The 72,089-nt window shown below is 44.9% G+C and overlaps 1 protein-coding gene across 3 annotated transcripts; it reads right to left on the bottom strand.

The window, feature by feature from the left end:
* Window positions 1-21,547: 21,547 nt before the first annotated feature.
* Window positions 21,548-41,136, bottom strand: LOC137544454 (fibroblast growth factor receptor substrate 3-like). Of its 3 annotated transcripts, none has more exons than XM_068265527.1 (6): window positions 41,030-41,136; window positions 31,578-31,660; window positions 30,402-30,588; window positions 28,190-28,351; window positions 25,167-25,318; window positions 21,548-22,834 (listed from the first exon to the last, which is right to left on the bottom strand). In XM_068265527.1, the coding sequence occupies exons 2-6, from the start codon at window positions 31,635-31,637 to the stop codon at window positions 21,845-21,847; spliced, it is 1,551 nt and encodes a 516-aa protein (XP_068121628.1). In that variant the 5' UTR covers window positions 31,638-31,660; window positions 41,030-41,136; the 3' UTR covers window positions 21,548-21,844. The 3 variants fall into 3 exon arrangements, with proteins under 3 accessions (XP_068121628.1, XP_068121629.1, XP_068121630.1); XM_068265528.1 differs by having other exon boundaries at window positions 41,017-41,136; XM_068265529.1 differs by lacking the exons at window positions 31,578-31,660; window positions 41,030-41,136 and adding an exon at window positions 30,672-30,915.
* Window positions 41,137-72,089: the final 30,953 nt, after the last annotated feature.

A 72,089-nucleotide genomic window follows, 5' to 3' on the forward strand; every position in this document is an offset into this window, starting at 1 on the left:
CCATCCTCACAAAGACATCAAGGCATAGAGACACTTTCTTCCCCACAGCGGTGAGACTCTTGAACTCCCTATAAATCCCATGCAGAAGCACCTACTTGCTGCCGCTACCCATTGGACAAGAGCGGTTACTGTACTGTGATCTTTCCATGTATTTTGCTTTGCTCTTGATGTGATCCTGCCTCGCGGGTTTTCTGCACCGTATGTTTTTCTGCTGTAACTTATTGTTTGATCACTGTTCCGTTCACTGTATGTTTCTGCTGTAACTTATTGTCTGATCACTGTTTACGTTCATGCCTCTGCTGTAACTTATTTCTGTGAAGCTGCCCTGTGATGCTAAAACCAATTCCGGTCATGACCCAGTCATGCTTGGCGAAATAAATGATTCTGATTCTAACATAACTAATGTAACTTAATGACAGTATGTTTGTTTAGGCTGAAGTTCCCCTTTAACATAATTCTGGAGTTATTTTAAGGATTGAAGAGTTAACTTTAGAGATCTCACTTTAACTTAAAGACAGAATAGTTAACTTTAGGTTTGCCTGAGGTAAAAGGTTTCCTGAATACCACATGCCTTATCACCATGGTAACAACTCTAGAAACATTATTAAAGACAGGAGATAAGCTTAGTGAATTGAGGCCAATTGTCCCAATTTGCAATTCACTTTTTCTCCTTGCTTTTTACCTAAGTGATATTTTCACACCTTGGCCCATATGCAATTCACTTTTTCACCTAGCTTTCACCTAGGAGATAATGTTTCATCTTCAATTTAACCACATCACCACTGAGGGGTTTTACCCCTTGAGCACCAGAGCAATTTTCACCTTTCAGCGCTCCTTCCATTCATTCGTCTATAACTTTATCATTACTTATCACTATTAAATGAACTATATCTTGTTTTTTCCACCACCAATTAGGCTTTCTTTAGATGGGACATTATGACAAGAATTATTTTATTCTAAATATGTTTTAATGGGAAAATAGGAAAAATGTGGGAAAAAAAATTCATTATTTTTCAGTTTTCGGCCATTATAGTTTTTAAATAATGCATGCTACTGTAAATAAAACCCATGAAATGTATTTGCCCATTTGTCCCGGTTATAAAACCGTTTAAATTATGTCCCTATCACAATGTTTGGCGCCAATATTTTATTTGGAAATAAAGGTGCATTTTTTTCAGTTTTGCGTCCATCCCTAATTACAAGCCCATAGTTTATAAAGTAACAGTGTTGTACCCTCCTGACATAAATATTTAAAAAGTTCAGTCCCTAAGGTAACTATTTATGTATTTTTTTTAATTGTAAATTTTTTAATTACAAAAAAAATAAAATGGGGAGTGTGGGAGGTAATGAGTTAATTTTTTGTGTATAAGTAATGTATTTGTATTTGAAAAATGCTTTAGGGTGTAGTTTTACTATTTGGCCACAAGATGACAACAGTAACCTTCCGGACGCTTGGCGGAAGTACTAGGAGGCTGGGAACGTTTTTTTTTTACAATGATCGCGCTGCTTAGAGGAGAAGCAGCGGATCATTGCGGGGCTTAGATCAACGAACGGGAATGGATTTTCCCGTTCATTGATCTCCGGGCGAGTGGCCGGCGGCGTGTTTACCCGCGGGAGTGCGCGTTAGAGCAAGCAGGAGCGCGGGCAGCGGTGAGAGCGCGGAAAGTACGGATTTCTCCCTCCCTGGGGGTGAAAGGATGGGAAAAGGGACGGAGAAATTCGTACGGGCGGGGGTAAAGTCGTTAAAATAACTTGAAAGCACTTTTCAACAAAAAAAAAAAAAAAAACGTTCCAAAAAAGTAGGAGAAAAAGTAAAATAAATTTTTTTGGGAGTATTTTCTTGCTTTCTGGTGGTGTAAAAGGCATTTTATTGACAAGTTTAAAAATATCACCTAGGAGAAAACACAGGTGAAAAAGTGAATTGCATATGGGCCCTTGTCATAAAATGCATTTTAAACCACTAGCAAGGGAGAAAATACTGTACTGATAGTACTTTTCAACAACTTCAATTGTAACATGCTAAAAAGTTAATTTAACCACTTAATGACATGCTGACTCATAAAAACGTCCTGCTAGAGCCTCTTAATGGCTCCAGGACGTTTTTATAGGTCAGACAGTGCTGCTGCCGCTGTGCACGTGCGCACGCGTGCAGATGCGCGCTCCCGCGGGTGCATGTGCATCGCCGTGCACGTGAAAATTGTGAAAAAAAAAAACCACTCCAAAAAATACACCTTTATTTCCAAACGACATATTGTCACCATACTTTGTACTAGGGACATAATTAAAATCTTGTGATAACCAGGACAAATGCGCAGATAAAATGTGTGGGTTTTATCTACAGTAGCAGTGCTTATATTAAAACATAGGAGATGAAATTGGAGAAATTGTGCATTTTTTCCTTGTACTTTCCTTTAAAATGCATAGAAAATAAAGTTATTACTGAAAACAAAAATCTAACCCCAAAAAGCCCAATTTGTGGTGAAAAAAAACAAGATCTAGATCATTTCATTGTGATTAGCAGTGATTAAGCTATTGGCAAATTAGCCACTTGCAGACCGCGCACTCATAACGTGCGTCGGCAAAGTGGCAGCTGCAGGACCAGGTGCCCCCCCCCCCCCCCGCCAGCCACACGCAGGCAGGAGCGATCAGACCCCCCCAGCACATCATCCCCCTAGTGGGGAAAAAAGGGGGGCGATCTGATCGCTCTGCCTGGTGTTTGATCTGTGCTGGGGGCTGTAGAGCCCACCCAGCACAGATCAGCAAAATCAGCGCTGGTCCTTAAGGGGGAGTAAAGGCTGGGTCATCAAGTGGTTAAAGGGATGAGCACTGAAAGGTGAAAATCGCTCTTGTCCGTTAGGGTAAAAACCGCCTTGGGGCGAAATGGTTAAAGAAAAGATGAAAATTATCAACTAGGAGATAACTCAGGAGAAAAAGTTAATTGCATACAGCCCAATGGCCTATATGCAATTACATTTTTCTCCTAGGTGATAGTTTCTCACCTTGTCAATAAAATGCCTTTAAACCACCTGCAAGTCAGAAAATACGCAAAATAATTTTTGTTACTAATTTTTCATCGACTTTTTGTTACTTCTTAATTTGCAAAGTGCTGAAACTTTATTTTTAAAAGAAGGTAAAAATCAGGAGAAAAAGTTGAGTGCATATGTGCCCATGTGTTTAACCACTTGAGGATTCTGCGTACGCTTAAGTACGCCCCTGAATCCTGAAGTGGATTCCATCAGTTCACGGAGGGTGTTTCCGTGAACACCCTGCGAGCCTCCGATCGCGGCTCGCAGGCTAAATGTAAACACGCGGGGAAGATCTTCCCCGCTGTTATATATACAGCGCTGCTGCGCAGCAGCGCCGTAGAGGAGATCGGCGATCCCCGGCCTCTGATTGGCTGGGGAACGCTGGCATCTGATAGGCTGAAGCCTATCCCATCAGGCGCAGGACGGAAATCCGTCCTGCGCCGCTCACAGGGGGAGGGAGAGAGAGGGAAGGGGAAGGAGGCCAGAAAGCGCTGCGGAGGGGGGCTTTGAAGAGCCCCCCCCCGCAAGCGCAAACAGCCAGCGGCGATCAGACCCCCTCAGCAGGACATCCCCCTAGTGGGGAAAAAAGGGGGGGGGGGGGAAGTCTGATCACCCTGGCTCTATCCTGATCTGTGCTGCGGGCTGGAGAGCCCACGCAGCACCGATCAGCAAAAAAAAGCCCTGGCACTGAAGTGGTTAATTGCTGTCTTTTCTGCTGAAAGTTCTTGTTTGAAAAATAAAGATTCTTTAAAAAAAAAAATAATAAAGAATTACAATTCAACCCAGATCAGTGTACATGCAGGTCTTAAGGTCCTATTAAAAAGGTGCCATTTTCATGAATGCTTCTTTATTCCAATTGATTCAATAAATTGGAAGTAATCAATCAGAAATGATCCTATTTATCCAACCATGGTAACATTTTACTTTAGAGGTGATCAAATACAATCATTTACCCTTCATTAAAAAAAAAATCCACACAAGAAGGAAAAAATTAGATCAAAAAGATATAAAAAATAGCCGTAATAAATGAAGGTAAACATTAGACTAATTATATATATGTATGATTCTTTATTTCCATCTCCAATAGACAGTACATATCACTCAGTTGACATGATGACCTGATAGCTTTTGCTTGCAAACAATGTGTAAATCGATTGTGTCCCAACACAGGAAGCTTCACATTAATTTTGTTATAAATGGATTGCGGTTATCCTCCTTATGAGAGTACCTGCTCTATAAATATCTGTAAATTACAATTGCCTGTTGTCATAAGAATAACAATATGTGTAAGAGCTGCTGTTACTGTGAAGAACAGATGTAACTACACCAAGAAAATTTATCATTTCTGCATCACTTTATTCTTTACACGATCCAAGTGTACAATAAAACATTCGCTTTCTCAGTATGTATTCACTGGTCAGATTTATTTTGCATGAATCATTTCATAGATGGTATATAAAGATGAATGGAATGAAGAAGGTTCCAGGAATTGTCTGAAATGGAACTAAAACAAGGAGATTATTTCTCCACCTGTGTCAGAAATCTTCAATATTTAAAAACGCACAACACTGATAGGTTCAACAGAGTCACAGAGTTCATCAGGGCTTGTCCAGCAGGCTAGTAATTCACACACCTGACTTTGACAGCGTTAGAAAACATAAAAATAAATAATAATAATAACAGAATACACATTGCTGAGAATGTGAATGTACAATATTGCATATAAATGCAAATACTAGAGGAATGGGAACAAATGTATTCAAATTCACAAGCCACTCACAAACCAAAACATTTGGTCTCGGAGCACAGTCTTTGTGCTTGCTAAACTGTTTGGAATAATGCAATTGAGTGTTACCCTTTATTTAAGGCTTATCCAAAAAGCCCGGTCAGTAGCTTGCTACAAGTTCACAGCACCCACAATCACTTCTTACATGAACAAGTTACATACTGGATTTATGGCACAACATTGTAAGAAGTAATGTGGCTACAGCAGAAAGTGAAATTTCATTTTAATGTACACTACTGAGTATAGAGCACATTATTGGAATACTTTTAGTATCTTGGTTTAACAGCGCAAAAGACACATGCTAATTATTGTTGATATCACAGTTTAAAGATAACCTGTTGCAAAGCAAAACACCTATATGTTTAGGGTGAACACCCAGCGCCATACAAACCCACCAGGGAAGAGAGCATGGGTATGACTGTCCTGCGGTTGTAAAGGCATGTACACACACTAGATTAAAGTCAGCTGAGGCGGCTGGCAATGACCGCCTCTGCCGATAATCCAGTGTGTACAGCAGCCCCCGACTCCTGCCCAGCCAGTGATCTGCCAGGCGGATCAATTCAGCCAAGCAACTGGTGATAGCTTTGTACTCACCACTCACCCTGCCCGCGACGTCACATCTGTGCCGCTGTGTCAGCACTCTGCATTACCACAGAATGTGCCCATCTGTAGAGCCTCAGCCCAGCGATGTCCTGATTCCCGTCTGGCACCATCAATCCAGCCTGTGTACAGGCCTTTAGATCCCTGAGGGTGAATCTACTTCTGCCATCTGTCTGCTTTGCAGAGCAATTGGTTAGACAACTTAACACTCTAATCGAGTCTACATATAAAGGACTAGAACCAGCAGGAAGAGCACAAAAGTGGCTATGTGGTGAGAGACCCGAAGGACGTGGTGATTCCAGCTTGGATATCCCTCACTGCCACCTGCAGACAGTCATACCAATAACCACCTCTTTCCAACTCATTATATGGCACGAAGTGTGGTTTTATGTCAAGGTCTCATGGAAGCATTTGTTCTTCAACATGTTCTATATATTAGTATTCAAGTCAAATATCTCAAAATGTAAAGTGCAACTTGATCCAGAAAAAAGTTTCCAAATAAGAAATATAGTGCTCACAAATGTAAGTTTACAAGAGCTATGTAGTTTTTTTTTTGAAACTCTTTTAGACATCTAACATTCTTTTAGACATCTATTCTGTGGGAATGCCGTAACAGTGGATGCACACTGTAGTAAGTATATCGGTCATTACTAGATGCAATAAAGTCATTCTTAACGGAAGTCTACATGGAGTTAAAGTTTGCAATAAGTATGTTCTGGAACATTCATCACTCAAAACCAGACAAAACATTGCTGGTCTAGTACAGAGCAGGGAACTATCAGCCAGTTACTGCAATGTTTATCCCCGTCAGGGAGAGTCACGCTCAGTTTATGTCTCAGTGACTATCATGAGCCTAATGTGAGCAGTATTGGTCAGTGTGTGAGGTTGTGCAGGGCAGAAAAAGAGGCTTACAATTCACAGACTGTAAACTGAAATGATTTCATACTTTGCCTAATCTACAAAATGGGTTTATTTAGGCTTGGGCTACTGTTTACCCATTTATATATCAGGACAAGACAAGACATAGAACATTTATATCACGCTTTTCTCCTGACAAACTGAAAGCACCAAATGCTACAGCCACTTAATGCGCGGTCTATGGGTATCCAGGATCTTTATGGAGCCTTGCCCAAAGACTCTTTACAGTTTTACGCACTGGCTTGAGCCAGGATATGAACCCTAGTCAAAGGCTCAAATTCCACATCAAAGGCAACATCCTTACAACTATGCTATCCAGCTGACCTCAACAGGAAATGGGGGGTTAAAAATCTCAAATTAGTAGAAATATCAAGGAGACTTGATCCATTTTTATCTAAGAATACAAGTTTTGAGTAGAGTTGGTATGCCATAGGATCATAACCACAATGCCACTTTGCTTGTCAACAGAATCCCTTAAAATTATACATATCTGTGGGATAATTAAAAGGTATTTTAAAAATTAATCCTGGACTGTACAATTATTAGGCAAATGAGTATTTTGACCACATCATCCTCTTTATGCATGTTGTCTTACTCCAAGCTGTATAGGCTCCAAAGCCTACTACCAATTAAGCATATTAGGTGATGTGCATCTCTGTAATGAGAAGGGGTGTGGTCTAATGACATCAACACCCTATATCAGGTGTGCATAATTATTAGGCAACTTCCTTTCCTTTGGCAAAATGAGTCAAAAGAAGGACTTGACAGGCTCAGAAAAGTCAAAAATAGTGAGATATCTTGCAGAAGGATGCAGCACTCTTAAAATTGCAAAGCTTCTGAAGCGTGATCATCGAACAATCAAGCATTTCATTCAAAATAGTCAACAGGGTCGCAAGAAGCGTGTGGAAAAACCAAGGCGCAAAATAACTGCCCATGAACTGAGAAAAGTCAAGCGTGCAGCTGCCAAGATGCCACTTGCCACCAGTTTGGCCATATTTCAGAGCTGCAACATCACTGGAGTGCCCAAAAGCACAAGGTGTGCAATACTCAGAGACATGGCCAAGGTAAGAAAGGCTGAAAGACGACCTGAATCTCTGCTTTACATTGAGCAGGATGGATGGCTTAAACAAAAACAAGGCCAAAAGATGACTGTCTACTGAGCAAATTGGAATCTTTTCGAAATTATGCACTCCCACCCTTCTATTTGAGAACAATACCATTACTGCTGTTGTTGTACCTTTACAGTATAAGCTACCAGTTCCAAAGTCTTAATTTTTACCGATAATTGATTTTGCTGTTAATATGATCAGGCTATTTCACATCCATCTATAGTAAACTTTTTTCTGTCTCTAAATTTTTGTAAGCACCAAGGGGGTAAAAAGTTCCCCCCCCCCACATTCTAAGTCATCATGGGGCCTCCAGCAGATTCAAGTAACTTCCCCTTCCCCACAAACACAGGTGGCAGAGTAGGTGCAGCGGAGATGTGTAGGCACATTTACCTGACCATGCTGCATCAAAAGTCCTCTTCCTCCCGGAATGTCATGAGATTGGGAGCCAGAGGAGGGCAGCATAGTGCAGGCAGGAAAAGGAGACTCGATGCAGCAATGACAAGTAAATATTACAGCACTCCCTGCACTTACTTTGCAAACTGGTAAGGAGGAGTGGGCCCCTTAGACCCTGGGCCTCCAAACTGTTGAGGGGATTGTAAGGACTCTTGTTACACCCCTGGTAAGTACTGTTCTTAGATTTAATTCTCAATAAACTTCATTTTTTAAATGAAAAACAATATCTGCTGTGTAAAATCAAGAATTGGATTATAAATCCGCATCTGGGAAACCGCCTATTCCACTTGTGATAAATAAAAGCTTTTACATTATTAGTTACCATTTTCCAGTTTCCCACTGAACAGAGATATAAAACACATTGACCCATATGCAATTCATTTTTTCTCCTGAGTTTTCTCCTAGGTGATATTTTCACAGCTTGTCATAAAATGCCTTTTAAACCACCAGCAAGCTAGAAAAATACTCAAAATGATTTTGATAGTATTTTTTCCATCTACTTTTTAGTACTTTTTCAATTGTAAAGTGCTGAAAAGTTATTTTAACCACCCTGGCGGTAAGGACGAGCTGAGCTCATCTATACCGCCGATGCAATTAGCGGCAATGAGAAGCTGAGCTCGTCATGTAGTAGCAGGGACTCACCAGCGTGATCGGTGGTGCTCCCGCTGCATCTGTCGTCTCTCCCGGGCTCAATGCGTACTGATCGCCGCCATAGGCAAGATGGTGATCCCCAGCTCCTTCCTGTGATGCAATCCATGCGCCCCCCCGCTGGCCGGCGCATGAATTGCATCACTAAATGACTCAGTACACAATGCCAATGTAATCCAATCCTGTTACAATAATTCAATAGTTGTTAGGCAAACACACCTGTACACAGTATAAAAAGGCAGTGCTGTTACTGATTCTTCCTCTTTCAGAGTCCCAGTGTCCAATTGCTAGTCTGCTTGTCAGCTAATTCTTGTGATTTCTGTGCTTTGAGCGATTTCCTGCCTTTGCCTCATACATATTTTTATTTATTTTTTGTCGCTGACCTCTTGCCTGTGCTTGACCCCGTATCCAGCTTGTGGCCTCGGGCTCCCGGAGGCGTCTGTTTGACGAGGCGCTACTGGATGTTTTGGAGGGAAGTGACTGAGGAGTCTGTTCTTGGTGATTCGTCGGACAGCGATGCACCCGGTGACCTGTCCTCAGAGTCGGAGAGCAGTGATGATGACACAGAGGAGACCGTGAGTGGTGCACGCACATGGTGTGAGCTAGAGAACCGGATGCAAGCTCCGCCACCCAGGTTCCCTTTCACTGGGGCACCTGGGCAGAAGTGCAACTGTGACCACAACCTACTGTCCTACTTCAAACTTTTTCTGACTGAGGATATCATTCAGCGCATTTTTGAGGAGACCAACTGGTACGCACCACAGCAGCAGGGTGCTACTCCAAGCAGGTTCTCCAGGAGCAGGAGGTGGGAACCTGTCACTCCGGATAACATCTGGTTATTCCTGGGCCTCATCTTCCTCCAGGGAGTGATCGGGAAGCCGATGCAGAAGTGGTACTGGTCCAAAAACCAGATGATTGCCACTCCGTTCTTTGGGTCTGTGATGCCGGAGTACCGTTTCTCCCTCATAATGAAGTATCTCCACTTCGCCAACAATGAGGACTTCGATGAGGCCACCCATCCCGCTCACAGGCTGAAGATTTGTAAGATATACTAGGCAATTAAAGGCAATTTCCAGGATGCCTACATACCGGAAAGAGACATCACAGTGGACGAGAATCATGGCCTACAAAGAACGACTCAGCTGGGTGCAGTACATCGCCTCCAAAAGGGCTTGCTTTGGGATCAAGTCCTTTATATTGTGCGAGGCCCAGTCCGGATATATCTCGAACTCGGTGGTGTACACGGGCAAAGGCACCAAGTTTCCGTCACAATACAGCGAGTACGGGTCTGCTACCGCATCCGTCCTGACACTCATTAAGCCGTTGCTGGATCAGGGGTATTGTCTGACCACAGACAACTTCTACGCATCCCCTGAGCTGTACAACCACCTGATCCAGCGCAAGACAGATGTCTACGGCACGGTAAGGGACAACCGTCGCCAAATGCCACCGGTCTTTTCTGCCAGGAAGCTACAGAAGGGGGAGGTTGTTGCCAGGCAGAAGGGGAAAATGATGGCTCTCCGGTGGAAGGACAAGCGGGATGTTTGTGTCCTCAGTACGGTGCACAATGCTTCTACTGTGCACAACACCACCAGAGGTAGCAGGAAGGTAGACAAGCCCCAAGCTATACTGGATTACAACCAGACCATGGGAGGTGTGGACAAGGCTGATGTGGCCATGACATTCTACCCGGCTGTCCGCAAATAGCAGAAAAAAATACTACATAAAAATTTTCAGGAACCTCCTAGAACAATGCCTCTGGAACACTTTCGTGGTGTTCAAAAAACGCAGCGACAGCCTTGTGGTTCACCATGACTTTGTGTGGCAGTTATGTGAAGCCATTTATTTGAAGTATCCCCCAGCGGAGTCCAGTAGAGTGGGGCGCAGAGCGTTCTACATTGTCAATCCAGAGAGACTGACTGGACGCCACTTTGTTGAATACCTGCCAGCGACCACACACAAGTAACAACCGACCAGAAGGTGTGCGGTCTGCTGTGCCAAAAAAAGGCCCTGATGGGAAAAAACTCCGGAAGGAGACCTGTACCTATTGCCCGGACTGCGATGTGGCACTTTGTGCAATACCTTGTTTGAAAGTATACCACATAAAAGGAGGTATTTTGAGGTATACAATGTATTTGTTTTTCTGCCTTCATTTATTTCTGCCTTTATTTTCTGCATTTATTTATATGTATTACTTATTATTTATTACTGCATTGATTAAAAATGCAAGCTATTTCTGTTTGTCATTAATACATTTTATTTTATTTTTGACAAGAATTTGTGTTTGACACTTTTAGCATACTCATAATGTATACTAAACTCTTGCTTGACTCATTTTGGAAAGTTACAGGAAAAAGGTTATGAAATTAATTGTACCACTTTTTGCACGGAAATCCTGGGGAAATGTAACGCCAGGGTGGTTAAATAGAAGTTGAAAATCATCTCCTAGGAGAAAAAGTGAATTGCATATGGGCCACAAATTTTTTCTCACACCTAGTTTCGTAACACAGTGTTTCTCAACTTTTTTGACCCAAGTACCCCCCCCCCCCCCATATATATATATATATATATATATATATATATATATATATATATATATATATATATATATATATATATATATATATATATATATAATGCACACCTTATATACCGCCCCCAGTATAGGTGCCCTCAGTATAGCTAGGTGTAGGTGCCCCCAGTATAGCCAGGCATGGGTTTGTTGCCCACAGTATATATAGGTATAGGTGTATTCATTATAGCTAGGCATGGGTGCCCCCAGTATAGCCAGGCATGGGTGCCCCCAGTACAGCCAGGATTGGGTGCCGCCCAGTATAGCCAGGCATGGGTGCCCCCCAGTATAGCCAGACATGGGTGCCCCCCAGTATAGCCAGTTATGGGTGCCCTTAGTACAGCCTGGCATGGATGCCCCCAGTATAGCTAGGTATAGGTGCCCCCAGTATAGCTAGGTATAAGTACTCCCAGTATAGCCAGGCATGGGTGCCCTTAGTACAGCCTGGCATGGATGCCCCCAGTATAGCTAGGCATGGGTGCCTACAGTTTAGTCAGGCATGTGTGCCCAAAGTATAGCCAGGAGGTGATGCAGCACAAAACGGGGGGTCCACTCCCCCCCTCCCTCACCTTGGACTCCCTCATCAGTGCTTCCCCCTCCGACACGCATTAAAAGCAGACAGTGGTGGCGGCATGGTAAAAGGAACGCACACTTACTTCTGCTTTCCATGACGGAGGTCCGATCTTCTCTGAGCCTGACACTACTTCCTGATAAACAGGAAGTAGCGTCATCGCTGAGAGAGAAGGACCTCTGGCGTGGAACGCGGAAGTAAGTCCGCGTTCCTTTTACCATGCTGCTGCTATTAATGCGTGTCGGAGGGGGAAGCGCTGACGGGGGAGTCCAAGGTGAGGGTGGGGGGGGAGTGGACCCCCCTCCCCGCCGCTATGTGTGGGCATGCTCCCCCGTTTTGCGCTACATCCCCTCCTGGCTGCGTACCCCCAGCTATGGTCTCGCGTACCGCCTGGGGTACGCGAACCGCGTGTTGAGAAACACTGTCGTAACACAGCAGAACGCAAATGTATTTGTTCTTTAAAAAAAAAAAGGGGGGGGGGGGTGAAATGTTAAAAGTTACCAGTAAAGTATGAACACAACTGTACTTTGCTTATAGAAGCTTTATGCAAATCTGAAACAGAATATAGGTTTCCCGGCTATTTACCAAAAATTGGATCTGGTGTCTGCATCATCAACTGCCATTACACAGGACCGTAAACGATTAACGGTATTAAAAAAATAAATACATTGGATTATTATTATTCAATGTAGGGACTTCAGTCAAACAGATAACATTGCTCACCAACCCATCCACAGGCAAGGCTCAGACATGGTGTAAAGTGCATTTATTAATATAGCTGTGCTTCTGTAGGGGATAAACTCATACACACCTAATCCCACACTGGAAACAATTAGAGACTACAGATATTACTGCTAGAAAGAACACATTTCATAGTCATCAATTTTTACAATTAAGGGTAAGTTGCCAAACAAGTTGTCACTAAAAGTTATCACCCATTTAACAACTGTTCCTGTAACATGTGTAGCATAGGTTTGGAAAGGGCATGATTCCCTCTCGCAAGACTAAATAACTGTAAACATACTAACATACTGGAATCTGCACTTTTTTTTGCTTTGACACACACATTATATATATATATATATATATATATATATATATATATATATATATATATATATATATATATATATATATATATATATATATATATATATATATATATATATATATATATATATATATATATATATATATATATATATATACACATATATACATATATATATATATATACATATATATATATACGTATATATATATATATATATGACCTTTTTTTAAAGACTAGATTATAAATAGTATGAGTTTATCCATCTACTAGTAAAGCTTGTTTGTGGAAATACACAATCATGATGCCTGTGAGAGTAATAGCAAACAAAAAGGTGAAAACAGAACAATAAAGTCTCTAGACAAGTCTGTGTAAACACAGTGGTGTCCCCTGACAATGTAACGTAAGAGAACACAAGTAAACTTTTCCACATAATTAATGTCAGTGCTTAACAGGTAACAAATATTTGGCAGCATCTGCTACCTCTGGTATGCTACAATTTCAATAGTCCACAGAATTCTTATCACATCTGCATGAAAACAAATCTGCCCATCGTTCTGAAGTAAAGCTAGCATTCACAGCAAAAATAATCTGCATGTACCTTTGTGCAAGAAAAACAAGGCTTCTGTTACTCTACGGTGGCTGGATGTGCACACTGAGATGTCCCAGCTTGGAGAAAGTCAGCAGTAAACTCGAGCATTTGCTTTTGTGGGCACCCACCAAGAGTGTTCTGGTGTGACCCTTTAGTTAAGCAATGGCTTGAATGCTCCCAACTGTTAATAGAAATCACAGTTTACAGGCCAACCAGCCAAAAAAGTAATCAGGGTTTCCTCAAATAACTTTCCCATCCACATAGATTTACAAGCAACTGGAGTGGACTTTAAAGTTAATGTGAAGTGAAATGTAATATAAATAAAAACAGATACTTACCTATGGAGAGGGTAGGCTCTGGGTCCTATAGAACCTTCTCATTCCTCTCTTGGTGCCCTCATTCCAACATTGTCACCCCCGCAAGAGCTTTTCGATCAATAGGTCGAATACAGCTCTGAGTATACTCTGAAGTCTTCGGAAGCCCGAGAACTGCTGAAGATGCCCCGCTCTGAACTGTGCATACGTGAGCTTGCTCTGCCATGCATTCATGCATGCGCACTACAGAGCTGCCTGTCTTCGAGAACACTCGAGCTCCTGAAGCTTCCCAGGGTGCCAGGTTTGAATGGGGGTGACAGCGCTGGAATGCGGGGACTGTGAGAGGAACGGAAAAGCTCTGTTAGAACCAGAGCCTTTCCTCTCCATAGGCAAGTATCTTTTTATTTTAACTTCACTTTAAATTTGCTTTAAAAGGTAAAGGACCATGTCCTATTAATTTCTTCCAAGAAGATAATTATTCATCTAATCTAAAAAGTAATTTTTCAGTACTTATTAATTGAAAAAGTACTAAAAAGTAGGTAAACCGTTAATATCAAACTCATTTTGAGTTAAGGTTTGAAAATACCTACTTGGAGAAAATTCAGGAGAAAAGTTAGTAGGATATGGCCCAAAGTCGTCTATCCCAGATTATACTAAAGCATTAGAAAGCCCAACTTCACTACTGAAAACAATGTGTTAGGGCCCGTTTCCACTAGTGGCGCACGCGGCTGCGAGACGCGCGGCGGCACTTCCTGGTCTGCGGGAACACTGACGAATCCCATAAGCTGTACCATGCACAGCTATGGGATTCACAGCCTCCCGCATGGAAACTGATGGCAATGTCGGCCAAATCGCTGCGGGGAAACTCAGCGAATTCGGCCCGGTTTCCGTGCTAGTGGAAACGGGCTCTCACTGTAAGGCAGGGAGGAAAATCCACAGGGTAAGAGATGTCATTTGCACAAACCTTCACAAGAGATTCTCTACACAAAGTTTTAACTCTAACCGTTCTAAGAGTTATTTTTTTTTATTGTTACACTACTACACACACACACGCGCGCACGCACGCACGCACACAAAGGGGGGGGGGGGGGGCTTAGCGGACACACGTATACATTGAAAACAAAACTTTTCATTTTCAAAGGGTAAGACCACTGAGTGAATCAATAAAAATGTCTACATAAAAAATACAATCACCAGTAGAACTGATGTTTGGGCATTTTTATGGCAACAATTTTATTGATTGTGCGAACGATGTTGGTCTTAACTTGCAAATTAAAAGTTAATTTTTAACTTTAAAAGTTATGTTTTAAATGTATACCGACCTCTGCTGCTATTATTTTTATTTTGCTGTGGGTATAAATTATATCCCCTTCAGGGGTTTCGAAGTTTTTTTTTTGTTTGTTTGTTTTTGGGGGGGTACTGGTTATATTGTTCCTTGCGGTTTTGTGTATTTTTTCAATCTTGAGTAGAGTTGGGCCGAACCTCCGATTTTCGGTTCGCGAACCCTGTTCGCGAACCTCCGCGAAAGGTTCGGTTCGCGAAAAAGTTCGCGAACCGCAATAGACTTCAATGGGGAGGCGAACTTTCAAAGTTTTAAAAAATTCTATACACTGCAAAAATGATAGAAAACATGTTTCAAAAGCTCTAATGCCTGGAGTCACACCTAATTGAGTGAAATACACTTTTGCTCGAGGACCCACCCTCCCTCCCTCCTCCAAGCAAGGTCCTTTATACCATTTGCCTACCTACACTAATTAGTTATGGAACAGCTGCTACACACTCTGCTAGGGAGTTTTTACTCTCCCTCCTCCCTCCTCCCACCTCCCACCTCCCACCTCCCTCCTCCCTCCTCCCTCCTCCCACCTCCCTCCTCCCACCTCCCTCCTCCCACCTCCCTCCTCCCACCTCCCTCCTCCCTCCTCCCACCTCCCTCCTCCCACCTCCCTCCTCCCTCCTCCCACCTCCCTCCTCCCACCTCCCTCCTCCCTCCTCCCACCTCCCACCTCCCACCTCCCTCCAACCCTTCAACCACCTCCCACCTCCCTCCAACCTTTCAACCCTTCAACCCTTCAACCTATTCCCTCCTCCCTCCGGGAGGAGGGTGTCTTCTGGCAGGGAATTATACTTTTTTAAAAGCCAGTATATATCATACCATAGCTGGGAATCGAACCCAGATCACACTGCATGGTGGACACGTCAGTGCATCACCCTAAGCACTGTACCACTACAGTAGTAAGTGAAGCTACCGTAAAATGTACCATTAATGCTCAATGCAATAGAACCATTAGGTTGCTTAAAGGAGAACTGTAGTGAGAGGTATATGGAGGCTGCCATATTGATTTCCTTTTAAGCTATACCAGTTGCCTGGCAGCCCTGCTGATCTATTTGGCTGCAGTAATAATAATAATTATAATCCAAACATTTGTATAGCGCTTTTCTCCTGTCAGACTCAAAGCGCTCAAGAGCTGCAGCCACAGGGACGCACTCAAGAGGCCACCCTGCAGTGTTAGGGAGTCTTGCTTTGAACTCCTTACTGAATAGGTACTTGACCTAGCCAGGATTCGAACCCTAGTCTCCCATGTCAAAGGCAGAACCCTTAACCAGTACACTATCCAGCCACTGTCGTGTGAATCCCACCAGAAACAAGCATGCAGCTAATCTTGTCAGATCTTACAAAAATGTCAAACACCAGATCTGCTGCATGCTTGTTCAGGGTCTAGGGCTAAAAGTATTGGAGGCAGAGGATCTGCAGGATAGCCAGGTAACTGGTATTGCTTAAAAGGAAATCAATATGGTAGCCTCCATATACCTTTCACTACAGTTCTCCTTTAAAGGGAACCTTAACTGAGAGTGATATGGCTGTTTCCTGTAAACAATACCAGTTGCCTGGCAGTCCAGCTGATCTTTGTGACTGCAATAGTGGCTGAATCACACCCTGAAACAAGCATGCAGCTAATCCAGTCTGACTTCAGTCAGAGCACCTGATCTGCATGCTTGTTCAGGGGCTGTGGCTAAAAGTATTAGAGACACAGGATCAGCAGGCAATTCAGGCAACTGGTATTATTTTAAAAGGAAAAATCCATATCCTTCTCCGTTTAGGTTCCCTTTAAGGATTTGTAGCATAAAAGCCAACTCACATTGGCTGGGATTCGAACCTGGGTCTCTCTGTATGGTGGACAAGCACACTATCCACTATACCAACTGAAGCTGGCCTGAAAATGCTGGCCTGAAAATGCTGGCCTGAAAATGCTGGCCTGAAAATGCTGGCCTGAAATTGCTGGCCTGAAAACAAGCTGCATGCTTGTTTCAGGGTGTGATGCAGCTTGTTTTCAGGCCAGCAATTTCAGGCCAGCAATTTCAGGCCAGCAATTTCAGGCCAGCTTCAGTTGGTATAGTGGATAGTGTGCTTGTCCACCATACAGTGAGACCCAGGTTCGAATCCCAGCCAATGTGAGTTGGCTTTTATGCTACAAATCCTTAAAGGGAACCTAAACGGAGAAGGATATGGATTTTTCCTTTTAAAATAATACCAGTTGCCTGAATCGCCTGCTGATCCTGTGTCTCTAATACTTTTAGCCACAGCCCCTGAACAAGCATGCAGATCAGGTGCTCTGACTGAAGTCAGACTGGATTAGCTGCATGCTTGTTTCAGGGTGTGATTCAGCCACTATTGCAGTCACAAAGATCAGCTGGACTGCCAGGCAACTGGTATTGTTTACAGGAAACAGCCATATCACTCTCAGTTAAGGTTCCCTTTAAAGGAGAACTGTAGTGAAAGGTATATGGAGGCTACCATATTGATTTCCTTTTAAGCAATACCAGTTACCTGGCTATCCTGCAGATCCTCTGCCTCCAATACTTTTAGCCCTAGACCCTGAACAAGCATGCAGCAGATCTGGTGTTTGACATTTTTGTAAGATCTGACAAGATTAGCTGCATGCTTGTTTCTGGTGGGATTCACACGACAGTGGCTGGATAGTGTACTGGTTAAGGGTTCTGCCTTTGACATGGGAGACCAGGGTTCGAATCCTGGCTAGGTCAAGTACCTATTCAGTAAGGAGTTCAAAGCAAGACTCCCTAACACTGCAGGGTGGCCTCTTGAGTGCGTCCCTGTGGCTGCAGCTCTTGAGCGCTTTGAGTCTGACAGGAGAAAAGCGCTATACAAATGTTTGGATTATAATTATTATTATTACTGCAGCCAAATAGATCAGCAGGGCTGCCAGGCAACTGGTATAGCTTAAAAGGAAATCAATATGGCAGCCTCCATATACCTCTCACTACAGTTCTCCTTTAAGCAACCTAATGGTTCTATTGCATTGAGCATTAATGGTACATTTTACCATAGCTTCACTTACTACTGTAGTGGTACAGTGCTTAGGGTGATGCACTGACGTGTCCACCATGCAGTGTGATCTGGGTTCGATTCCCAGCTATGGTATGATATATACTGGCTTTTAAAAAAGTATAATTCCCTGCCAGAAGACACCCTCCTCCCGGAGGGAGGAGGGAATAGGTTGAAGGGTTGAAGGGTTGAAGGGAGGTGGGAGGAGGGAGGAGGGAGGAGGGAGGAGGGAGGAGGGAGGAGGGAGGTGGGAGGAGGGAGGTGGGAGGAGGGAGGTGGGAGGAGGGAGGAGGGAGGTGGGAGGAGGGAGGAGGGAGGTGGGAGGAGGGAGGTGGGAGGAGGGAGGTGGGAGGAGGGAGGTGGGAGGTGGGAGGTGGGAGGTGGGAGGTGGGAGGAGGGAGGAGGGAGGTGGGAGGTGGGAGGTGGGAGGTGGGAGGTGGGAGGCCAATTAAAATCTCACTAGCAGAGAGTGTAGCAGCTGTCCCATAACTAATTAGTGTAGGCAGACAACTGAGTCAAATGGTATAAAAGACCTAGCTTGAAGGGAGGGTGGGTGGGTCCTCAAGCAGTGTGTTTGACCATAACATGTCTGCTGACAGTGAAATGGAGGGTAAAAATTTTGTTTTTTGATGCGAACTGGGCGAAGCGAACTTCCGCAAACGTTCGCCTGCGGGAGGCGAACGCGAACCACCGAAGTTCGCCAGGAACCGTTCGCCGGCGAACCGTTCGGCCCAACTCTAATCTTGAGTACTGTATTGCCTTACTACTTGCACATGGTAAATTTATGTCAACTGAAGCTATTGTTAGATATCAATAACAAATCAAGCATGTTTACAACGGTCAACTGGGCTTGAAAAGACTTGGCCAGCTGTTATGGTTGCTATCCGTTGTGAGCTGCAGTATGACACTTCCTGTTAGACATTGCCCTCCTCTCCATAGGACAGAACAGCAGCACATCTGTACACTGACTACATCTGGATCACTTCAGGTGACCATTCACCTGCAGATGGATCCTCTCCATGTGTACAGTATATATGTGTAATTTAATATGAATGCTCCCTAGCCAATTGTAGAGTTACTTTAGTTACAACTGGTATTCTACATAGAAGTTGTACGCATAAAACAATTATTTTAAACTACACCAGTTACTGAAAAGAGGTGGCAATCGTGATGTGACTGCTGGAAATGCTTGTTGCAAGATATAATTCAGATCTTATGGCTAGAATAAGTTCTGCATGAGTGTTTCTCAAATGCATTCCTCAAGAACCCCCAACAAGCCTTGGTTTATTTATAATGAATCACCTGTCCAGGGTGAAGTAAACCCTGGAGACCGGTTTGCTGAGGCCACACCTGGATTTAAGAAACGCTATCCTATATTACTCACCTGGAACTAGGAAACAGATTAGGAGAATACTAGATCTGCATACTTATTGCAGGTGAGTAATAGAAGCAGTAGTCCATCACAATAAGAAGTCATCAAAGACAACTTTGACAGCATTCCTCTTGTGACAAGTGTGCTTTATAACAAAGGGCCCTGTGAAGACATTGGACAGAAGGAAATAGAGATGCGTAATACAGGAGAGGGAATACTGTGGGAAGAACGTGAATACTGGTCCTCTTCTGATACTGGGAAATACTGTAGATAAAGTGGACCTAAACCCTGGAACTGAACAATGCATACCATTAACAAGCAGCAGTACTAGCATTTTCCATCTTGTCAGCTTGTATGTGTTCTTACCATGAACATTATGGAAAATGAGTAAAAGTACTGTCTGGTGAGCTCTACAAGACAGTGTCTAAGCAGATGCTCACTGAAAGTACATCAGTAGAGGCTGCAGGCTGCCTCAGTCCCTCAACAGCCCTGCAATACAATAAGAATAAGTCTAGTCAACAAGATGGTGTCCTTGATTCACAACTGGAGGGTGTTTTTATTAAACATGTGGGTGCTGTTCAGGTAAGGACCATGGGAAGTGCTGCCCTGATTCAAACAGAAGTTTGATACAGGAGGCAACTTCATTCCCTCCCAGTAGCCCTGATGTTCGGATAATACAGCATAGCTGGGAGTACATAATGAAAGAAGGGTCAGTAACGTCCACAGGGATTTTCTAGCAGCTTAGAGTTCCTCTTGGAAAAAGATCTCTCTTGCACAAGGTCAGTGTGAACCAATCTAATGAGAAATGTTCAGATTTTCCTTTTTGAAATTGGAAAATAATTAATTCCAACAACCCAAATAGCACCGTGTTCAGTTTTCCCCGTGAAATAACCTATATAAAAGTCTTCATTTACAGAAGATAGCACCATTCATTCAGAACAAGAGAATGGCATGGTTATACAGGATGCTACTGCTTAGGCAGCAGACTAAGGGCTGGTTTCCACACAGTGCTGGCATAGGACTTGCACAGCTGTGATGTGAGACGCATCCGAATCCCTCTACCCCATGCACGACTTAGGGATTCAGATGCAAAAAACTGCAGCATGCTGTCCGATCTTTTCCCGCATGCAAATTGAGCGTCATCCTATTGTTTTCAATAGGCTGCGTTTCCCCGTTCAAATCAAATGCGGGGAAACGCTGCAAATTCGCAGCAGTGGAAACGGTTCCTCAATAAAACGCTGAAATATTATCCATTTGGAAATCAAAATAAGGCTTTAGAAAGAAAGCGTAATGTGAGATCACACCGTGTGGATTTTCTTCAACTGCCTTACAACAATCATTATTTTTGTTTTTGAAAGGTCGAGTTAAACTAAATTCCCGGAGTTTACAAACATTTGCTGAAGATAAGGGGATAAAATATAAAATAATCACTACCTAGAGGGCTGTCAGTCTCCATCTCTCCATTATGCAATGTTATGCAATCTTAAGAGGGACCTGAAATGAGAGGGATATGGAGGCTGACATATTTGTTTGGCAGTCCTGCAGAACATCTATCTCTAATACTTGTTGCCATAGCCCCTGAACAAACATGCAGATCAGATGTTTCTAACAATATCCAAGATTAGCTGCATGCTTGTTTCAGGTGTGTGATTCAGACACTACTGATGCCAGAATGATCAGCAGGATAGCCAGGCAACTGGTATAGTCTAAAAGAAAATAAATATGGCAGTCACCATTTACCTCTCGCTTCAGGTTATTTTACTATGTTAAGTAAGAATACATACAGTGATTTCTTTTAAAATGGCACAAGTATAAATATTTGGCACTTATTTTACACTCTGACGAAGGCCCACAATTTCAATTTTAGCACCTATGCACACCCACAGCCTAGATTCTGCAAAAATGCAATAAAGGGTATTATACATTTCTTAGATACATGCTAAGTCCTGGTGATCTCACAAGGGGTATGAAATTCAAATTAATAATGCACGATGGTCAAAACAGTGTCCTTCCGCATCTGCTCCAGAGCAAGTCTGATTCCTCAGGGCACAACATGGAATGGGGGATGTTTATAAAAATAAATAGAAAAATAAGTTAAATAAATTAATCAAGAATTAAAAAAAATGTTATCTACAAATGTGACAGCAATAAAAAAATAAATAATAATAAAAAAAAAAATACATTTCACTCAGTGTGAGTATTTACAGCAAAATGGCAATATGGTCACAGGCAGATGTTCAGGTAGTCACAGCTGTACAGAGGAGACATACAGAGCATTCTGGCTAGCTGTCAGCAATCTTTCGGTCTTCTCCTTTTGATAAACTAGTATTCCCATTCTGGTGAGTGTTTGCTTTGCAGAGTGACAGAGCAGAGCCTGCACAGAAATATCTCAAGGAGAAGCCACATCCAGGAAATGAAGAAAAGCCAGGTAAGAGCCGCAGAGATGGCTTTTGTAAAAGATCCAAGTGAGTCCACTAGAAGTAGCAGCTTTTACAAGGGAAGGTCCGTGCTGTTGTGTCGGGTTTTCCTTGAGGTGCCATCATCTCGAGGCATAGCTCTCTGTAGGCAGGACATAGCGGCTGTTTTTTTGAGGTCGATAACAGCATAAGAGTCTGCACAACGAGGTGCGTGATTTGAAGCTGGGGTACAGGTAATCTGAGGGATCTGTCTTCCTTTTCCTTCAGCCTTCCCCTCCAGCTCCACCTGGATATAGTTCAGTTGTCTTTGCTCTGGGCACGGCCGTCGGAAATCGAAGTTGAAGACATTGGATGGACAGCTCCTGTGTGGTTGGCAGTCTGTTCGATGGTGGTAGTAACCACCACATGCAGTGGCGCTATCAGCATTCATGTAGTTTTGCAGTGGATCATCTTGGCACCCATTGAGCGATGGAGTCATGGCATCTGTAGAATCCTCCTCATCTTCTTCCTCATCATCATCATCCATAGGATGCATGGAGCGGCATTCCCAAACGGGTGGTAAGGGGGGCAAATTCTCATAATGTAACATTGCCGTCCTGCGATGTGAGCAGTTGTTGTAAGGTAGACCCTCAGCAGAGAACTTGATACCCCTGTTGGCAGTCCCCCTACGCAAAGCTATACTTCCTGGTGGTACCAGGCCATTGATATTCTCATAGGCACACTTGTGTGAACTCCATTGATCCTTGCATTCGTTGTTATTGTTATGTGGTGGTAACCGTTCTCTATCTCCAGAACAGACATGGCCCTGACAGTCCCGGTGATGTCTGCAGAAGCTGTCTGCCCTTAAAGGCATTCGTCTATAAGCTGGTGCTGGACCAAGCACAAACTTTACTTCATTTGGCTGCAAAAATACCTGGGGATTCCGCTCTTCCATAGAACAACCTGAGCCTAGCATGTGCCTTGTCGGTTCATGGTATGGTGCATGCGCCTCAGGTAGAGAGTGCATACAGTGGCGCCCACCTGTTTCCTCTTCCCCCCTGGCAGTATTCACATATGTATGAGACTGAAATGATACAAAAAAAAAAAAAAACAGATTGAGTAAAATCTATCGAACATGGCTTAAAGTATTTTTTTTTATTATTTATTAAACAACGGTTTGTTAAGGAGAAAATAATGGTACATACACACAGAACATAATGATACCAATGTAAGATAAAAGGATGACTTGATAATGAACAAGTTATCCTCAAAACAGGAAAACAGTTCCAGGAGATATATATTCACACACAGGGCTTGATTCACAAGCCGTACTAACTGTTTAGCACGGGTGTGCTAAACAGTTAGCACGTGAAGTGCCGTTCGCGGACTTCTGCGCGCGCAAAGTGCGCAAAAGTCTGAACGACACTTCACACGCTGTTTAGCATACCCGTGCTAAACAGTTAGCACGGCTTTGTGAATCAAGCCCACAGTGTTCTCCCCAGAAATTTTTGTGCCATCAAAACTAGCTGGGTAGAGCACACTGCATAATTATATATATTATATATGTATAGCACACTGCAAACACAAAGTAATAAAACAGAGTATTATTCAAAGAAACTCAGTTCATAGTCTGGGAGAAAAGGAGAGTAGAGTAGAGCCAAGGGGAGTAGCAAATTATAAACCCCTATAAGCTGACCATTCTTCCGAGACAGCATAAAAAACCTAGATCAATATAATGAATGAATATAAAGATCTCATCCGTCAGCATAATTAAATCCAATCGATTTTTAAGAAGGCCGATGACCAGGCTGGGAGCCTTCTATTTAAAAGCAATACTCCAAGTGAGCTGATAGCAGCATATATTTATACATAATATGAAAAGCAATCAGTACCACATTGTTAGGGAGATACAGGAGAGTCTGGGAGACAGACAGGGAAATGGGCATCTTAAAAACTTCTTCAAATAGGACGCGCCAAGAGGACCAGAAGCTAATTGCAATTATGCAATCCCAAAATATATGATCTCCGCAACCCCCAAAACAGGTTGCAGGATAGAAACTATCTAGCCTAGTAGGTGTGTAGTACCTGCAAAACATTACTTTGATAGGGAAATCCTTAAATATATTAATTTCAATATTCTAGCTTCAGATTTCCAACAAGATTTCCACTGTGATACCGACAGTTGTAAGCCCAATTAACGCTTCCAGGCTCTCATATATGGCAACTTAACCTCCTCATTAACATTAATTAATAGATTACCGTGAGATAACCCTCTTGCATCTAGAAAAACCAAAATAAAAAAAAACTCTCAAAACTTGTGAGATCATGAGAAGGTGAAGAGGGACTGAACTGACTTAATAGTCTATGCCAATCTGTTACATCCTGTGATGCACTGTATGTTGGTCACAGATTGTACTTATGTATGTCTATATATTCTCAATAAAATGAAGGTATGGTTGTTTTATTATTCTATTTATGTTTAATGCACATTTAGATGTTCCCCTAGATCCATGGTGTCCCACACTGAACAATAAGAGAAAACCGGGATTTTCACACTTGCACTAAAACTCTTTTCTCAGTGACATTACTGACACAGAGCCTTCTTTAATTTTGCTAATGAATCACTGCTGATCATTTGGGTTTCTTCTTCTATTGTCTTCTACTGGCTCCCACTCTGCATCTGCAATGGGAGCATAAAAGCCCATAGTTGGAGGAGCAATTGTTTGCATAGTGTCCAAATGCCTTTGATCGGTGGCTACAACCCATGGATGTACTGTGTGCCAATGTACTCAATGAAAAAAAGATTGCATGGCATGTCTGCATGTAATCTCCATACCAGCATCAATGTTATCCCATTTACAGCAATGTGAAAAAGTCCCAAACAATGTATCTCTTAGTATGGCAAATTACCATCTTCCCCATTGCTAAATAGTAAAGAGAAAACTGATGTTACGCCACTAGATCTTTGCCCATTTCCAGCCTATGAGTTCTTGGTTCCCCCAACCCTTTGTTTGTTCCTTACTCTGTACAGTGCCATGGAAGACGATGGAGCTATAGAAATAAATTATAATAATAATGTAAAAAAATAACAATTTTGTTTTTAGTTTCCCTTTCTACATACTACTTATACATAGAGGTGCATGCCAGCTAAGTGCCATCAAAAGTGACATCTCTGGCCACTGCCTGACACCTGGCTGCAGCACAACTCCGCAAAGGCTTAAAAAGTGCAATAGCTCAACCAGCGCTTAGCCAACTGCGGCAGAACTGAGGCAAGGGAGTGCAAAGTGCAAAACCTCAGCTTAGCAAATCGGTTTCCATGTTGCTATACATAGTCATATGCAAAGACATTGTGGAGGATTTTAATCCATATAAATATACTGGAATGGCACAGAAATCACTTCTAATACCAACGGTACCTGGTCATCTGGTGTAATCATGCCATGTGTAGACTCTTCCACAACAGAGGGGTGTCTCAAGTTTCCCATTGCTGGATGGTGCACAGGCGGATAGGGTGGTCCATCCCGAGGAAAATTGTGAAACCCGTTGGGAAAACCTGTATATCCTAAAGCTTCAAATACACATAAAATGAAAAAGATACATTAGACTATAAAAGAGGAAAAAAACACAAAGAAACTACTGAACATTGAAATCAGAAGCAATGATGTCACAGCTCTCTCAACCAATAATACCAAGCTGCAAACACAGTGTGATTCCTGTATGTGCCTATAATTTATTTTTAATTCAAGGATTACAATCATTTTTTTCTGATCGATAACATTTGAAAACTGACCAATGCCCCATTGTTTTCCCCAATTATGGTTGAAAACTAAGAAAATTGCTTAGGTGTTTATATTAGGAAATCGACAATCTACCCTACACCAATCAATTTTCATAAAAAAAATTGATCAGACAATTCCACCACTCACGATCGACTTATATCGAAAAAAAATGGAAATCCGATTTTGATTTTCAGGGAAATCCCATATTTTTTATCGAATTGCTGTAAAATCGGATCATTTTATTGTATCATGGTTGTGGCCACCTTAACTGTTATGAGATTTTGGTGTGCCACAGTGACATGGTTAGAGGAAGTATGGCCTCTTTTCCACGGGCAGTTGAACTGTGTGCTCAGCAAGCAGTTGACAGGCAGCAGTGAGCAGTTACCAGGCAGCAGCAAGCAGTTTTTAGAGTTTGAGAGACATTTCACTGCCTATTAACTGCCCGTGGAAAAGAGGCCCTAATGAGATGCTTATAATTATGCCTTGCACACAAATTATATGCAGCATGGAAATTGGCTTATTAACTGCATTTCCTGTCAATTTTCACTGGCTAATTTGCAAGGTGCATATTTTTTTCATTAAAATTTGCCAGCAAGTAGGGTTTATTAGCATCAGCTCTAGATCTGCTCTTAAAGAGAACCCGAGGTGTGTTTAAAGAATGTTATCTGCATACAGAGGCTGGATCTGCCTATACAGCCCAGCCTCTGTTGCTATCCCAAACCCCACTAAGGTCCCCCTGCACTCTGCAATCCCTCATAAATCACAGCCGTGCTGTGAGGCTGTGTTTACATCTGTAGTGTCAGTCTCAGCTGCTCCCCCGCCTCCTGCATAGCTCTGGTCCCTGCCCCCGTCCCTTCCCTCCAATCAGCAGGGAGGGAAGGGATGCAGGCGGGGACAGGAGTTCTGCAGGAGGCGGGGAGGGCAGCAGACTGACACTATAGAGATAAACACAGCCAGCTCTGACAAGCTGTTTGTCAGCAGCGTGGCTGTGATTTATGAGGGATTGCAGAGTGCAGGGGGACCTTGGGGGGGTTTGGGATAGCAAAAGAGGCTGGGCTGTATAGGCAGATCCAGCCTCTGTATGCAGATAATATTCTTCAAACCCACCTCGGGTTCTCTTTAAAAGTCTCCAGTATGAAAAAAAAATCAAACTAAATACGGTAATGGCAGACACTCCTGTTGATAGTTCAATCTGTATTCCAAGCACTGCACACACTCTGTAGGTATAAATAGGAGAGCCAACCATTATTGGGATGAATATGATGGTAATGGTGCTGTCACACACCTGGTACTCTGAGAACCCTGCTCTGCTTGGTACATATCACTATTTTTCTTCTGACTTTTCACTTTTACTGCTTGAAGAGCACCCTGTTTAACTGCACGCACGTTCCCAGGTTAACATGTACGTTACTATGGTAATGAGTAGTGTAAAGTGCATTTCTATAGAAATACACACGTTAAAGTGTACTCGAGGCGATATGTGACATGATGAGATAAACATGTGTATGTTTAATAACCAAGCTGTTTTGCTTGCTTTATTTTGCTGCCTGAAAGAGTTAATTTCTAGGCATGGAAGTGACAGCTTCTGTCTTGTTGGTACCTTGTCGGCAGGGCCGGTTTAACCCCCGCGGGGGCCCTCGATCTGGCCTGCCGCACGTCCACCCCGGCCAAGGGAGAACCACTAGTGTACAGCACTACAGTGCTGTGTAGGGGATGGAGAGGCCACAGATTCACACTACAGCCCCTACAATCCCTTGAATTGCCTAATGCTCCTACAAGGTCACCAGTCACAGTATGTACTGTAAGAAAGGTATTTAACAAAATTTAGACACCTTTGAAAGGGTTGGTAAAGTTAATACCTGAAGTTTAGCTTTAATTTAACAATGTAGTTTACAAATCCAAATGTTACTATTAACTACAGGTAGTTCCCGGTTAATGAACAAGATAGGGACTGTAGGCTTGTTCTTAACCTGAATTCGTTCTTAAGTCAAAACGCTGTGCCATCTCTGTCCCCTTTGCCTCCAGTGTCCACCTCTGTGCCTGTTTGTCCCCCTGTGCCTCTCTATGTCCCCTCGCTGTGCCTCTTTTTTGTCCCCCACTCTGTTTGTACCCCCTCTGTGCCTCCGTTTGTACTTCCTCATTACCCCCTCTTTGCTGCGTTTGTGCTTCCTCTGCGCCCTCGCTTTTTTCTTCTCTGTGCCTCTTTGCCCCCTCTGTGCTCCTTCTGCGCCTCTTTGCCCCCGCTTTGGCCCTATGGACTCACTTCTGTACGAGTCCAACGCTGTCTGTCCTCTCTCTGCATCCAGCTCCCTCTAGTCGCATACAGCACCGATTTCTGTATATCATGTGACATACTGGAACCTTTATGTCACATGACATACAGGAAGCGAAGCAGTGTTGTACGCGGCTAGAGGGAGCTGGATGTGGAGAGAGGAGGACAGACAGCATTGGACTCGTATGGAGGGAAGTCCATGCTGTTTGCTGCATGCACCGGCACTTGGGGGATGTTTGAAGCCGCTTCTTTAAACTTCCCCCCCGCGGAAATGTCATCATCGCAACAGGATCAGACAGTTTGCATCGGCGGGTCATTCGTAAGTCGGGCTTTCGTAACCCGAGGACTACTTGTATAAGGAATTACATCAGTTGTCATCCCAGCTTACCTCCAGGGTTCTGTGGAGTACGAGACATGTCTATTTCTACTGGATGTCCTGTCCTGCTAATCATAACTGGCTCCTCTACCACACTGATGCTGTTCCGCTGCATTAGTTCCTGTAGCAGGTTGAATATTTCCTCAGCCCGGGAGCATTTAAATGCAAAAATTCCTTGGAAAAAAGTGAGGAAAACATGAAAAAGTGAGTGAAACAAAAAAAATAAAAAAAGCCAGAAATGTTGTCAGCATACAAGAGTTTTCATGATTAAGATTGTACCAGAATATGTATGACTGACTACCGGTTTTCTTTGGTAACACTTTATCTGTAACTCATGACTTCTCTGGATAGTACGGAGGCTTCACCAATCTTCTTACACCCCTCTGTTCCATCACTGGGTTTCTCTAAACATATTAAACTATTTTTTCTTAAAATTTCGACCACACTCCTGTCCGTTTACAAGCTCGTTCAGGGGCACGAATGTGGCGGTGAAGAGAAAAACACTCCCAGCCAGCAGCAGACAGGTCCAATCTGGTTTCCGATTAATTTCCTGATCAATTTTTCCTATCACTTCAATAAAAAATTAATCCGAAATCAGATTGGACCTGTCGGAAATTATCGATTTGACCCAACTATCTGACGGGAAATTGCATGGTGTGTACCAGGTGTTAGGCCAGTTTTGTGGTGAGACCAATTAACTTAACAGCATTTTATGGGCTGTAGGATGAAAATATAATGATTCCAGCCCGCAGTATCCCCAGCGAATGTGCTATAATCAATTGCATGCTGTGCACAAGAACAGGTGCGGGGGTCTGTTGATAGCAGGCCATGGGTGTTGAAAAATACAAATTTAGTCCAGGCAGGAAGGGCAGATGCAGGGTACCAGTGAAGCCGATTGGCGTGGGAACATGGATGAGGTATAACTACCCCTCAACAGCACTGTCACTTGCAGCCTGTCAGTGGGGTCTGAAAAAGGAGGCGGCGGACAATCGGGGCTCTGCGGCAGAGGTTCAGGGCTTATTGCCTAACAACGCCACTGGTTAGATAATTCATTTCTGTGTGTATTCATCAGAGTAGTAAATGGCGAGTTTGTTTTTCATTCTTTTGTACGAGCACCAGGCCTTTATTTATGATTTTCCCAAGTAGTCTAAATTTCCATGGATTTTTAAACACGATTTACCAAGTGGCAATTCGTTGTTAACTGATCTACTTGAATCTCTGACTATTCATTTGCGGTATAATGCAGCTGTATAGCTTTGTTTAAGGCAAATGATAACCAGGGCTGTGGAGTCGGAGTCAAGGAGTTGGAGCATTTTTGGGTACCTGGATTCGGAGTTGGAGGTTTCATAAACTGAGGGGTAGGGAGTCAGATGATTCTTGTACCGACTCCACAGCTCTGATGATAACTGCACTTTATGCAAGCGTTTGACACATTATGCAGTTAGCCAGCAGCAGACAAGATATGGCATGCTTATTCTGGCGAGTGGACAAGATGCACAAGCACGAGTTCCTACAGGTGTCCCTATATCTGCACATAAACATCTGGTGGTCTACCGCAGCATAGCGCAAGCAGTGAGCACACCAGCCGTCAGCTGTCCATATTAACTTAGCATTATCTGACAAACTTATTAAACGGTACCATCTGATAAACAGTAAAAAAAAAAAGTTTTACTCACTCACTCAGGGCTTCTTCCAGCCCCTAGAAGTCGGATAGGTCCCATGGCGCAGTTCTGCTCTGCGCCAGCCCTCCGCTCTCCCGTCCATAAGATTGCGCCCCATGGCCAGGATCTTCTGCGCATGCATGGCTCTCATGATCACTCTCCTGTTGCCAGGAGCATTCTGTGCTTGCACAGTTAATAGAGATTTGAACTGCACAACTGCAGAGGGTTCCCGGCAACAGGAGCGCAATCACGGGAAGTGAACAAGGCGCTTGCACAGAAGATCCCGACCAGGCGCGGGTTATAACCTAAGGGAGGCCTGGCGCAGAGCGAACTGTGTCATGAGAACTAACAGACTTCTAGGGGCTGGAAGAAGCCCCAGATGTGTGATTTTTTTTTTATAGTTTGCCAGATGTATCCTTTAAGCTCTGCGCTATACAAATTTATGATCAGCCATCTAAGAAAAAGTAAAAAGAAGCAATATACAGCTAAAATGTACTGCAAACAAGCATTCTTACAGGAATTACTGACAGAACTTGAAGTGAATGGAAAAATAAATGTCATACCCTGACCGGTCTGACACCGTCGTCCGCTTTCAAAGGAGAAGAGATTTGAGTCATATCCGTAGCGTCGAAGACAGAGATATGGCCATCTCACAGCATCTCTTTTACGGGTGTGCAAGACCAGCTCAGTCTGTGTTAGTTCCATCATTCCTGAATCCAGCTCTGTCCCCTCATCATCTACATTGGTGACCTGAAATAAGATGCATTCTTATTAAGTGTATCGTCTAACGTGCATTTCAAAGTACTGTAGATATTTTAAGACATTTTACTAACTTTAGTGCCTTTCCACCTTTCAAATTACAGAGGTCTTCTACAATTTCAGGAATCATTTCTTATGCCATGATCATCTCATTGCATATACAGAGCACTATGATCCAACGCGCACATGCAAAATGGGCTCCGGGGAAATAGCCACTAGTAGAATATGCGTAAAATTACCAATACTCTACTATTGGGCAGTAGTAATTCCAATAGTAAAATATTCCTAAGACAAACCCTCCCTCTACAGATGCAGAACCCTAACTGACCTTCCATCCCACCGATGCCTAACCAACCCCCCCCACCAGTGCCTAACTCTTACCTGACCCCTCCAACTGATACCTAAGCCTAACTGACTCCCCACCAACATCCTGTACATTTGAGCACTGGAGGCTATTTGTAGCCGCAGTTTGTACAGCAGATGGCCCCATTAAAAGCCAATATTACCACGGTCACCTGTGGGGTGCCCAAAGTTCTGTGACAACTCCACTGCCTACATTTTACTTTTCAGATCCAGCCCAGCCTTACACCTGCCATTTGTAGCTGTAGTTTGTATAGAAGGCAATCCCGGTTCCCAAATTTCCATTAATAACCGGTATTAACGTGAGCATCTATGGGGTGCACAAACTTCCACTGCTCCTCTGGCATCTAAAGTAACCAATTTGGATCCAAACCCCCTACTTATAGCTGAAGGCTAGAACATAATCAACAAAACATTTTATAAAATTGCAAAGTAGAACCACAATATTTTATTTAAGCAAACAATCCCATTTACCCTACAGCTATAACACAAATACACCTCCCAACTACCTGAACAATATCTATTGTTTTCTAATATGTTCTAATTTCAAAACAATTATTATTGGAATATTTTATTCATAATTGTAGTTAAAAAATATGGACACATTATAAGTATCTTACTTTAAACCTGGTGGGGTGATTGTCTGGGAGTCCTTCTCGACAGCTACAGCAGCTTCCCATGATATCAGTGCATTAGGTTTCCTCTGGAACAAAAAGCATACAGAGTTGTTGTTTTTTTAACACAGTTTTAAAGTAAGAGTTCATTTCCATGAAAAGAAAAAAAAAATGAATAAAAAAAAAGTAGCTTATCTGCATTTCCTCTCCATTTTAGACAACAGCGTAGCAGCTGTACTGAAGGGGAAAGTTCACAATGAATCAGTTATCATCCGCATGTGGCACACATCCCCTTAAAAATTAAGAGCAATTTTCTACATTTCATATTCCTCCCATTCATTTGCCAATAACTTTATCACTACTTATCGCACCTCAATGATCTATATCTTGGGTTTTTTTGGGGCACCAATTAGGCTTTCTTTGGGTGGTACTTTTGGCAAATTAATGCTTTTTAAAGGGAAGAAGAAAAATATGAAACAATTATTTCTCAGTTTTCAGCTATAATAGTTTTAAAATAAAACATACTAATATAAATATAACCCACACATTTTATTTGCCCATTTGTCTCGGTTATTATATTTAGATTATGGCCCTAGTACAATGTATGGCAACATTTGGTTTTCTTATTGTACTCTATCAATAATTACAAGCCATTTTCTGCAAAAATAACAGTTAGGCCAGAAAACCACTAGGAGCAATTTCTAATCGCTAGTGATTTGAAAAAGCTCTTGCTAATGCAATGCTATTTGGGATTTTTATAAAATCACATTGCTCAAGTGGGATCACACCCATAGCATTACATTAGCAAGAGTTTTGAAATCACAAAGCGCTCAGAAAATCGCTCCTAGTGGGTGTCTAGCCTAATACACCCTAAGTCCCTAAGGTAACAATTTATGTATCGTTTTTTTTTTAAATTGGCTGCTTTCCAGCCAGCAGGAAATGGCAGTTTACATCCTTTGCAATGGAATGATCTCTGGTGCTCATTGCAACAGTAATCATTCCTAATTAGACACTTTGATTGGCTTTGGGAACATATGTTCCCATTCACCATTCTGTATTTGACCGGCAGGTAAAGCGTGAGATCGCACTTAAATGTTTCTGCTCATCAAAAACCGTTAACTATTAGTCAAAGATGACATTATGGAACACAAAATGCAGTTTTAAAATGATGTTTTTTATGATTTAGTGAAAAAAAAAAAAACTCCAAATCTACATGGCCCTGTGTGAAAAAGTGATTGCCCCCCTTGTTAAAAAAATAACTTAACTGTGGTTTATCACACCTAAGTTCAATTTCTGTAGTCACCCCCAGGCCTGATTACTGCCACACCTGTTTCTATCAAGAAATCACTTAAAATAGGAGCTATCTGACACAGAGAAGTAGACCAAAAGCACCTCAAAAGCTAGACATCATGCAAAGATCCAAAGAAATTCAGGAACAAATGAGAACAAAAGTAATTGAGATCTATCAGTCTGGTAAAGGTTATAAAGCCATTTCTAAAGCTTTGGGACTCCAGCGAACCACAGTGAGAGCCATTATCCACAAATGGCAAAAACATGGAACAGTGATGAACCTTCCCAGGAGTGGCCGGCTGACCAAAATTACCCCAAGAGCGCAGAGAAAAATAATCCGAGAGGCCACAAAAGACCCCAGGACAACATCTAAAGAACTGCAGGCCTCACTTGCCTCAATTAAGGTCAGTGTTCACGACTCCACCATAAGAAAGAGAGTGGGCAAAAACGGCCTGCATGGCAGATATCCAAGGCGCAAACCACTTTTAAGCAAAAAGAACATTAAGGCTCGTCTCAATTTTGCTAAAAAACATCTCAATGATTGCCAAGACTTTTGGGAAAATACCTTATGGACCGACGAGACAAAAGTTGAACTTTTTGGAAGGTGCGTGTCCCGTTACATCTGGCGTAGAAGTAACACAGCATTTCAGCAAAAGAACATCATACCAACAGTAAAATATGGTGGTGGTAGTGTGATGGTCTGGGGTTGTTTTGCTGCTTCAGGACCTGGAAGGCTTGCTGTGATAGATGGAACCATGAATTCTACTGTCTACCAAAAAATCCTGAAGGTGAATGTCCGGCCATCTGTTCGTCAACTCAAGCTGAAGCGATCATGGATGCTGCAGCAGGACAATGACCCAAAACACACCAGCAAATCCACTTCTGAATGGCTGAAGAAAAACAAAATGAAGACTTTGAGTGGCCTAGTCAAAGTCCTGACCTGAATCCTATTGAGATGTTGTGCCATGACCTTAAAAAGGCGGTTCATGCTAGAAAACCCTCAAATAAAGCTGAATTACAACAATTCTGCAAAGATGAGTGGGCCAAAATTCCTCCAGAGCTCTGTAAAAGACTTGTTGCAAGTTATCGCAAACGCTTGATTGCAGTTATTGCTGCTAAGGGTGGCCCAACCAGTTATTAGGTTCAGGGGGCAATTTCTTTTTCACACAGGGCCATGTAGGTTTTGGAGGTTATTTTTCTCACTAAATAATAAAAACCATCATTTAAAACTGCATTTTGTGTTCAATTATGTTATCTTTGACTAATAGTTTTTGGTGAGCAGAAACATTTAAAGAGAACCCGAGGTGTGTTTAAAGAATGTGATCTGCATAGTGAGGCTGGATCTGCCTATACAGCCCAGCCTCTGTTGCTATCCCAAACCCCACTAAGGTCCCCCTGCACTCTGCAATCCCTCATAAATCACAGCCGTGCTGTGAGGCTGTGTTTACATCTGTAGTGTCAGTCTCAGCTGCTCCCCCGCCTCCTGCATATCTCCGGTCCCTGCCCCCGTCCCTTCCCTCCAATCAGCAGGGAGGGAAGGGATGCAGGCAGGGACCGGAGTTCTGCAGGAGGCGGGGAGAGCAGCAGACTGACACTATAGAGATAAACACAGCCAGCTCTGACAAGCTGTTTGTCAGCAGCGTGGCTGTGATTTATGACGGATTGCAGAGTGCAGGGGGACCTTAGGGGGGTTTGGGATAGCAACAGAGGCTGGGCTGTATAGGCAGATCCAGCCTCTGTATGCAGATAATATTCTTCAAACCCACCTCTGGTTCTCTTTAAGTGTGACAAACATGCAAATGAATAAGAAATCAGGAAGGGGGCAAATAGTTTTTCACATCACTGTATATAGTGTTTCAGTACTCTTTATACGTTGTTTAACAATTTTATCACTTTCTTAAATGATACATAACTTAGTGTGAGACCCCCTCCCCCCCCCCCCCCCCCCCAAATCATCATCATCCAAAGGGAGATTACTCCGTAGTACACATACCTTAGGTTATCAACATAAGGTATGTGTACCTCAGGGGTAACTTCAACATGTTATAGTTAATCCTTTACAGTAAGTTTTGAGATTAAAATATGAGAGAATTTGACTTCATATTTGTATTTAAAAGAAATGTTAGAAAAGCATTTATACACAATTATGGAGCAACAAATATGCATGCACCAAGGAGTACATGAGATGAGGTTTCAAATATTAGGGCAACACATACGATAAGGTGTAATTGTCTCTGCTCAATGACACCTTGAAGTATGCCAGAGCTAAAATCTGTGAACTATTGACCATTTTTATCACTTTCCTGCTCTCAGAAGCCATTTACTGTCAGGAAAGTGTTATGGTTGTAATTCCTTATCTGTGTGGTTACTGCTGTAGTTACATCAAGTCCTGACTCAGACAGAAACTGTCGCTTGCATACCTAAGGTCTCTGTATCCACCACGCAATTTTCCTAATGATCAGGAATTTTTTTGAGTGCCGATCGATCGTTTCTGTGATCTGAGCACGGCCACAGCTGTTCTCAGGCACAACTTGTTGCAGTTCTTTGCCGATGGGCAACTCCATCATGTGTGAAGCGCTGACACGCATTGTGTTACAAACGCTTTCAGCTGCATTTTAATTGCACTTGTGTCCTGCAGCCGGGACACTGAATCTGCCTACATCTGATCTGCATACTTGTTCAGGGTATATGGGTAAATGGATTAGAGGCAGAGAATCAGCAACACAGCCAGGAAAGTGGTATGGTTTAAAAGGAAATAAACATGGCAGCCTCCATATACCTCCCACTTCAGGTGTCCTTTAATATTGAGGGACACATTGCCCTGGGACATTTAGCACCCTCTAGTAAGCAGATGCAATAAGAGGCATTCTTACCATTTTCTGGGCGAACCCTGGTAATCCTATATTTTTGTTTGTGTATTCATTTAAAAAAACAAAAACAAAAAAACCACAACAACTGTGTGTAGCAGATAATCAAGATGTGAGTGAGAGACCCCATTTTATTTAAAGAACGGGTATCCAGCAAACCCTGTGTATCATCATGGCTCAAACAAGAATTTGGACTGCACCAAACATTGTAGCTACGGTCAGCTGAAAAAGACGATAACGATTATTTCAGCCGATGAACGTTATGCGTGCACAGTGGCAGACGATCAATATTGCTCAGGCATTGGGGGTTGTTAAGGATCTGTCCTTAAGAAACTATATGTTGGTTGCTATTGGCAACAACACTACACCTTTTTTCCGGCACTAGCAACTCATTAACCACTTAAGGACCAGGGGATTTTCTTCTGATCAGTGCTGCGTGGACTCTCCAGGCCGCAGCACCGATCAGGAAATAGCCAGGGCGATCAGACTTCCCCCCCCCCCCTTTTTCCCCACTAGGGGGATGTCCTGCTGGGGTGGTCTGATTGCCGCCGGCTACCCGCGCTTTCCGGAGGGGGCTCTTCAAAGCCCCCCTCCGCAGCGCTTTCCGCCCTCCCTGGCTTTCCCTCCCTCTCCCTTACCATTGCAGCGGCGCAGGACGGATATCCGCCCTGCGCCGGATAGGATATATGCCGGCGATCCCCGGCCAATCAGAGGTCTTACGCAGCAGCGCCGTATCATGTAAACAGCAGGGATTTCTTCCCCGCGTGTTTACATTACGTGTGCGAGCCGCGATCACGAGACACTCTCCGTGAACTGGCATGGAAAGGCTGCTCGGCCATTTCCATGCAAAACCACAAACGACCAGGCGCTGCCTATCGGCATTAGCTGGTCGTTAAGTGGTTAACAAGAGCTGCAAACACGACTCTCATCATAGCAACAGCATTGGAGATAGAACTTCTTAGGCGTCCTCAAAGTTTAGGAGTTTATTCAGTCAACAGATAAGACAGTACATTTCGTTACATCTTAGCAAAGCAGATTATTCTGCATTAAGTCCATTGCGTTACAGCTTCTTGATTCTATTCCTGGTGAATGGTAAACAGTCTTTATCTTCAGTCTATACTACGTTACATCTCGACTACGTATATACAGCATACAGTTAGATAAGATAACAAGACATAAATAAAGGTAAAAGGGTTGAAGCCAGCAATGACAGGAAGCAGAAGACTGTCTCTCTGCAGCCTATCATCTGCTTTAATACTGGCCAGGAAAGAGTTAAATGTAACATCATCTGAGCCCTACCCCCAAGCCTACAATTGGATGGCATGGGCATGAGACCCATTGCTTTATACCCTAGTTACAAAGAATGCCATGTTTTATAAATATCGGCTTTGTTTATCTTTCTGTAGTCTAACGGTCGGGGCAGCTTAGACCTATGGCCTTCCACAAGGAACATGTTCCTGGTAACTGACCGCATCATCTCTTCTGCGAGAAACTCTGCTTAAAGGTAGACTCTGCGAACCAAGCCTTTTACCTAACCTCAGTTCAGGCAACTGAGGCCTACATATAATACTTAAATTATAACACTGTCCTGTTGGATCCTTAACGACCCCCAATGCCGGAGCATTACTAATGATAATGCTATTTCCACCTCCTGCCGACCAATTGAAGCTGCTCTGTTGTCCGCCGATTGTCATCCCTCCGCCCCCCACAGCAACAGAACACATTGCTAGCCGCAAGGCTCGAGATGTGTCTGTACATCATCGCTCCCCGAATTGTCACCTGAGAGATCTTTTCCCAATTCCTGATGGGCAACAATTCTTGCATGTATGTACGTAGCTTAAGGCCCTGTTCACAGTGATCAGTTGCATTGCAGAATAGTTCACTCACTGCCCATACAATTCTATGGGGCTGTTCACAGTACTTTGTTATAACAGACTGCATTATTCTAACTCGATGCATGCAGGCTTTGTGGTCAAGGCTATGTGCAGTCTCCATTGTAGTTCATACACATTTTAACATGTGCATCACTGTGAATCCAGCCTCAGACAAGCTGTGTACAAATGGAGGAAATTAATGACTGTTATCCAGAACTGGTTGACTATCAAAAATAACACCAACTGCAAGTTGTGTAATATTACAAGATATTATAAAAGGAACCCAGGGTAACTTCTAAACAACTGAATGCCCTCCCCCTTCCAAAGCCACCAATGATGTCATTAGTGATCCATAGTGTTGGATTACTAATGACCAAGTTTTGTTGTCCTACTGCAGTCCACGCGACAGGCACATCTTGAGGCCGATGCACACGGCATACATTTGTCTGTAGTTGTGATGCAATGACAAACAGACAAGAGACAACAGCATATTTATGGCAGCGACAATTCGGGATTGTGACAGTTGTACACATATGACAACAGAAAGAGTGAAGACACGACGGAAGCTGTCTGCCACAGACTACGTATAGTAGTACTATGGGAGCGACTCTGCTGTCTGTAGAAGACTTTTGTACACACGACAGGACACCAACAGACTAAGCGACGGTTTGTGAGACAAAAGTCACAAGAGATTCACCAGTTGAATCGCTCAAACAAAACATGGCTGTGTCTACAGACAGTCTTTATCTTTTGCAGCGAACACACAAACAAACCGTCGCACGAACAGTCGCTCAGCACGTGTCTGTACAGACATTTGTATGCTGTGTGTATGGGCCTTTACTGATGCAAGGTACAGAGCAGTATATACATACAATGATTGCTCCTTTAAAGAGTAACTGTCAGGCTGCAGAAGCTAATTTAAACCTCTATTCTCCTGTGTTAAACAGTTTAGAAGGAAGCCCAAAAGCAATTAGTGAAGATAAAAATCTCAGTTACCTTTGATGTGTGCTCATCAGCAAGGCTGTTATTCTTAAGAAGACGCAAGCCGCATACCATACTGCAAAGCATTCTGGGGCTCTCCCCTCGGCTGCTAATGAGACGTTACAGCAGCTTGTAATCGCGTAGCACTGATAAATCTCGGGCAGAGTACACTGCAGGAGTCAGCTATTGTTCCTAGCCACATGGCTCATTAATATTCACTGCACACTGTGTTGTTCAAGTACAAGCTTATCTGTGATCAGGAAGCAGGCAGGACATGACGACACATTTGACAGAAAAACATGGAGCCTGCCATGAGCTGTCAGGAGCATCTATCTCTGCATATACTATATACAAATTCTGTGAAATCCAAACGTGGACAGTGAAATGCATATGTAATGTAAGTACAGCCAATCTTTAGCTACTGATATATGTGTTTATTTTCTCTGAGACCTTATACCTAACAGCTCCTCTTTAACCATTTTTCTGAGCAACAATTGTTGAAAGTCTAATATAGCCTTAGAATCTTTAGGGAGAATCTGTATTGTTAAAATCGCACAAAAGTAAACATACCAGTGCGTTAGGGGACATCTCCTATTACCCTCTGTCACAATTTCGCCGCTCCCCGCCGGATTAAAAGTAGTCAAAAACAGTTTTAAAAAGTTTGTTTGTAAACAAACAAAATGGCCACCAAAACAGGAAGTAGGTTGATGTACAGCATGTCCACACATAGAAAATACATCCATACACAATCAGGCTGTATATAGCCTTCCTTCTGAATCTCAAGAGATCATTTGTGTGTTTCTTTCCCTCTGCAACTCACTGAAGAGTTACAAGCTGATTGTTTGTTTACTCTTGCAGACAGCTCTGCCTGGTTGTCTGTAATTCTGCAGTATGTGACTCATCAGTATGTGAACAGAGGATTTATCCAGCTTGTAAAAGATAAGAGAGCAGAGAAAAGCTGGCTTATGTAAATAACACACACACAGGGGAGTGTGCATAGAGGGGGCATGCATAGCAGATCACACTGAAGAGTTGGCAGCCTTCCAGACACAGGAGGACAAGTCCGACAGGGGAAAGATAAGCTGATTTATTACAGAGATAATGATGGTAGAAAGTGCTGCAGTAAGCCAAAGCACATTATAATAGGTTTAGGAACCTGTAGGATGGTAGAAAACACAATGACATTTTTGTTACAGAGTCCCTTTAATATCAGTACAGGCACAGAGTAACAGCTTACAGTGTACAGATGTACAGAATGAGATTGACATACCAGTATTTTAAAACAGGGTAAAATCAGTGATGCAAGAATACTACATTATTGATTGTGACTATTTTAAGAATGCTTAAGTATAAGCTTCATACACGAGATAAAAGTCCTAGGAAAACGAAAGATCAACGATTGATCTGCCAATTGTCATAATAAAATAGTTTGCAAAAGACAGCGACCAAAGATATTTGTCTCTCAATATTTCAATTCCATCAAGGTATGAGATCGCCAGATAATTCGCTTTTGTGTGCACAGTGCATGCATGAAAAATAAGGAAGTAAATGAACTACAAAAGTACTCCTTGGGTCCTCTTGCATGAACTGATTGTTTGCATGCATAAAGGATCATAAGAATGATCCATCGTTCAAACCTTTCTGACAAACATATGCGGCAAATTCATTCCTCGGTTTGCAAAACATTTTTATCTCACATGTGTTCACAGCTTACAGCTATACATACACAAAACAATAACAGTCCAATAAAAAAAAGGTATTGGTTATATAGTAGAGATCCATGCAATAACTTGCCCCACTGAACCAGATTCTGATTAAGCACGGATTGTACTGCTACTCCTGCTTGCATTGCACCACTAAATGCATTACAACACTCTGCAGCCATTATGTCCCACAGCTTGATGAAGATTACACAACACCAATCACTCTTTCAATTGCAAGAATGTACAAAACCAACAGGAGGTCTATGGATCTGAGATGTTGTAGTCAACAGATGACAGGTGGACAGGAACCTGAGGTGAGAGGCGTATGAAGGGTGTTATAAATGTTTCCTTTTAAACAATACCAGGTGCCTGGCAGTCCTGCTGATCTTTATGGTCAGTAGTGTCTGAAACACACAGCTGAAACAAGTATGCAGCTAATCTTGTCAGACTTCAGTCAGAGCACCTGATCTGCCTGCTTGTTCAAGGTCTATGGTTGAAAGTGTTAGAGGCAGAGAAACAGCAGGACAGCCACACAATGTGCATTATTTACAGGGAAACAAATATGTCAGCCTTTATATGTCTCACACCTCGGGTTCCCTTTTAAAGTGATCAAATCTGAAGAAAATATCAATGTATGTATGGTCATGTTAATGCTGTTAAGGCACACTCAGGAAAATAGAAGCCATGGCTAAATGGAAGATGAAAAGATATTAAATCAGTAGATACATACTTGTTTTACTTACATAATCTATGTGTTGTACTGTCCACAGTCTGATTTTTGAGAATGTATATAGTAAAAAAAGAGAAAACTGTTCCTGACGTTCCCCATCTTTTTTGCCTCTGATTGAAGCCAGCCGTGATGTCATTTCCTCCCTTACTCTCGTCTTCCTCCTCTGCATGAATGTTTGTGTACATTGGCACACCATCCTCCCAGAGTTCTCAGACACACCCACTGAGATCTGAACTAGGAAGTGTACGGGTATTTGTCATCATTATGCGACTGCATTTGGAACATAAAACACACACACAGGATTGTTGAACTGGCTTTACACTGATCATTTCAGCAACATGGATGTTGTCCTCAATCCACATAGTCTACATGCAGAGTTTTGGCAGAGGCGCCAGAGCTATACAGAATACTGCACTTCATCAATGGGATTCTCTTCTTCGCTACCCTCTGTCTTTTGCAGCACACTGTAGCCACATAGAGCTGTGTGACAGCATGTGCAGCTGCAGACCGGGGGAAGGGAGGAGGAGGGGGAGGATGACTGAACCCAGAGATAAAGGGCTCTATTCACAAAACCATGTGCGGTAACTCTTTTTTGGGTGAAAAATTACCTCCAGCGATAATTCACTAAAAATAGAGAAAAAAGTGAGTATTCACTAAAAATGTTCCAAGTGTGATAAATGTTTGATAAAAGTGCGGTAAAACAGGTGATAAAACAGGTGATAAACAGGTGATAAAACAGGTGATAAAACTGTCAGTAATATGTACGGAAATAAAGCTTTTTTGAGCACTGTGGGGCAGCCCATATGCTTGTCACCCATTACACAGACGACCCAGGAAAGCCTGTCACATTTAAAGTGGGACCTCAACTCTTGCGCAGGACAGAAGGAAAACATAGAAATGCACCCCATATGTATATAATTAAGCTTGTCCAATTCCCCCTCATCTGTGACTAATCACCACTGTAATTTGAGCTCTCAGCTGTGCCAGCTGGGTGCCTCAGCAGAGCAGCTAATGTGTAAACACAGGATGTTAACCCTATGTCTGCTTCCATGAAAGCAGGAAGTACATACACTGGAGATTTTTTGTTAGATTTGTATCAGCTGTAACAAAGAAATGTTTTTTCTTTAAAGGTAATTATGCTGTTGCTTATCTTTTAGAACAGAGAAGAATTTCCTCCTCGGCATCTATTAAATCATCTAAAAGACTGTACGAGGTCTGAAAGTGCGCCTTGAAATTAGACACACTCGTCTTTTCTGCCTTCTATGTAAAATTGACATAAACTCAAGCAAAAAATGCTCAAAAGGCTCCATCCTGAAGGCCAAAAGCAGAGAAGTGATAATTATCACCTACCATTTGTAGGTGATAAAAACATCCTTAATTAACACCAACTTTTTAATTGAGAATCTCAAATTGGAGATAAATTTGAGGTAATTATCACACTTTTACCTCACTTTTACCGCATGAGGTAAAAAAATTTAGTGAATTTGAAAATGGAGATATTTTGGTCGGTGTTTATCACTACCGAATTTAACTCATGCGGTAACTCATTGAGAATAGAGCCCAATGTGTGTAATTTCCAATCTCCTCTGCTCCGAGTCAGATTATTAGGGGTTGTTCATTGTTGAGTGACGTGCTTTTTTTTTTTAGCTTTTTTTTTTTTTTTTACATTTGTGCACATGAGGACCATATGTATGTATATATGTATGTATTGAGAGAGATAGAGAAAAGTGAGTTGTATGTGTGTGTATATGCAATGTTTGCTCTTGTTTTTTTTTTCCATATTTTTCTTTTTTACAGTAAGCTACATATTAATTTCTCAAATAGAACATATAGACGCTGCCATCTGCCTAAAACACCTAACCTGCCACTAAGGGTTATTTTTTTGTGGTTAATTTTCGGGTTTTTTTTTTTTTTTCATGATTGTATTTTGGTTATGTTGCGTTTTTTTTTTTATCAACTACATCCTTTCAGGTTTCTGTTAGGCTCCTTTCACACTAACATAAAAATCAATCCACTTAGCAGAGCGCAAGGAATGAATGCAAACGGAGACATGTCTCATGTACCGTACTTACGAGTACATTTGAAATCGGCGCCGGTAGACTTGGGCGCAGGATACAGCTGTTATATGACTGATCCTGCTTCTGCACAAGTCCGGGCTGTTTTAATTACCATTCCCCCTCCAGGCCGCCATGGATAGTGGGGGAATGAAATAATTCGGCTTCCAGCGATTGCTGGAGGCCGAATTATTGTGTTTTTAAGCAACCTCGGCTCCGTCTTCTGACGGAGCCGACGTTACTCACTGAGCGCTGCAATAGGAGTGATTCCTATTGTAGTCTATGGAGGCGCCGACTGCGCCCAAATCTAGCAGAGCTAAAAAAGCACTGCTCCGCGTACTTACCTGGGGCTTCCTTAAGCCCCTTGAGGCAGCGCGTCCCTCCACATCTCCTCTGGGTGGCTCATGTCACCTGCAATAGTGCCCGAAAGCCTGGCGGGCTCTTGCAGGCACAACACTCCCAGGGACAGCGAAGCGTGACTTGGCCAGGCTTTTGGGCACTATTGCGGGTGACAGAAGCTACCCGGTGAGACTGCGAGGGACGAGCAGCCTCATGGGGCCTTAAGGAAGCCCAAGGTTAGTATGGAACCTGAGATGCTTCTTGTCTCAGGTTCTCTTTAACCTCTTGAGGACTGCTCCATGCCAATTGCCGTGGATGTGGCGGTAGCCCCAGGTCCGCCTAACACCGATCGGCGTGCAGTCCTGGGGTGAGTTTTGCAGGAGAGTGCGAGCACATCCCCGCATGAATGACGGAGCTCCACTCCGCCATCAGTCTCCCAGTGGCGATTACCGCTAGGAGATTGATACACGGCGAAACCGACGTCTAATAACAGTGTACAGCGCTGCGATCTAGGGCACTGTACTGGGAAACACTGGAGTGATTGGCTGTCATAGGCTGAAGCCTATAACAGCTGATCACGGTGATTGGCTGGTGCTAGGAGGGATAGGTGGGGCAAAAAATATTAAATAGCAAAATGTATTAAAGAACAAGCGACACCCATGCTAACCTATAAATAAAAAAACGCATAAATAAGTAGATAAATACTACTTCTACTTACATAACAAATGTATTGTGCTATCCACGTAATGATTCCTGTGAATTTTATAAAGGAAAAGCAGAAAATCCTATTCTAGGCAGTGGCCATTTTGCCAACCTAATGCTGACATCATATCCTCTCAGACTCTTGTTTTCCCCCTCCCTTCTCTTGCCCATTGTGTACTGATTAGCTGCCCTCCTCCCAGTCTTTAGACACTCCTACTGAGGTGTATACTAACAACTGCACTGTCTCTTTTTTATCTTTACTCCAATGGCTGAGTCACCTCAGCCTTGCTTGTAAACACAAGTGAGCAGAGGTGTTTCAGATAAGAAGCTAGGCAGGGAAATAAATGGAAGAGGAGGGATATATCTATATATATAAAATCGGATGTATGTATGTGTGTGTGTATGTGCCGCGATCACTCGAAAACGGCTTGACTGATTTGAACGAAACTTGGTATACAGATCCCTTACTACCTGGGATGATATGTTCTGGGGGTCTCGCGGCCCCCCTGCTTACCTGGGCGGAGCTACAAACAGCTAATCAGATTTCACCCATTAAAGTCAATGGAAAAAATGTAAAAGGCTGCCATTCTCACAGTAATCAACCCAGAGTCCCCACACTTGGCTCAGTTGGTCACTTGGTGACCGAGGTTACAAATCCAGGAAAAGTGGGAGGAGCATAACACAGCCAATCAAATTTCAGCCATTCATTTTAAATGGGAAAATGTAAACTGCAGCCATTCTTACACTGTTAATCGCAGGGTTCTCAAACTTGCCACAGTTGGTCACTGGGTGAATGCGATTAAGATTCAAGAAAGTGGGTGGAGCCTACAACAGCCAATCAAAATTCACCTATTGATTTTCAAGAGGTATATTTAAACTGCTGCCATTCTTACACTGTTAAAGGACTTCCGAGGCCAAAAACAAGAAAATGACACTATACCTTTTTAATATCAGAATCCACGGAGGACGTCCAGCGCGTCCCCCGCACCGTTCCACCGTCATTGCAGCCCTTTTCGTTCCCCCATGGCTCGGCCCGACCCCACTGAACGGGTCGCATGTATGCCACAAGTAAGATGGCCGCCGCTTTGAGCCGCGGCTGCGCAGTACGCTTTGCCGTGAGTGCGACTGCGCAGCCTTGGGCAGCATTACGGGACTCTGTACGCGGCGGGAGGCGGGCTAAAGGCTGCGCAGTCGCACTCGCGGCAAAGCGTACTGCGCAGCCGCGGCTCAAGGCGGCGGCCATCTTACTTGTGGCATACATGCGACCCGTTCAGTGGGGTCGGGCCGAGCCATGGGGGAACGAAAAGGGCTGCAATGACGGCGGAATGGTGCGGGGGACGCACTGGACGTCCTCCGTGGATTCTGATATTAAAAAGGTATAGTGTCATTTTCTTGTTTTTGGCCTCGGAAGTCCTTTAATGGCAGAGTCTTTAAACTTACTACAGTTGGTCATTGGGTGACTGGGGTCCAAATTCACTAAAGGGGCGTGGCCACCTACAGCCAATCAGATTTCCTTGGTGGATAAACTGCTTCCATTCACACATTTTTTATGCCAGGAACCTGAAAGCTCACAATCTTGGTCACTGGGTGACTGTGTGTCAAGGTTACAAAAAGTGGGTGGAGCCAAAAACAAATTTCACTGGAAAATATAAACTGCAGCCATTCTTACACTGTTAATGGCAGGTCTCTTAAACTTTGCACAGTTGGTCACTGCACTGGGTGAATGAGATTAAGATTTTGGAAGGTGGGTGGAGCCTACAACAGCCAATAAAAATTCACCTTTCGATTTTCAAAGGGAATATGTAAGCTGCTACCATTCTTATACTGTTAATAGCAGATGCCTCAAACCTGGTACAGTTGGTGACTGGGTGATTAGGGTTCAAATTCAGAAAGGGGCGGAGACACAAACAGCCAATCAGATTTGTTTATTTTTCAATGGGAATATACAAAGTATTGATACCAAGGACCCCAAAGCTGATAAACTTGATAACTGAGTGACTGTATGTCAAGGTTAGAAAAAGTGTGCGGCGCCAACAACTTAATTTTTTACATGGCAGGGTTCCCAAACTTGAAACAACTGGCCACTGAGTGACTGGGATTAATATTCAGAAATGTGGGTGTAGCCTAAAACAGCCAATCAAAATTCACCCATTGATTTTCAAGGGGAATATTTACATTGCTACCATTCTTACACAGTTAATGGCAGAGGCCTCAAACCTGATACAGTCAGTTATTGGGTGACTGGGGTCCAAATTCACTAAAGGGGGTGGAGCCACAAACAGCCAATCAGATTTTTTAGATTGATTTCAGCCATTCTGTTATTGGCAGGGTTCTCAAATTTGACACAGTTGGCCACTGGGTGACAGGGACTAATATTCTGGAAAGTGGGTGGAGCCTACAGCAGCCAATCAAAATTCATTCACAATGATTTTCAAGGGGATTATTTACATTGCTGCCATTCATACACTCTTAATGGCAGAGGCCTCAAATCTGTTACAGTCAGTCACTGGGAGACTGGGGTTTAAATTCTGAAAAGGGAGCGGGCCAAAATCAGATTTGTTTCATTTCAATGGTAAAATGCAACTTATTGATGCCAAAGACCCCACAGCTCATAAACTTGGTCATTGAGTGACTGTATGTCAAGGTTAGAAATAGTGGGCACAGCCAAAAACAACTAACTTTTTTACATGGGAAAATATAAATTGCAGCTATTCTTACACTGTTAATGGCAGGGTTCTCAAACTTGACACAGTTGGTCACTGGGGGACTAGGATTAATATTCAGAAAAGTAGGTGGAGCCTACAAGAGCCAATCAAAATTCACCTATTCATTTTCAAGGGGAATATTGAAACTGCTGTCATTCTTACATTGTTTATGGCAGAGGCCTCAAACCTGCTACACTCGGTCATCAAGTGACTGGGGTTCAAATTCACTAAAGGGGCGGAGCCACAAACAGCCAATCAGATTTGCTTTTCTGGATAAACTGCTTCCATTCACACAATTTTGATGCCAGGAACCCTAAAGCTCACAAACTTGGTCATTGAGTAGTGACTGTGTGTCAAGGTTACAAAAAGTGGGTGGAGTCAAACACAGATTTTTCTGGGAAATTGTAAACTGCAGCCCTTCTTTACTGTTAATGGCAGGGTTCTGAAACGTTGCACAGCTGGTTACTGGGTGACTGGGATTAACCACTTCGCATCCAGACCTTGTTTTCAACTTATTGACCAGAGCAGTTTTGACAGTTTAGCTATGTCCCTATTTAATCAGAAATAACTTTATCCCTACTTATGACACAGAAATGAAATATATATTGTTTTTTTCAAGACAAACTAGGCTTTCATTGTATGCCATTTTTTACCTCAAACAATTTTGTTTTCTATGAATTTTAATGGGAAAACAAAGAAAAAAATAGAAAAAACATGTATTTCTCAGTTTAACCAATTCCAGTTTAAAAATAAAAAGTGCTACTGTCGATAAAAAACACACATTTTGTTTGGCTATTCTTACTGCTTATCACAAAACTTTGATTATGTTCCTGTCACAATTTATGGTGAAGATATTTGATTCTGAAATAGTGCTACAAAGTGTGTTTTTCACTATGAAATGAGAAAATACAAGTATTTTTAATAGTAAAAATCAATCTCATTAGCTCAGGAAACTTATATTCCCATTCACCAATTAGTCCTGCATCAAATAGTGCCAGAAATGTGCACAGGAGCAAGCCCAATCCTGCACAGCACTGCTTCTGCTACAAGACGTATATCTACTGACCTGTGGCTTAGATGAAGTCCCAGAGGACGTATATCTACTGACCTGTGGACGAAGTGGTTAATATTCAGAAAAGTGGGTGGAGCCTAAAAAAAATCAAAATCACCTGTTGATTTTCAAGGGGAATATTAAAATTGCTGCCATTCTTGCACTGTTAATGGCACAAGCCTCAAACCTGGTACAGTTAGTCATTGGGGTTCAAATTCAGAAAAGGGGACAGAGCCACAAACAGTTTCATTTCTTGGGAAAATACAAATGATTGATGCCAAGGACCCCAAAGATCACAAACTTGGTCATTGAGTGACTGTGTGTCCAGGCTACAAAAAGTGGGCGGAGCCAAAAACAAATTTCACTGGGAAAATGTAGGACTGCAGTCCTTCTTACACTGTTTATGGCAGGGTTCTCAAAGTTTGCCCAAATGGTCACTGGGTGACACAGTAATATTCAGGGAAGTGGGTGGAGCCTATAATAGCCAATCAAAATTATCCTGTTGATTTTCAAAGGGAATATTTAAATTGCTGCCATTTTTACACTGTTAATAGCAGATGCCTCAAACCTGCTACAGTTGGTCATTGAGTGACTGGGGTTCAAATGCTGGAGAGGGGCGCAGCCACAAACAGCCAATCTGATTTGTTTAATTTCTATAGGAATTACAAATTATTGATGCTAAAGACCCCAAAGCTCACAAACTTGGTCATTGAGTGTTTGTGCGTTAAGGTTAGAAAAAGTGGGCGAAACCAACACCAGTCAAATACATTCCTGGGCAATGCCGGGTCATCAGTGGGTGGAGACAAATACACATTTCACTGGGAAAATGTAAACTGCAGCCATTCTTACACTGTTAATGGGAGGGTTCTTAAACTTTGCACAGTTGGTCACTCAGTGAATGGGATTAATATTCAGAAAAGTGGGTGGAGCCTACAAAAGTGAATAAAGCTTAACCTATTGCTTTTAAGGGAATATTTAATTGCTACCATTCTTGCACTGTTAATGGCACAGGCCTCAAAGCTGGTACAGGTGGTCATTGGGTGACTGGGCTTCAAGTTCAGAAAAGGGGGTGGAGCCACAAACAGCCCATCATATTTTTTCATTTCAATGCAAACTATTGATGCCAAAGACTGCAAAGCTCACAAACTTGGTCATTGAGTAATTGTGTGTTAGGGTTAGAAAAAGTGGGTGGAGCCGACACCAGGCAAATACATACCCGGGCAACGCCGGGCAATCAGCTAGTTATAGATAAAAAAAACTCCCAGCATTGAACTGTTTGGCACTGACTACTAAAGGGCCAGTGCTCCTTAAAGGGGAACTGAAGAGAGAGGTATATGGAGGCCGTCATGTTTATTTCCTTTTAATCAATACCAGTTGCCTGGCAGCCCTGCTGGTCTATTTCTCTGCAGTAGTATCTGATTAAAACCAGAAACAAGCATGCAGCTAGTCTTGTCAGATCAGACTTATAAGTCTGAACCACTGAAACACCTGATCTGCTGCATGCTTGTTTAGGGGCTATGGCTAATAGTATTAGAGGCAGAGGATCAGCAGGGCTGCCAGGCAACTGGTATTGTCTAAAAGGAAATAAACATGACAGCCTCCATATACCTCTCTCTTCAGTTCCCCTTTAAGAATGTGATAACTCCAAATCATAACAGCAGAAAAAGTTTTGCAAGTTTTGAATGCAGGATTAGCATCTTTATCACTTAAAGCGGAATATAACCCTGCATTTCAACTTTGCTCTAAAACATTATTTACAGTATATTATATGCAACCAGCATTTTTTTTTTTTTACTAGACCAGCATTGGAAGGGTTACACAGGGCTTTAAAGTTCCTTTAGATTTCTGCAGACGCATCCGAAGCTGAAAAGAGATACATTTTGTTTTACAGAAATGTATCTAAGTGTTTAATGTGACTCATCTCTCTGACTGAGAAGGAGCTTGGAGGACTGCCAAAGAGTGTGTAACTGTTTATCAATAGATACATAGAATGTAACAATCTGAACTTCTGCATATCTCTCCACGGAACTTGAAACGTCTGTGTTTAACCCTTCCAATGCTGGTCTAGTAAAAAAAAAATGCTTTTTGCATATAATATGCTGTAAATAATATTTTAGAGCAAAGTTGAAATGCAGGGTTATATTCTGCTTTAATACACTCAGACCAGTTGCTGTTGAAATTTGATTTTTTTTTTATGGTAATACCGCTTTAATAAAATAATGGATAAATATTTATAAAAAAAAAAAATCAACATTGGGGGAGCGATCAGACCCCACCAACAGAAAGCTCTGTTGGTGGGGAGAAAAGGGGGGGAAACACTTGTGTGCTGAGTTGTACGGCCCTGCAGTGAGGCCTTAAAGCTGCAGGGGCCTATTTAGTGAAAAATGGCCTGGTCTTTAGGGGGGTTTAACACAGTGGTCCTTAAGTGGTTAAGCTATAGGATCGGTAACTGATGTTTGGTGCTTTCCAACAAGCGGAATGCAAAGATGTGTGCAGCATGTTTTCCAGATCAACCAGCTGCGACAGAGGCCGATTGAATCAATGCTAGCCTATTAGAATGGATGGCCTCCTCACAATGGGTTTTGCAAGATGCACACTTGTTCCTATTCATTTGGGTCCCTGCATGCTGGAAATGCTGGTACACTGAGTAGTGCACCAATGAAAATCCTCCCTGCGGAGGGACAATTACCATTGTTCTATTGCAAACCAATGGAAGCCTGTGATGCTTCTGCTGAGATTCTGGAATCAGTATACCAGCGTTTCCAGCATGCAGGGGAAAGCAGACAATTTGGGCATCAACTGCTAGTGGACAAAATGGGCGCCGCCATTGACACCAATGTAAAGTAGTGGAAATTTGGGCGCCTGATAACCTACATTTGTACGTTTGTTTTGTAGAAACTCACAATAAAAAATATTCGTTTTCCAAGATCTGACCTTCATGTTAACTGTATAAACTTACATTAACTGTATATTCTGGAATATAAACAATTTAATATGCTTGAAATTTCATGTACCCATTTAGCCATATCACGAATATTGCCTCTTAAAGAGAACCTGTAACAAAAAAATGTCCCCTGGGGTTTACTCACCCCGGTAGGGGGAAGCCTCAGAGTCCCAATGAGGCTTCCCCCTCCCCTGTAGCTGCAGGCAATACACCGCTGGCTCCCCTGAAGTGCCCCGCAATCCAAGCTCGACATGGCTAGTATATTTACCTTCCCTGGCTCCAGCGGGGGTGCTGTTGAGGCACTCAGCACGGAGATAGGCAGACATAGCCGATCTCTGTCGGGTCCACTCTACTATGCAGGCGCAGGAGACTTGTGCCTGTGCAGTAGAGCAGTCTGACAGGCGATCGGCTATTTCCGCCTATCTCTGAGCGGAGAGCCAATACTGCGCCTGCGCTGGAGCCAGGAAGGTAAATATTTACATCCCCGCTGTTACGGGATCTGTTTCGCCGCCGCCGTGGGACACAAGGATGGTGGAAGTCTCGATAGGATCCAGAGGCTCTCCCCCCCCCCCCCCTGAGGTGAGTACCCCCCAGGGGAACTTTTTCTTATTATAGGTTTTCTTTAATGCCAGTGTGGATGGGGGGTGGGCGTTTATTTTAGGTGGGTATTTAAGGTTATGTGAGAGGGAGGTGGTTAAGGTTAGGCATGGGGACATTAACCACTTGAGGACCACAGTCTTTTCGCCCCTTAGGGCCCTTTTCCACCAGCGCGTTTGCGCTGGCTGAATCGCAAAACCGCAAACCGCTAGCGATTTTACAATCGCTACGGTTTGCTTTTTAACATAGGAATTGCGGTAGGTCATTTCCACTACCGCGATTCGCTTTTGTCGGGAACGCGAATGCGCGGCGGAGCGATAATTGCCGCGATTTTGCTATGCAGTGCATAGCATAGCAAAATCGCGGCGGCGAACGTCGGGGAATCGCCGGTAATTGCGATTCAGCAATCGCTAGCGTTCAGCGTGAACGCTAGCGATTGCAAGTGGAAAAGGGCCCTTAAGGACCAGAGCCTTTTTTTCCATTCAGACCACTGCAGCTTTCACGGTTTATTGCTCGGTCATACAACCTACCACCTAAATGAATTTTACCTCCTTTTCTTGTCACTAATACAGCTTTCTTTTGGTGCTATTTGATTGCTGCTGCGAGTTTTAGTTTTTATTATATTCATCAAAAAAGACATGAATTTTGTAAAAAAAAATGATTTTCTTTACTTTCTGTGCTGACATTTTTGAAATTTCTGTATACATTTTTGTCCAAATTTATTGTGCTACATGTGTTTGATTAAAAAAAAAACCCATTCAGTGTATATTTATTGGTTTGGGTAAAAGTTATAGCGTTTACAAACTATGGTGCCAAAAGTGAATTTTCCCATTTTTAAGCATCTCTGACTTTTCTGACCACCTGTCATGTTTCATGAGGTGCTAAAATTCCAGGATAGTATAAATACCCCCCAAATGACCCCATTTTGGAAAGAAGACATCCCAAAGTATTCACTGAGAGGCATGGTGAGTTCATAGCGGAAAATGACACTTTGTGACCAAAAAAAAAAAGTTTCCATTTCTTCTAACTTGTGACAAAAAAAAAAATGAAATCTGCCACGGACTCACTATGCTCCTCTCTGAATACCTTGAAGTGTATACTTTCCAAAATGGGGTCATTTGTAGGGTGTGTTTACTGTCCTGGCATTTTGGGGGTGCCTAATTGTAAGCACCCCTGTAAAGCCTAAAGGTGCTCATTGGACTTTGGGCCCCTTAGCGCAGTTAGGCTGCAAAAAAGTGCCACACATGTGGTATTGCCGTACTCAGGAGAAGTAGTATAATGTGTTTTGGGGTGTATTTTTATACATACCCATGCTGAGTGGGAGAAATATCTGTAAATGACAATTTTTTTTTACACACAATTGTCCATTTACAGAGAGATTTCTCCTACTCAGCATGGGTGTGTGTAAAAATCCACCCCAAAACACATTATACAACGTCTCCTGAGTACGGCGATACAGCATATGAGGGTGTGGGCAGGTGATTGGGTGCCCTAGGGGCAGATAGGGGTCTAATCTGATGGGTAGCAGTGACAGGGGGTGATTGATGGGTAATTAGTGGGTGTTTAGAGTAGAGAACAGATGTAAACAATGCACTTGGGAGGTGATCTGACGTTGGGTCTGCGGGCGTTCTGATGGTGTGGGTGGGTGATCAGATTGCCAGCAAGGGGAAGGTTAGGGGCTGATTGATGGGTGGCAGTGACAGGGGGTGATTGACGGGTGACAGGTGATTGACAGGTGATCAGTGGGTTATTACAGGGAAGAACAGATGTAAATAATACACTGGCGAATTGATAAGGAGGGGTCTGAGGGCAATCTGAGCGTGTGGGTGGGTGATTAGGTGCCCGCAAGGGGCAGATTAGGGTCTAATCTGATGAGTAACAGTGACAGGTGGTGATAGGGTGTGATTGATGGGTAATTAGTGGGTGTTTAGAGGAGAGAACAGATGTAAATAATGCACTTGGGAGGTAATCTGACATCGGGTCTGCGGGTGATCTGATGGTGTGAGTGGGTGATCAGATTGCCCGCAAGGGGCAGGTTAGGGGCGGATTGATGGGTGGCAGTGACAGGGGGTAATTGATGGGTGATTGACAGGTGATCAGTGGGTTAATACAGGGGGGATAGATGCATACAGTACACAGGAGGGGGGGGGGGTCTGGGGAGAATCTGAGGGGTGGGAGGGTGATCAGGAGTCCCCAGGGGGCAGTTTAGGGAATTAAAAAAAATAGCGTTGACGGAGTGATTGATTGGTGATTAGGGGGGTGATTGGGTGCAAACAGTGGTCTGGGGGGTGGGCAGGGGGGGTCTGAGGGGTGCTGTGGGCGATCAGGGGGGGAGATCAGTGTGCTTGGGTGCTTACCGTGGTGGCTGCAGCATGCCCTGGTGGTCCCTCGGACACTGGGACCACCAGGGCAGGAGGCAGGCTGTATAATACACTTTGTATCCATTACAAAGTGTATTATACACTTTGTAGCGGCGATTGGGCAGCTAGTAACCCGCCGGCGTTTACAAACGGCCGGCAGGTTACAGCGCGAGGGAGGGCGGAGCCTGTCACCGGCGGCTGATCGCGTCACAAATGACGCGATCGCCGCATAACCACGCCCGCCACCGCCGATGGGCGTATTGCGGTCGTTTAGGCCCAGCCTCTGCCGCCGCCCATCGGCCGGGGGCGGTCCTCAAGTGGTTAAGGATAAGCATCGGTAGTGGTAGGATTCAGTGTAAGAATAGGATTGTATACAGCTGTAGTAAAATTGTAGTACTATTATTCTATCGGTTTTCTGGTGCCAGATTTTCCTTGGTGCCCTTTTTGCATGTACAAATACAGGCACCGAAATGGACAGCAGCGGCTGAGAAAGCAGATGGATGCAGCGGCAGAGGAAAGCAGCGAGCGGGTAGCAACAGGAAAGAATCGGAAAACTGGTACAAGAAACTAAGGCAAACAGATCCGTATTTCATCTAGTACTGTATAATGTGAATCAAGCCTACCACTTTGGGTTGTTATATCTTAGCTATTTGCCCATCTGTGTACAGTTCTGGGTTGCCACCCTGTTTTTGCTGTGCTGGCACAGTCTGGGTATGCCTTCGTCTTACAGGAACTGCTGACACACTCCAGCCACATGAGGTCTAGCATAGTCTTGCATTAGGAGGAACCCAGGGCCATCCGCACCAGCATATGGTCTTACAAGGGGTCTGAGAATCTCATCTTGGTACCTAATGGTAGTCAGGCTACCTCTGGCAAGCACATGGAGGGCTGTGTGGCCCCCCAAAGAAGTGCCAGCCCACGCCATTACTGACTCACTGCCAAACGGTCATGCTGGAGGAAGTTGCAGGCAGCAATATGTTCTCCACGGTGTCTCCAGACTCTGACACGTGCTCAGTGTGAGCCTGCTTTCATCTGTGAAGAGCACGGCCTCAATGGTGAATTTGCCAATCTTGGTGTTCTATGGCAAATGCCAAACGTCCTGCAATGGTGTTGAGCTGTAAGCACAACCCCCACCTGTCGATATTGGGCCCTCATACCACCCTCATGGAGTTCATTTCTGACCATTTGAGAAGACACATGCACATTTATGGTGTCGCTTTGCAGACTCGGTGATATCTTTGGAAGCCGGTGCCAATACTTCGATCGCACTAATTCCAGACCTGGTGCTATACTTCCAGCGTGCCACAAATGTGCATGTAATATCGAATGAAGAGGCGGCACACCACTGGCTTAACCTCCCTGGCGGTAAGCCCGTGCTATGCCGCCGGGAGACACCGCTCAGGCCCCGCTGGGCCGATTTGCATAATTTTTTTTTTGCTACACGCAGCTAGCACTTTGCTAGCTGCGTGTAGCATCCGATCGCTGCCACTACCCGCCGATCCGCCGCTATTCCTTGCGCCGCAGCCGCCCCCCCCCCCAGACCCCGTGCGCTGCCTGGCCAATCAGTGCCAGGCAGCGCTGTGGGGTGGATGGGAGTCCCCTTTGACGTCATGACGTCGGTGACGTCATCCCGCCCGTCGCCGTGGTGACAGGGGAAGCCCTCCAGGAGATCCCGTTCTTTGAACGGGATCTCCGATCGCCGGCGGCGATCGGAGGGGCTGGGGGGATGCCGCTGAGCAGCGGCCATCATGTAGCGAGACTTTGTCTCGCTACATGAAAAAAAAATAAAAAATTAAAAAACACTACTTTGCTGCTCCCTGGCGGATTTTTTTTAAACCGCCAGGAGGGTTAATGCAATTAGGCTTGTATTGAGACAGGTTACACTACATGTTACAGACTACTCGTCCATCAGGTTTACACCTAATGAAGGACGTGTAGTCCGTAACATGTAGTGTAACCAGTCTCAATACAAGCCTAATTGCATCAAGCCAGTGGTGTCCCGCCTCTTCATTCGATATTACATATACATTTGTGGCCCGCTGGAGGTCATTTTGCAGGGCTATGGCAGTGCCCTTTCTGTTCCTCCTTGCACAAAGGTGGAGGTAGCAGTCCTGCTTCTGGGTTGTTGCCCTTCTACGGCTTCCTCCACGTCTAATGATGTACTGGCCTGTCTCCTGGTAGCCCCTCCATGCTCTGGACACTACGCTGACAGACTGGGATGCTCTCCAACCTCAATCACGAGTGATTACTCGTGATTCAAATGAGGTTTAATTACAGCAGGTGTGCAGCTGGGGATGAAAGGGTTATTTACCCATTAACCATTTCTGCCACCCGGACGTGATGCTCCCGCGCGCGTGCCCCCGTGCTGTCCCCCGGTAGCCCTGGGATCAGTGAACGGGAACATGGTTCCCGATCACCGATCCTTGTCCCCAGCAGAAAAACTGAAGCGCTCTTACAAGAGGCTTCAGTCTTTCTGCACGTAAAATTTTCCACGTCCTCCTTGTGCTTCGGGGTAGCGAGAAACACATGGAGAAAAAAAACTCGAGGTGGCTGAATAGTAAAACTACATCTACATATTTTTTACATTGCAGTTTACACATATAATAACATTGAAAATTAACTGTTTATTTCCCACACCAAAATATTACCCAAATACAATTTTTAATGGAAAAAAAAGTTACAATAAAAAAAAAAAAATAGTTACCATCAGGGTCTGAACTTTTTAAATGTGCATTTGAAGGGGGTATACTACGAACATTTTTAAATTATAAGCTTGTAAATAATGATGGACGCAAAACGGAAAAAATGCACCTTTATTTCCAAATAAAATATTGGCGCCATACATTATGATAGGGACAAAATTTAAATGGTGTCATAACCGAGAACAATGGGCAAATAAAATACATAGGTTTTAATTATGGTAGTGTGGATTATTTTAAAGCTATAATTTGTTCCAATTTTTTCTTATTAATCCTGTTAAAATGCATTTATAAAAAAAATAATTCTTAGCAAAATGTACCACCCAAAGAAAGCCTTATTAGTGGTGGAAAAAACAAGATATAGGTCAATAAATTGTGTTAAGTAGTGATAAAGTTATTAGCGAATGAATGGGAGGTGAAAATTGCTCTGATGCATAAGGTGAAAAATCCCTGCGGGCTGAAATGGTTAATCAGCATCCTGCGCTCCAAAGCAGTCCATGTGTCCTATTAGTCGTGTCCAAGCCTCGCTGCCGTCACTTCCTCCTTCAAGCCAGAAGGAGGAAGTGATGGCAGCGAGGCTTGGACACGACTACTAGGACACATTGACTGCTTTGTAGCGCATGGAGGATACTGATTAATGGGTAAATAACCCTTTCATCCCCCGCCGCACACCTGCTGTAATTAAACCTCATTTGAGGTTGGAGCATCCCTGCTAACAGACACAGCAAACCTTGACACAGCTCACATTGATGTGCCATCCAGGATGAATTGGAGAGAAGAGAGGTCAGTCGGCACTGCAGGTGCTTTATTCCAGAAGCAGGCACAGGTACAGAACAGAAAAATCACACGGATAAAAAACTTGCTGTTCACATACCATGAGGTGGTGTGGGGTGATGCGGTGGGTAGCCTCCGTTGAAGCACATTGTAGCCGTTTCGCGCTACAATGTGCTTCAACGGAGGCTAGTTTGCGGGGCTCGGCGTGTTGGTGCCGCCCATAGCTGCCCTGATTGGCCAAGAGCGCGGTGGGGCGCATATGCGCTCCACCGCGGTGTGCTGGGATATCTGACGTATAGTCAGTACGGAGGCTCATGCAGACCACACTTATTAGGTGGCTGCGAATACTATTGTATCTTGGCCAATCAGGGCAGCTATGGGCGGCACCAAAACGGCGCGGACACGCCGAACGCCGAGCTGTGAATACATTTAAGCCCGGCAAGAGGAAGCCCCGCAAACTAGCCTCCGTTGAAGCGCATTGTAGCGCGAAACGGCTGTCAGGCACCATCCCCCAGCACCCACCGCATCACCCCACTCCACCTCATGGTATGTGAACAGCAAGATTTTATCCGTGTGATTTTTCTGTACTGTACCTGTGCCTGCTTCTGGAATAAAGCACCTGCAGTGCCGATTGACCTCTCTTCTCTCCAATGCTTGCTATCTATACATCTGAGGACGCAGCCTGCACCAGCAGCAGGAGGAGAGAGTAGGTGTGTATCCTGCCTATGACCTTCCAGCGACAGCTGTCCCTAAGCTGCAGTGCCAACTATTTCCTTTTTCCCTTCTCCCTTTGGCCATCCAGGATGAGCTGCATTTCCTGAGACACTTGTGTGGGTTGTAGACTCAGAACCACTCCATTATTGGGGATATCTTGCTAATTTTCTATAATTTCCACCTGTTGTGTATTCCATTTTCACAACAGCATGTGAAATTGATTGTCAATCAGTGTTGCTATCTTAACCACTTGCCGACCGCCCACTACCTATGGGCGTCGGCAAAGTGGTACCCCCAGGACCGCGTAACGCCGATAGGCGGCGGCTCCTGGGGGACTGAATTGCCGGGGATCGCGCGCAAGGATGCGACGTCAACCCGCCGACGGGTTGTTAACCCCCGATCTGCCGCATAGTAAGCGTATAATACGCTTTGTAATGTATACAAAATGTATACAAAGCGCATTACACAGGCTGCCTCCTGCCCTGGTGGTCCCAGTGATCGAGGGACCACCAGGGCAGGAGGCAACCCCCCTAGTATGCACACACAAACACTGATCCCCCCTGATCGCCCACAGCACCCCTCAACCCCCCATCACCCCCTCACACCACTGTTTGCGCCCAATCACCCCCCTACTCACCCACCAATCACTCCCTGTCACCATCTGTCAATGCTATATTTTAGATTAGGTCCTAAACTGCACCCTGGGGGCTCCTGATCACCCCCCCCCCCCATACACACCATCCTCAGACCTCCCCCCCCCCCCCCCCGTGTACTGTATACCTCTATCCTCCCCTGTAATCACCCACTGACCACCTGTCAATCACCTATCAATCACCCCCTATCACCACCTGTCACTGCCACCCATCAGATCAGACCCTAACCTGCCCCTTGCAGGCACCTGATCAACCGCCCACACCCTCAGATCGCCCGCAGACCCGCCCTAAGATCACCTCCCAAGTGCATTGTTTGCATCTGTTCTCCCCTCTAATCACCCATCAATCACCCTCTGTTACTGCTACCCATCAGATCAGACCCTAATCTGCCCCTTGCAGGCACCCAATTACCCGCCCACACCCTCAGATCACCCTCAGACCCCCCCCCCCCCGATTACCTCACCAATGCATTGCTTGCATCTATTCTCCCCTCTAATCACACCCTGATCACCTATCAATCGACCCCTGTCACTGCTACCCATCAGCTCAGACCCTAATCTGCCCCTTGGGGGCACCCAAACACCCGCCCACACCCTCAGATTGCCCTCAGACCCCCCCTTATCACCTCCCCAGTGCATTATTTACATCTGTTCTCCCCTCTAATCACCCACTGATCACCCATCAATCATCTCCTGTCACTGCTACCCATCAGATCAGACCCTCATCTGCCCCTTGCGGGCACCCAATCACCCGCCCACCCCCTCAGATCGCCCTCAGACCCCTCCCCAATCACCTCACCAGTGCATTATTTACATCTGTCCTCTCCTCTAAACACCCACTGATCACCCATCAATCACCCATTAATCACCCCCTGTCACTGCTACCCATCAAATCAGACCCTCATCTGCCCCTTGCGAGCACCCAATCACCCGCGCACACCCTCAGATCGCCCTCAGACCCCCCCCCCCGATCACCTCCCCAGTGCATTGCTTGCATCTATTCTCCCCGCTAATCACACCCTGATCACCTATCAATCACCCCCTGTCACCAATACCCATCAGATCAGACCCTAATCTGCCCCTGCGGGCACCCAATCACCCGCCCACACCCTCAGATCGCCCTCAGACCCCCCCCCCCCCAATCACCTTGCCAGTGCATTGCTTGCATCTATTCTCCCCTCTAATCACACCCTGATCACCTATCAATCATCCCCGTCACTGCTACCCATCAGATCAGACCCTAATCTGCCCCTTGCGGGCACCCAAACACCCGCCCACACCCTCAGACTCCCCTGATCACCTCCCCAGTGCATTATTTACATCTGTTCTCCCCTCTAATCACCCACTGATCACCCATCAATCACCCCCTGTCACTGCTACCCATCAGATCAAACCCTAATCTGCCCCTTGCGGGCACCCAATTACCCGCCCACACCCTCAGACTCTCCCTGATCACCTCCTCAGTGCATTGCTTGCATCTATTCCCCCTCTAATCACACCTTGAGACACCCATAAATCACCTCCTGTCACCCCCTAGCACACCTACCCATCAGATCAGGCCCTAATTTGGCCCGTGTGGGCTCCTGATCACTTGGCCAAACCCTCAGATCCCCTTCCGATCACCTCCCCAGTGCATTGATTGCATCTATTCTCCCCTCTAATCACCCCCTTATACACCCATCAATCACCTCCTGTCACCCCTAGCACTCCTATCCATCAGATCAGGCCCTAATCTGCCCCCTGCAGGCTTCTGATCACCCGGCCAAACCCTCACCCGCCCCACCGCAGTGACAGATTTTGTTTTCTGATCACTGCTGGTCTCTACGACTTAATTGTGGTTGAGACCAACCGTTATGCCACACAATACACAACTGCCAATCCAAGAAGCTACCATGCCCAGCCTTTTTGGTGGAAACCACTCCAAGTTTCCGAACGTAACATTTTTTGGGGCCTTCTCCTTAACATGTGTCTAGTCAAAAAGAATGTATTGCGGTCTTATTGGTCTACGCACCCAATACATTACATGCCCATGTTCTCTGCTGCCATGTCCAGGTCACGATCTAAGAACATCCTGCGCTTCCTGCACTTCAGTGCCAATACAACCTGTCATCTAAGAGGCCACCCTGCTTATGACTGGTTCCAAAAAATTCGGCCCCTCATGAAACCCTGTCATCAAAATTTGCAGATGCTTATACCCCTGAACAGTCATTTTGAGGCATTTGGTTTCCAGACTACTCACAGTTTTGGGCCCCTAAAATGCCAGGGCAGTATAGGAACCCCACAAGTGACCCAATTTTAGAAAGAAGGCACCCCAAGGTATTTCATTAGGTGTATGCTGAGTTCATAGATTTTATTTTTTTTTTGTCACAAGTTAGTGGAAAATGACACTTTGTGGAAAAAAAAAAACAACAATAAAAATCAATTTCCGCTAACTTGTGACAAAAAAAAAAAAAAATCTTCTATGAACTCACCATACACCTAACGGAATACCTTGGGGTGTCTTCTTTCTAAAATGGGGTCACTTGTGGGGTTCCTATACTGCCCTGGCATTTTTGGGGCCCTAAACCGTGAGGAGTAGGCTAGAAACCAAACGCCTCAAAATGACCTGTGAAATCCTAAAGGTACTCATAATACGTTGGGCCCCTTAGCGCACCTAGGCTGCAAAAAAGTGTCAAGCATGTGGTATCGCCGTACTCAGGAGAAGTAGTATAATGTGTTTTGGGGTGTATTTTTTCCTATTTTCCCATTAAAACACATTTAGAATAAAATAATTATTGGCATAATGTCCCACCTAAAGAAAGCCTAATTGGTGGCGAAAAAAACAAGATGTAGTTCAATTCATTGGGATAAGTAATAATAAAGTTATAGACGAATTAATGGAAGGAGCGCTGTAAGGTAAAAATTGCTCTGGTGTTTCAGGGGTAAAACCCCTCAGTTGTGAAGTGGTTAAGGTTGCTATCTAAGGTGTGTACACACACACTACGGCAATGAACGACGCTCAGCGGATTGTTCAGAAACAGCCTTATCAGTCTGCCTGACAGACTGTACACACGCACTACTGTCGCTGGAACGCCCGCCCAGAGGGAGGGTCTGACAGACCCATCGTTCATTCCCGTAGTGCATGTGTACGCACCTCAAGTGGACAGTTTGATTTCACAGAAGTGTGATTGACTTGGAATTACATTGTGTTGTTTAACCTCTTGACGACCAGCTAACGCCGATTGTCATAAACTGGTCGTCTGCGGGCTACCATGGAAACAGCCGCTCAATCGAGCGGCCTTTCCATGTCAGTTCACGGAGGGTGTCTCCGTGAACAGCCGGAGAGCCGCCGATCGCGGCTCGCCGGCAAAATGTAAACACGCGGGGAAGAAATCCCCGCTGTTTACATCATACGGCGCTGCTGCGCAGCAGCGCCGTAAGGCAGATCGGCGATCCCCGGCCTCTGATTGGCCGGGGATCGCTGGCATATGATAGGCTGAAGCCTATCCTACAATGCGCAGGACGGATATCCGTCCTGCGCAGCTCAGAGGGGAAGGGAGAGGGACGGAGCGCCGAGAACGCTGCGGAGGGGGGCTTTGAAGAGCCCCCCCGCAAAGCGCAGCAAGCCGGCGGCGATCAGACCCCCCCAGGAGGACATCCCCCTAGTGGGGAAAACAGGGTGTAAGTCTGATCGCCCTGGCTCTATCCCGATCTGTGCTGCGGGCTGGAGAGCCCACGCAGCACAGATCATAGGAAAAGCCACTGGTCGTCAAGTGGTTAAAGAGACTCTGAAGCCTCCTTAAAGAGAACCCGAGGTGGGTTTGAAGAATATTATCTGCATACAGAGGCTGGATCTGCCTATACAGCCCAGCCTCTGTTGCTATCCCAAACCCCCCTAAGGTCCCCCTGCACTCTGCAATCCCTCATAAATCACAGCCACGCTGCTGACAAACAGCTTGTCAGAGCTGGCTGTGTTTATCTCTATAGTGTCAGTCTGCTGCTCTCCCCGCCTCCTGCAGAACTCCAGTCCCCGCCTGCATCCCTTCCCTCCCTGCTGATTGGAGGGAAGGGATGGGGGGAGGGACCGGAGCTATGCAGGAGGCTGGGTAGCAGCTGAGACTGACACTACATATGTAAACACAGCCTCACAGCACAGCTGTGATTTATGAGGGATTGCAGAGTGCAGGGGAACCTTAGTGGGGTTTGGGATAGCAACAGAGGCTGGGCTGTATAGGCAGATCCAGCCTCTGTATGCAGATAACATTCTTTAAACACACCTCGGGTTCTCTTTAAATTCAGGTTTTTATTGCCAAAACCTCTTAAAGGGGAACTGAAGAGAGAGGTATATGGAGGCTGTCATGTTTATTTCCTTTTAGACAATACCAGTTGCCTGGCAGCCCTGCTGATCCTCTGCCTCTAATACTATTAGCCATAGCCCCTGAACAAGCATGCAGCAGATCAGGTGTTTCAGTGGTTCAGACTTATAAGTCTGATCTGACAAGACTAGCTGCATGCTTGTTTCTGGTTTTAATCAGATACTACTGCAGAGAAATAGACCAGCAGGGCTGCCAGGCAACTGGTATTGATTAAAAGGAAATAAACATGACAGCCTCCATATACCTCTCTCTTCAGTTCCCCTTCAAGTATGTTTGCCCTAACTAAAACGCCGCCTCCCCACGGCTGTAAACTAAATCCCCCCACCCCCAACTCCCCGGGGGGCAATCCAGGCAGTGCTTCCATGAGAGGAAGAGCTTTCAGCTGCAGCTCTGCCTCTCCACACTTCTATCAGCCTGGATCGCCGCCTCTGCCCGCCCCTCTCAGTCTTCTTTCACTGAGAGGGGCGGGGGAGAGGCGGAGAGATACGCGCTGATAGATGCGTGTAGAGGCAGAGCTGCAGCTGAAAGCTCTGCCTCTCATGGAAGTGCACAGGGCAGCAAAATCCACGACCAAGAAAGTTGTGGATTTTGTGAGGGGAGTTAGGGGGGATTTAGTTAGATTACAGCCGCGGGGATGCAGCGTTTTAGTTAGGGCAAACATACTTAAGAGGCTTTTGCAATAAAAACCTGAATTTAAGGAGGCTTCAGTGTCTCTTTAAGTGTTCCCTTTATTTTTTTTTAAGCAGTGTACATTCCGTGTATAGATGTTGTGAGTCAGGAAAAGGACAGCTTGCACAGCACAAGAAGGAATTGGTCTACAGTTAAACTTTCCTAAATATACATAATCCCGTGCCATAAATGCATCACAAGAATAGTAGACTACTAGTTCTTATTCTGTGATGCAAAATAATTTTCTCACCATTCCATTACAGTATACCATTTTATCTCCGCAAAATCTATAAACTTTATATTTTTTATTTTTTTTTCAATTTAAGGTTTTTTTTAGAAAATTTTACAGAATAAATAAACAAAAGTAGTATAGACCAATAGCTTTGAAGTAAGTAACACTCTCCCCATTATAAAGAGAGCGAGAACATTCCTTTAAAGTTCTCATGCAGAATATAAAACATATAACTACAACATAAATTCAACAGGGTGGTAAGCATTTACAGTATAAAATAATGCCGATTATAGTACGCAACAAAGGGGCACACTGTTCAGTTTTTACAATAATTTTTTGGGGGAAATTATCACCTCGAAGCCAACCATATGGACATCCAGGTGTTAAACTTATTATAGGATAGTACAATGTATGCTTTAAAATAAACATGCAACTTTACTTGTGGTTTTTAACAGGAAAAGACCTTGCCAGTTGGCTGATGGTGTAATGGTTAAGGGCTCTGCCTCTGACACAGGAGACCAGGGTTCGAATCTCGGCTCTGCCTGTTCAGTAAGTCAGCACTAATTCAGTAGGAGACCTTTGGCAAGTCTCCCTTACACTGCTACTGCCAATAGAGCGCGCCCTAGTGGCTGCTGCTCTGCTCTGGCGCTTTGAGTCCGCAAGGAGAAAAGCGCAATATAAATGTTATTTGTCTTGTCTTTGTCTAAACAAATGACTGCAAAACAGTGATGTGGATCAACATTTACTGATCTGTACACTGGCCCTCCATGACAACTATGCATAATGTTTACACTCCACAATGCTTTGTAAAAAAACGTATTACATGCACACGTTTATTTAATAGGGGAAAAAATTATTATTACCATAAACTGCCTCAAAATATGCAAGACTAAAAACAAGTATTACCTCTGTTGCAGCATCATCACCAGTTGTCTCACTAAATGCAGTAAAGCCTGGTATACGCATCCAATATTGATTGGTATATAACTGGCCAATTTTACCACCTCCATAAAGCATGAGAGCCAAACTTTGAATACTATGAAAATACTGTGTAGTTAAGCTCTCATACTTCATGGAAGTGGTAAAAATGCCTAGTGTTGAAGAGTACAGTAATGGAGGACAAATGAGTTATAGGTGCAGATATGGAGAATGTCATAGTCTACATTTATATGTTAGTATGGAGGAAAACAATTGCCTGTAAAAATTTCCTGATGTACGATTTCACCACAATAATGGATAAGGAGGACATGTGATTGTAGCCCAAAGTGATTAGCTGGACAGGTTAGTTGCAGGCAGTCCTGCGCATAGAAGAATGGAAATAAAAAATATAGTTTTAAGGCCCATACACATGGCAGATAAATGTCTCTCAAAACAGGTGACGGAGGACGATTTTGTGCAACCATTGCTCCGTGAGTGTGTGACAAATACCGTCTGCTGACCAGCCCTAGCACGAGAGATCAAAGCTCCCGATCACTCGCAACTTTTATACTGCAAACCGTCTCGCAATGCAGAGTTGTTGTGTTGTATGTACAAAGGTCTTAAAGACAGACAGCTTGTGGACAGCTTGGAAACAGACAACGATGATTTTACAAGTCCGTGACAGACTGCTTCCGTTGTGAGATTACTCAGCATGTTGTCGCATGTACAATTGTTGCTGGTTTTGAGCGACGATTCGCACCAACAACAATTGTTGCAATTATCTGTCTTTAGTTCCTGCCTCGCAGCTAAAGACATTTGTATGCCGTGTGTATGTACCCTTGCACACCAGAGATTGCAATGGACTGGCAGTGTGACAGACAGTGGACCGGACTGGCAATATGTCAAGACCACAGACTGGCCAGGTAAGGAGACATTGTGAACAGGACTGGCATTGTGAGACCATAAACTGTACTAGCAGTTTGACAGGCCACAGACTGGACAGGCAGGGACTGACAGCAGACTGGACTGACAGTGTAACTGACTGCAGACTGGACTAGCAGTATGACAGAACGCAGACTGGAGTGTGACAAAATGCAGACTGGAGTGGCAGTGTGACAGAACGCATACTACACTGGCAGTGTGACAGACTGCAGACTGGACTGGCAGTTTAACAGACCGCAGACTAGACTGGCAGTGTGACAGAACGCAGACTGGACTGGCAGTCTGACAGAACGCAGACTGGACTGGCAGTCTGACAGAACGCAGACTGGACTGGCAGTCTGACAGAACGCAGACTGGACTGGAAGTGTGACAGAATGCAGACTGGACTGGAAGTGTGACAGACCGCAGACTGGACTGGCAGGGACAGACCACAGACTGGACTGGAAGTGTGACAGACCGCAGACTGGATTGGCAGGGACAGACTGCAGACTGAACTGGCAGTGTGACAAACTGCAGACTGGACTGGCAGTGTGATAGACCGCAGACTGGACTGGCAGTGTGACAGACAGCAGACTGGACTGTCAGGGACAGACAGCGGACTGGACTGGCAGTGTGACAGACCCTGGACTGGACTGGCAGTGTGACAAACCGCAGACTGAACTGGCAGTGTGACAGACCGCAGACTGGACTGGCAGTGTAACAGACCACAGACTGGACTGGCAGTGTGACAGACCGCAGACTGGACTGGCAGTGTGACAGACCGCAGACTGGACTGGCAGTGTGACAGACCGCAGACTGGACTGGCAGTGTGACAGACCGCAGACTGAAGTGGCAGTGTGACAGACCGCAGACTGGACTGGCAGTGTGACAGACCGTAGACTGGACTGGAAGTGTGATAGACCGCAGACTGGACTGACAGTGTGACAGACCGTGGACTGGACTGACAGACCACAGACTGAACTGGCAGTGTGAGAGACCGCAGACTGGACTGACAGACCGCAGACTGGACTGGCAGTGTGACAGAACGCAGACTGGACTGGCAGTGTAACAGACCGCAGACTGGATTGGCAGGGACAGACTGCAGACTGAACTGGCAGTGTGACAGACCGCAGACTGGCAGTCTGACAGACCGCAGACTGAACTGGCAGTGTGACAGACCGCAGACTGGACTGGCAGTGTGACAGACTGCAGACTGGACTGGCAGTGTGACAGACTGCAGACTGGACTGGCAGACCGCAGACTGGACTGGAAGTGTGACAGACCGCAGACTGGACTGGCAGTGTGACAGACTGCCGACTGGACTGGCAGACCGCAGACTGGACTGGCAGTGTGACAGACCGCAGACTGGACTGGCAGTGTGACAGACCGCAGACTGGACTGGCAGTGTGACAGACCGCAGACTGGACTGACAGACCGCAGACTGGACAGGCAGTGTGACATACCGCAGACTGAAGTGGCAGTGTGACAGACCGCAGACTGGACTGGCAGTGTGACAGACCGCAGACTGGACTGGCAGTGTGACAGACCGCAGACTGGACTGGCAGTGTGACAGACCGCAGACTGGACTGGCAGTGTGACAGACCGCAGCCTGGACTGGCAGTGTGACAGACCGCAGACTGGCAGTGTGACAGACCGCAGACTGGACTGTCAGGGACAGACAGCAGACTGGCAGGGACAGACCGCAGACTGGACTGGCAGTGTGACAGAACGCAGACTGGACTGGCAGTGTGACAGAACGCAGACTGGACTGGCAGTGTGACAGACCGCAGACTTTACTGGAAGTGTGACAGAACGCAGACTGGACTGGCAGTGTGACAGACCGCAGACTGGACTTGCAGTATGACAGAACGCAGACTAGAGTGTGACAAAATGCAGACTGGAGTGGCAGTGTGACAAAACGCAGACTGGACTGGCCGTGTGGCAGACTGGAGTGGCAGTGTGACAAAACGCATACTAGATTGGCAGTGTGACAGACCGCAGACTGGACTGGCAGTGTGACAGACCGCAGACTGGACTGGCAGTGTGACAGACCGCAGACTGGACTGGCAGTGTGACAGACCGCAGACTGGACTGGCAGGGACAGACCGCTGACTGAACTGGCAGTGTGACAGACTGCAAAATGGACTGGTGGGGACAGGCAACCAATTGGACTGGCAGTATGACAGACTGCAGACTGGACTGGCAGTGTGACAGACTGCAGACTGGACTGGCAGGGACAGACCGCAGACTGGACTGGCAGTGTGACAAACCACAGACTGGACTGGCAGTGTGACAGACCGCAGACTGGACTGGCAGTGTGACAGACCGCAGACTGGACTGGCAGTGTGACAGAATGCAGACTGGACTGGCAGTGTGACAGACCGCAGACTGGACTGGCAGTGTGACAGACCGCAGACTGGACTGGCAGTGTGACAGACCGCAGACTGGACTGGCAGTGTGACAGACCGCAGACTGGACTGGCAGTGTGACAGACCGCAGACTGGACTGGCAGTGTGACAGACCGCAGACTTGACTGGCAGTGTGACAGAACGCAGACTAAACTGGCAGTGTGACAGACCGCAGACTGGACTGGCAGTGTGACAGACCGCAGATGGAACTGGCAGTGTGACAGACCGCAGATGGAACTGGCAGTGTGACAGACCGCAGACTGGACTGGCAGTGTGACAGACCGCAGACTGGACTGGCAGTGTGACAGAACGCAGACTTTACTGGAAGTGTGACAGAATGCAGACTGGACTGGTAGTGTGACAGACTGCAGACTGGGCTGGCAGAGACAGACCGCAGACTGGACTGGCAGTGTGACAGACCGCAGACTGAACTGGCAGTGTGACAAAATGCAGACTGGAGTGGCAGTGTGACAAAACGCAGACTGGAGTGGCAGTGTGACAAAACGCAGACTGGACTGGCAGTGTGACAGACTGCAGACTGGACTGGCAGTGTGACAAAACGCAGACTGGACTAGCAGTGTGACAGACCGCAGACTGGACTGGCAATGTGACAGACCGCAGACTAGACTGGCAGTGTGACAAACAGCAGACTAGACTGGCAGTGCGACAGAACGCAGACTGGACTGGCAGTGCGACAGAACGCAGACTGGAATGGCAGGGACAGACCGCAGACTGTACTGGCAGTGTGACAGACCGCAGACTGGACTGGCAGTGTGACAGAACGCAGACTGGACTGGCAGTGTGACAGAACGCAGACTGGACTGGCAGTGTGACAGAACGCAGACTGGACTGGCAGTTTGACAGATTGCAGACTGGACTGGCAGTTTGACAGATTGCAGACTGGACTGGCAGTTTCACAGATTGCAGACTGGACTGGCAGTTTCACAGACCGCAGAATGGACTGGCAGTGTGACAGACTGCAGACTGGACTGCCAAGGACAGACAGCAGACTAGACTGGCAGTGTGACAGAACGCAGACTAAACTGGCAGTGTGACAGACCGCAGACTGGACTGGCAGTGTGACAGACCGCAGATGGAACTGGCAGTGTGACAGACCGCAGACTGGACTGGCAGTGTGACAGAACGCAGACTTTACTGGAAGTGTGACAGAATGCAGACTGGACTGGTAGTGTGACAGACTGCAGACTGGGCTGGCAGAGACAGACCGCAGACTGGACTGGCAGTGTGACAGACCGCAGACTGAACTGGCAGTGTGACAAAATGCAGACTGGAGTGGCAGTGTGACAAAACGCAGACTGGAGTGGCAGTGTGACAAAACGCAGACTGGACTGGCAGTGTGACAGACTGCAGACTGGACTGGCAGTGTGACAAAACGCAGACTGGACTAGCAGTGTGACAGACCGCAGACTGGACTGGCAATGTGACAGACCGCAGACTAGACTGGCAGTGTGACAAACAGCAGACTAGACTGGCAGTGCGACAGAACGCAGACTGGACTGGCAGTGCGACAGAACGCAGACTGGAATGGCAGGGACAGACCGCAGACTGTACTGGCAGTGTGACAGACCGCAGACTGGACTGGAAGTGTGACAGACCGCAGACTGGACTGGCAATGTGACAGACCGCAGACTAGACTGGCAGTGTGACAAACAGCAGACTAGACTGGCAGTGCGACAGAACGCAGACTGGACTGGCAGTGCGACAGAACGCAGACTGGAATGGCAGGGGCAGACCGCAGACTGTACTGGCAGTGTGGCAGACCGCAGACTGGACTGGCAGTATGACAGAACGCAGACTGGACTGGCAGTGTGACAGAACGCAGACTGGACTGGCAGTGTGACAGAACGCAGACTGGACTGGCAGTTTGACAGATTGCAGACTGGACTGGCAGTTTCACAGACCGCAGAATGGACTGGCAGTGTGACAGACTGCAGACTGGACTGCCAAGGACAGACAGCAGACTAGACTGGCAGTGTGACAGAACGCAGACTGGACTGGCAGGGACAGACAGCATAAATCAAAAATGAGGCATGAATCATGTTGCTATTAAATCTTTAAAGGGGAACCTGAAGCGAGTAAAATTATTTAAAATAAACACAATGTACCTGCAAATAAATATTACATACTAACCTCACCGTCAGTTCCTCTCATAAGCTCACCATTTTCTTCTTACAGTGATCCCTTCCACTTCTGACAATATTTTGTCAGAACTGAAATATACCAGTATGCAGACTGGACTGGCAGTGTGACAGACCGCAGACTGGAATGGCAGGGACAGACCGCAGACTGGACTGGCAGTGTGACAGACCGCAGACTGGACTGGCAGTGTGACAGACCACAGACTGGACTGGTGTAGACAGGCAACCAATTGGACTGGCAGTGTGACTGACTGCAGACTGGACTGGCAGGGACAGACCGCAGACTGGACTGGCAGTGTGACAGACCGCAGACTGGACTGGCAGTGTGACAGAACGCAGACTAGACTGGCAGTGTGACAGACTGCAGACTGGACTGGCAGGGACAAACCGCAGACTTGACTGGCAGTGTGACAGACCGCAGACTGGACTGGCAGTGTGACAGACCGCAGACTGGACTGCCAGTGTGACAGACCGCAGACTGGACTGGCAGTGTGACAGACCGCAGACTGGACTGGCAGTGTGACAGACCGCAGACTGGACTGGAAGTGTGACAGACCGCAGACTGGACTGGAAGTGTGACAGACCGCAGACTGGACTGGCAGTGTGACAGACCGCAGACTGGACTGGCAGTGTGACAAACAGCAGACTAGACTGGCAGTGCGACAGAACGCAGACTGGACTGGCAGTGCGACAGAACGCAGACTGGAATGGCAGTGTGACAGACCGCAGACTGTACTGGCAGTGTGACAGACCGCAGACTGGACTGGCAGTGTGACAGACTGCAGACTGGACTGGCAGTGTGACAGACTGCAGACTGGACTGGCAGTTTGACAGACTTCAGACTGGACTGCCAAGGACAGACAGCAGACTAGACTGGCAGTGTGACAGAACGCAGACTAGACTGGCAGTGTGACAGAACGCAGACTGGACTGGCAGGGACAGACAGCAGACTGGACTGGCAATTGGACAGACCGCAGACTGGAGTGGCAGTGTGACAGACTGCAGACTGGACTGCCAAGGACAGACAGCAGACTAGACTGGCAGTGTGACAGAACGCAGACTGGACTGGCAGGGACAGACAGCATAAATCAAAAATGAGACATGAATCATGTTGCTATTAAATCTTTAAAGGGAACCTGAAGCGAGTAAAATTATTTAAAATAAACACAATGTACCTGCAAATGAATATTACATACTAATCTCACCGTCCGTTCCTCTCATAAGCTCACCATTTTCTTCTTACAGTGATCCCTTCCACTTCTGACAATATTTTCTCAGAACTGAAATATACCAGCTGCTGTCAGTTATATATCAGCTGCTGTCAGTTACAATGTGCAAAGTAATGTCCATGTTTCCCTATGGCTCAAGTGGGTGATATTACAGTTTAACAGTGTGCTGAACAGGAAGCTGTTATGGGGTAATGACCATTTTTAAAATGGAGGACAGAGAATTCCATTGATCACAGTGGAAAAAGAGGACACAGGAGAGGAGAAAGATTGAGGAGTAGACTACAAAGGACATAAGTATGACCTGTGTATGGTTATTTTGACTTTGTATTATCAGTTCAGGTTCTCTTTAAGTGTAATCCAAATTTTTTTTACAAACACACCTCAGAACCACAACATTAAAACATGTCTATATTGCACCAATCCTACCCGTAGCTCCCAACTGTCCCTCTTTTGGAGGGAGAGTTCCTCTTTGGTAATCCAATCCCTCTTTCCTCATCTGTCCCTCTTTCAGGACTCGCATACAGATCTATGCACATTTTTCTGCATTATTTGCGTATGTGTTGACGTACATTTTACGCATGTGGTAAACAA

Source organism: Hyperolius riggenbachi, chromosome 2, assembly GCF_040937935.1.
Source record: "Hyperolius riggenbachi isolate aHypRig1 chromosome 2, aHypRig1.pri, whole genome shotgun sequence".
Classification (NCBI taxonomy): domain Eukaryota; kingdom Metazoa; phylum Chordata; class Amphibia; order Anura; family Hyperoliidae; genus Hyperolius; species Hyperolius riggenbachi.

What these genes read in the sequence shown, in the direction of transcription:
- LOC137544454 (XM_068265527.1), bottom strand. Translation starts at nt 31,637, where the DNA reads ATGGGAAGCTGCTGTAGCTGTCGAGAAGGACTCCCAGACAATCACCCC. An exon ending in ATCACCCCACCAGGTTTAAA is followed by an intron (nt 30,589 to 31,577) that starts GTAAGATACTTA and finishes ATCTTATTTCAG; the next exon opens with GTCACCAATGTAGATGATGA. An exon ending in TGATTACACCAGATGACCAG is followed by an intron (nt 22,835 to 25,166) that starts GTACCGTTGGTA and finishes GTATCATTTCAG; the next exon opens with TCTCATACATATGTGAATAC.